The sequence below is a fragment of the Arvicanthis niloticus genome, chromosome 1 (assembly GCF_011762505.2).
Source record: "Arvicanthis niloticus isolate mArvNil1 chromosome 1, mArvNil1.pat.X, whole genome shotgun sequence".
NCBI classification, from domain to species: Eukaryota; Metazoa; Chordata; class Mammalia; order Rodentia; family Muridae; genus Arvicanthis; species Arvicanthis niloticus.
Genome location: NC_047658.1, coordinates 95,148,991 through 95,214,804, shown reverse-complemented (window position 1 = coordinate 95,214,804; position 65,814 = coordinate 95,148,991). Strand labels below are relative to the sequence as shown.

Sequence of the window (65,814 nt, the reverse complement as noted above, 5' to 3'; positions counted from 1 at the left end):
TTCTGTGTCTTAGACGCCCATGTGTCTCTGCATTCATCACAGGTTGGTTTCTTTAATGTGTGATAGGGCTGGAGAGATGGCACAAGATGAAGTGCTCACTGCACAGGCAGGAGGACCAGGTCTCCAGCATCCACACATAATGCTGGTTGGGCCTCGTGGTCCACCTGCATCCCAGTGCTCAGGAGGCTGAAAGCGAGATCACAAGAATAGCTAAGTCAGCAAGCTCTGAGTTCAAATGAGAGACCCCACTTCTCTAGATGAGGTAAAAAGCAATAGAGAAAAAACCATGGAACCAACTCCACATGCACACATATACCACATGCACATGCAAAATATATATTTCCATTTTAAATAAATAAATAAAGTAAAATGAAGTGACCACAGATTTTGTTATTCACTTTTCTTTTTTCCCATTTTTTCTTATTACAAAAAAATTGCATTTAACAGCCAGATGTAGTGGTGCATGCCTTTAATCCTAGCACTCAGGAGCCAGAAGCAGGTAGATCTATATGCATTTGAGACCAGCCTCATTTACATTGTGAGATCCAGGACAACTAGGACTATAGAGAGATTTTTGCCAAATATGTGTGTGTGTGTGTGTGTGTGTGTGTGTGTGTACACAATTACATAAAAACAATTATCAGAAAAAGGTGTCAAACAAATAAAACAGATCAAGGTGTACCCAGACAAAAAAAATAAACCAAAGTAACAAAGTAAACAGTTTATGTCTCTAGTCCTTCAAGATGTAAGAAAAGTTTAATTAAGAAAGAGCAAGCTCGATCCACAGAATTAGGTCAGTGAACCATGCTCTTTTCCTGTCTAAAGCTAACTCTCGCTTCCACGGGTGAGAATTTTAAATGTAGTATGGGATCTCTTTGCTTCCTGTGTTCTGTCTAAAACAAGCCATGGTAACCGTTTCCTTTGATACAGAATTTTGTATTCTTGAAAATTTAAAAAGAAAATGGCTTAAGGCCGGAGACAGACAGAGGGGAGAGTTGGCAAAGCTCCACTTTTGAATATTTATCTTTAGTTCTGATATAACCTGCAAATGTTTATTATTAATTTCCTGGTTTCAATCTTCTTTTAACTTACATGGAGTATCTAAAACGCTTATTAATCAATAAGTTGTAATTTTCCTTACTTTTCCTTAGATGTTTTAATTTTTTTTCCATTGAAAAATGTTTTATACAACCCATTTAGAAAGAGATCATGCTTTTCCCCTCCCCCAACGCCTCTCAGATTGTCCTCGCCTTGCCATCTACCCAACTCCAAGCCTTTTTTTTTCTTCTTTAAAAACAAGCCAACAAACAAAAAGCTAGAAACAAACGTCAAATGTAGACACACACACAATGGAAACCAAAATATACAAATAAAAGACCCATAAGACAAATTTTTTAAAGCCCCCCCCCCCCCAATAAAGCAACTTGAGACAAAATATCTACAAAAAACATCATTGAGTTTGTTTTTACTGGCCCTCTACTCCTGGGCACAGGGCCTACCTTGAAGTGTGGTAAATATCTTTTGCCCACAGGTATCAGCTATGGCTACCTTCTTAGTTGGGGTGGGAACCCCTCCATTTTCCTCTCTCAGTACCAGGATCCCATTTGACTTGAACTGCATGAGCTACCAGCCTCTGTGCAGTCACTTGTGCAGCAGCCCCGGTGTCTGGAGGACTGTCCTCAGGGTCATCCCCCACCTCCGGTTCTTACAGCCTTTCCAGCTCTTCTGCACAGATCCCTGAGGGGACTGATGGATGAAAACGCCCTACTTAGACTGAGTACTCTGAAATTTCTCACTCTCTGCATATTGCCTGTAGATGTTACAGCTCTGAGGGGAAAGGTATGTTGGCAGCCATGAGCCAAGGAATACCACAAAGTCATACCACACAGCAAACTTCACACAAGAGATCTTTTGGTAGAGACACGAGAGGTTGGCTGCCTCTGCGCCAGTGAGAAGCAGCAGGGGACTGAGCAGGAGACAAGCGTTGTTCGTAGGGTTTCTTGGGGGAGTTTTCTAGGGTGGAGATTTCAAGGGTGAAGATTTCTAGGATGAGATTTCAATCGAGGGATCGGTGGGGTTTTGTGCTCAGGGATTTGGTAAGTTTTCAGACCCGAAGGCGGGCTCCTGTCTTCTACCCTGCATTGTCCGGTTGAGTCTTTGTGCCTCTCTCAGCCAGCATCAGAGAAACTTCTTGCAGCCAATGGGAACTAACAGCAGAATGTCATTAAAAGTCATGTTGTTGCTACGTTACTTTAGCAGAACAATAGTATTTGGTTTCCCCCTAGATCCATGGCCTATCCAGTCCCAGGTTCTTGGCTACCATAGAAATATCAGGTATGGGTTTCACATAATGGAGTGGGTCCTTAATCTAATGAAAGAGTGGTTGGGGGAAAAACAAACAAATAAACCAGTGGTTGGTCACTGCCAGAACATTGTACCACTGCTAAAGCAGCATATCTTGTAGGCAGGTTGCCTTTGTAGGTTGCAGGGTCTGTAGCTGAGTTGATGGTTGTCTTTTTGTCAGGTAGTACACAAAGCACCTTCTCAAACCATGTACTTTAGTCAGTAGGAGTGAAGCCTCTAGTTATGCACTGGCTCAGCCTTTCCGTGTTTGAAGAGATGTGTACACACTGTTTTCAACAACAGAGCTTACCATCAGTTTGTGGAGAGAAACCTTAGTAACAGCCTGAGGTATCTGAGGGTTTTCTTGGTGTCTCTGACTAATGACTCAGCTGGATGGAGCCTGTCGCAGGAGATTTCACTTACTGGTAGAAAGGGTCTACTTGGGGCTTTATCTCTCACATTGATAAATGACTCCATTTAGATTTTTTCATATATGTATATTTTTTATATATGTATATGCTACAATCATAGGTTTCCATATGGCACCTCAAACAGCTCAGTGTTAGTCGTCCCTCACCCATATTCCTCTCCTAGCCTATCTCCTCTTCCCCTTCCCATTCAATCCTTTCAGTTCCCCCCATCTCTCTATGGCAATATATTCTCTATTCCCTTGCTTGGGAAATCCCTCCTCCCACTAGTCCTTACTAAGTACCTAACCTCTGTTGAATTGCTGCATGCATAACAAAGACTTAAAAACTAACATTCATATGTCAAAGAAAGCAAACAATATTCATCTTTTGGGATCTGAGCTAACTCACTCAGGATGAATTTTTTCTAGCACCATCTGTGAACCAGAAAAGTACATAATTTCATATTTTAACAGCTGACAAATACTCAGTTGTGTCTCTGCAGTAGGATGTAGAACCCTTTGAGTCTATGCCCTAGAGTAGTATAGCTGAATCTTTAGGTTGACCTATTCCCAGATTCCTGAGGAACCTCCACATTGATCTCCACAGAGGATGCACACGTTTGTGCCCCGGTCCGCAGTGGATGAGTGTTCTTTGCCTGCATCTTCATCGGCATGAACTGGCATTCATTTTATTGATCTTGCCCATTCTGACTGGGGTAAGATGAAATCTTTAAGGAGTTTTTATGTGCATTCCCCTAACGGCTAAGGATATTGGACATTTCCTTAGATGTTTCCCAACCATTTGTGTTTCATCTTTTGGAGATTCTCTTCCTAGTCTATATCCCACTTTCAAATGTGTCATTTGTTTTCTTGGCGTCTGGTGCTTTAGTTCTTCATATCTTTTAGATGCTAACCCTCTGTTAGATGTGTAAAGGACTTTCCAGCTCTGTAGCCTGTCACTTTGCCCTAATGATGGTGTCCTTTGACATTCCAACCCCTTTTGGATTTGTGAGGTCCCATTAACTGTTGTTCTCAGTGCCTGTGCCATCAGTGTCCTCCTCAGAACATCTTTTCCTGTGTCAATGAACTCAAGCCTGTTCCCCACTTTCCCTTCTATCAGATTCAGGGTATCCACTCTGACCCTTCATCCACTCGGAGCCTTGTGCGGGGCGATGAATAGGATCTATGTGCATTCTTCAGCACAGCAACCCTGTTTGAGCAGTACCTTTTGTTGAAGATGTTTTCTTTTCTCCAATTTTGGCTTCTCTGTTAAAAAAAAAAAAATGGTTAGGAGTCCACAGGTATAGAGACTTACATCTGGTTCTTCAATTCCATTTATCAATGTGTCTGTTTTATGCCAGCACCATGCCGTTTTGATTACTATAGCTTTGTAGTCCAGCTTGAAATCAGGGATGGTGATACCTCCAGCAGTTCTGTTATCACTCACGGGCGATTTAGATATCCTGGGGATTTTGCATTTCTATATGATTCTGAAAATTGTCCTCTCTGTGTCTGTGAAGAATTGTGTTAGAATTTTGATGGGGATTGTATTGAATCTGTAGATTGCTTTCAGTAGGATGGCCATTTTAACACTACTCTACCAATCTGTGAGCATGGGAGAGCCTTCCTTCTTTTGGTGTTGTCTTAAGATTCTTATTATACAAACTTTTCACTTACATGGTGAGAGTTACCCCAGTGGAATACTTTAAGTGGGGCTTAATGGGCTATCCTAGTAGCAATATGGGAAACTTTGTTGCTGACTGTAATTTGTTTGAACTGTAAAGACCTGACCTAAGAGGTTTCAGTGGAGAAGAATTTCAGTATATGGCATAGAGACTGTTTTTGTGGTAAGAATGTAGCTGCTTTTTGCCTTTGTCTGAAGAGTCTACCTGACCCTAAGATAAAGAGTTTTATATTAATTGCATTAACAAAGGAAGTCTCAAAAAAGCCCAGCAGAGACTTTGTTCTCTTCTCATGAAGAGCATTTTGAACAAGTGTAGCAAGCTTAGAAAGGAAAAATATAAAATATATGATATTAAAGGGGCACCTTGGACAAGATGACTTGCATCTAAATTTGCCTCATCCTCCTAAGGAGTTGCAAATTTAGATGCAAGTCATCTTGATCAAGGGTAAAGGTGTGGTTACCACATTCACAAAGGTGCGACAGATGGGCACTGGGATTCTCCTTGATGGTGGAGGCCATCTAAAACTAGCCATCAAACTTTTCCTGTGAGTGCTTACTAACCAGTGCTGGCAATGCATCAACCATTCCCCACAGGCTTTTCCAGGGCCTTGATAACCATGTGGGAATGGTGCAGCCCAGCTCCTTCTACTCTGGATGATACCCAAGTGTGTATTATCACTGTCTCCCAGGTATCCACTATTCACTGTCTCCCAGGTGTGCACTATTCACTGTCCCCCAGGTGTGAAGTATTCACTGTCCCCCAGATGTGCAGTATTCACTGTCCCCCAGGTGTGCAGTATTCACTGACTCCCAGGTGTGCAGTATTTGCTGTCCCCCAGGTGTGCAGTATTCACTGTCTCTCAGGTGTGCAGTATTCATTGTCCCCCCAGACGTGCAGTATTCACTCTCAGGTATGCAGTATTCACTGTCCCCCAGGTGTGCAGTATTCACTGTCTTTCAGGTGTACAGTATTCATTGTCTCCCAGGTGTGTAGAATTCACTATCTCCCAGGTGTGTAGTATTCAGTCTCCCAGGTGTGTATTTGTCACTGTCTCCCAGGTGTGTAGTATTCACTGTCTCCTAAGTGTGTATTATTCACTGTGTCTCACATGTGTAATATTCAGCCTCCCAGGTATGTAATATTCAGTCTCCAAGGTGTGTATTATTCAGTCTTCCAGATATGCATTACTCACTCTCCCAGGTGTGTATGATTCACTGTCTCATAGCATTTCCAGAGGCACAGGACATTCTCATTGGTAGACAGCTGCCTTCCATTCCCCAGATAACTCCCTCCACCTGCAGGGATGTTGTGGATCCTTTTCTCACTTGAATGGTTTGGTGGGTGGCAGAGCCAGAGGGAGAGTGGCTGAGGATAAAGTCTAGGGCCTCATACATGCTAAGCAAGTGCTCGACCACTAGGCTACATTCCCAGTTCTTGTTTATTCATTTATTCTATTGAGAAAAGTCTTCATAACTTGGGCTGGCCTTGAAGTCACTCTTAGCCCAAGCTGGTCTTGAATTCACAATCTTGCAGCCTCTTCCCCCTGACTAGAAAGGGTTAAACGTGTGTACCACCAAGCTCATCTTCCTATCAAATTTTTATTTGGGGCGCATTAGAAGGCAAACTTCTAGAAATATATCTAATAAATTACTCTTCTACATATGTAAAACTTAGATATACCCAATTTATTAATTCAGCATTGTTCATAATAGCAAATGGCTGGAAATAATATATCCAAAGGAAATTACATTAAATGTTAAATACATTACAATCACAGGGGAATACTCTGAGCTACTTTATAACTTAATGTCTTATCTGTAACTTTTTAACTTACATTAAATTATTTGAACATATTATGCATAAAAAGACAATATGCATAATAGTAAAAAAGTATGTTACCACTTGCTTAAAACAGTGTGTGTGTGTGTGTGTGTGTGTGTGCCCACGAGTGCGCACACATGTGTGTGCGTGTGTGTGTGTGCATTGTGTGTACATGTGTATGTGTGTGCGTGTGTGTGTGTGTGTGTGTGTGTGTGTGTGTGTGTGGTAAATACCTGCAGTCTTTCTGGAAGGGAGTCTTTCCACTATCCACTTTGGTTTGGTTTGGTTTCTCTTTGCCCTGATCTCATTGTGGCATGCCGAGCCCAAGGACTCACATATACCAGACCACACTCTACTGCGAGCTGCATCCTCCCACCCCTGCCTTTCACCCTTCTCGAGTATCTTTTGTGTTTTGTACTTTGATAGGTTAATTGGTTCAAATATTTAAATTAAAGTTAAAATTATAAATGACTAGGTGGTAGGAGGTATCTTACTCTTCGCTGAACATCTCTGTTAACTTTCCAGTTCTCTATTCCATGTCCAACTTCTCTTGCAGTCTCAGTACCTGAACCCTTGCAAGTCTGCAAGCTCACACAAGCAAGGAAATATTACTTCCTTCAGAGAGGACAGCACAGCATTTAGCTATGTTTACCTACAAGGGTCCCATAGCCTTGCCCAGAGAAGGACCCATTAGCGTCTTCTCTAACACACTAGGAAACCCAAGAGATGCCTTTCCTTCCAAGAGGATGCCTTTAAGGCATTGCTCACAAGCAAGAAATGTGTGAGCCATGCACAGTTCTCTCTCTCTCTCTCTCTCTTTCTCTCTCTCTCTCTCTCTCTCTCACACACACACACACACACACACACACACACACACACACAGAAACTCCATTTTTGTATAAGACATCACAGCAACAGTCCCCTAAAAGACATGTCTGTCCATCAGCCTCCGTGCTGGTCTGACCATCTAGACCTGCTTGTTGTTGGAGAGGTCACTCAATGGAGAAAAGGCCATTACTGAGGTGGGGCGTCTTGGGGAGCAGCTTCGCTCATCATGTCCTTGTACTGCCGCTTGAAAAAGCCAAGCTGTCGGGTAAAGACATAGGGTAAGGTCACAGAATGCATGGTAGTAGATCAAGATCAGACAAGACAAAAAGAGAGGGGATGGGGTAGACAGAGACAGATAGACAGACAGAGAGGGGGAGAGGGAGAGGAAAGAGGAAGAGAGGGAGGGAGAGAGGGAGAGGGAGATGGAGACAGACAGACATACACAGAGAGACAGACAGACATATACACATGTACAGAGAGAGGGGGAGGGAGGGAGGGAGAAAGAGAGAGGAGGGAGAGAGACAGAGACAGATAGACAGACAGACAGACAGACAGACACGCAGACACACAGACACACAAACAGACAAGATGATCAAGCAGGACAAAGATTGACAGGACAGAAAATAAAAAGAACCTAGGTAAGTCAGGCAGGGAGAAAAACACCATCAATGCTGGGGCTAGGAAAACAATATAAAATAGAAGAAGAATCACTCTTTATATGGTGGTCATTGTAAACCAGAGGCCATCCTAGTTGCTCTACATGTATTAAGCTAATTTTCTTTGTAAAATAGGTGTTCATAGTATTGTTTTACAACTGAAGAAATCCAGGCCCTGAGTGAGCCATGACCCAAGGTCAGGTAGTTAGCAGCAATACTGAGTCGAACCCAGTAATGGAGCTACTGAAGAGTGGGGGATGGGACAGAAAGGACCAGGAAGCACCTTGTACAGGCCAGCAGTGATGAGAGCCAAGAGCACCAGGCCCCCGATGGAGCTGCCCACAATGAGTGGCACAGGGTTGTGAACTTCATATGGCTCCACTTTGGTCTCCGTCTACAGAAGAAAGAAGAGAAACTGGGTACAGCAGAAGAAAAACACCTCAAACTTCTCAGAGCTCCCTGAGATCAAGGGTTAACCACTTCCAACAACCCACACCACCAGCCACAGGCCTCACTTCTCTTCCCACCTGCTTCTCTTGCCAGCCCAAAGGTGAGACCCACCACCCCAGCTTCCTCCTCCCTCCAAACAGCGCCACTCCACCCCACCCCACCATGCCCGAGACGAGTACCTTAGACTTCACAAACGTCTCCTGCCCTGGAAGTAGGGCAAATGCAGAGTCATTAAACAGGACCTCGGCAGTGCTCACAAGCAGGAGATGGTCATGAGAAGTCTGTGGGAGGAAGCAGAGTGGGAGCCAGGCCTGGGTGCTGGACTATTATAGCTCTACCCAGAGAGTCTCTGAACACAACATACCTTGATGTACCAGTCAAATAATAGATTACCCTTGAGGGTGACATTGAATATTTCCCGAGGGTTGAAGGATGGGAGGTCACACTGGATTCTGTTACAGACAGCAACAGAGCAGTCCTGAGAGAGGAAGTCCAAAGAAACAGATGACTAAGACTGAGAAAGACTGTGATGACCGTATGTGTGGCCTTGAGGCTGGAGCCCGCCATGTTCTTACCAGCACTGGGGTCCTTTCAAGCTCATCTCGGAAATTGAAGCGAGAAGGGGATTTCTGCTCAGTGTGACAGGTACTTGAGAGGTTCTAAGGAAAGACAGACACAGAGAAGACAAAGGAGAGTGCTGGGCTCTGGTCCTGCCCAGCAGAGTAACATCCTGAGCCAAAGGGGAAGTCAGAAGAGGCAAGAAGCAGATCTTAACAAGGACCTGAACTTTGGGGACCCAGCTGGACTCACCTGGGAGAAAGTGACCTTGAGATGATCCCATACGGTCACCTTGTTGAGTTGGACAGGGATCCAGAAGACCACACTGACAGGAAGGCTCCTCTGGCCCAGGTTGTTGAACTATGTCAGAAAGCAGGGAGTAAGGGCTCTAGCCTTGTGGTCTGGTTAGCTCTTGGAATTGGCTTCTCATTTCCTACTTCCCAGGACCACTGAATAAGGCCTAAGTACACCCTGCTCTTCAGAGAGATGGGAGTATGTAAACAAATGCCAGCCTCACACTTGAGCCAGACCGGCTCATTCTGAGTTCTAGCTCTGCCACCTGCCAGGTGTGAGAATTTAGACATAGTTCATGAGTCTCTCTGACCCTTAATTTCTACATCTATTTACAAGGGACAGCAAGAGTGTTCAGGGGCCTGACAGACTGATAGAGGGGTGTGTGTGTGTGTGTGTGTGTGTGTGTGTGTGTGTATGTGTGTGTGTGTGTGTGTGTGTCCATGGGGGAGGAGTGTAGAGCAAACTTGGAACTCCACCTGGAAACTCAGTATTCATGCTTCCTATGCTTGCTTTCTGCCTTCTCTTTACATCAAGTTCCCTTCTCAGCATCCTCTCAGGACCCAGGCTTGCCCTGCTCCTCACCTGGTACTGATGCTGTATGACCTCACTGGTCATCTCTGAAGCTGTGAAGTTGACATATTTAGTAGAACTCTCATCACTAAAAGAAAAAAGAGGGGACAACAGGTAACAGAACATGAAGGTGTCCTGAGAAGGGGGCTTGAACTAAATATACAGAGACTAGGAAGGTGGCAGTGCCACCTCTTCCATGCAGTCCTAAAAAACAATGTCTGTCAGACACTGAGTGTGTGGGTTTGGCATGTGCACACACACACACACACCTCCACACAGGCATACACACATCATAAGGCAGTGTATGAACACAAAGACAAAGCTGGCAGTGTCCAGCCTGAAGGGCAAGAGTGGGATGGAGCAGCACCTGGTGACAACCATGTAGATGGCGTACTTCACAGGCAGCTCCAACTGGAACTCCGTATTGTGGGTCCTGGACATGTTGTTCTCACTGAAAGGAAAGCAGGTTCTTAGCCGCCTGTAAGAACTGAGACTCAGTCTTCCCATCCCCCCTCCTTCACCCTTCTGCATCCAGCTGTCTCCATGTCTACTGTCCTTGACCCCACAGCTCTCTGCCTCACGGAGGTCAGAAAACAACTTTTGGGAGTTGATTTGCTCCATTCACCATGTGGGTTCCAGGGATTGAACCTGGGCAGTCAGACTTGACAGCCTTACCTGACATCTCAGCAATCTCTGTATGCTTATTGCTGTTGTGGGTGGCAGATGGGTTCACACACACCACAGCACATGTTATAGGGTAGAGGACAACTTTGTAGCCAGTTCTCTCCTTCCGCCTTTACATGGCTTCCAGGGATGGAATGCAAGGCATCAGTCTTCACCCACTGAGCCACCTCAAAAGCCCTGTCTAAGCTGTTCTGAAGCATGCCCAGATACCTCCAAGCTCCAGGTTCTGCCTGGTGTGTGTTTCCTTCTCTCTTTATGCCTTTGTTTGACTTACAACAAAAATACTTCAGGAGTCTTCTCTCAACACTGGGCACCCCGACCACTACCACCACTTGATCATATATTTTATACTATCCTATGACTACCAGTTTCCTCGACTGTGCAGATCACTGAGCATCTGTGAGGGAGGGAGCCACAGCTGTCTCCTTCATTACCATTGCCCCCAGCACTTGACACAGTGCCTGGCACATAGGTGTGTGCTCAATCAGTGCTTGTGAAATAAATTAGTCATCAAGACAGAGAACCAGAAGAAAGAAGAAAAAGGTTCATCCTGGATGAGGGGTTGGGCCTCAGGCGGAGGGCAACTGTCACATGTGGGAATAGGTACCTGGTCACAATGACCTTGAGGAGCAGTTTGTTCCCAAGGGAGGCATCAGAGTCCACATCAAATGTGACATTAAATGTGACCTGGCATCAGAGAACGGAGACTGTGGTTAAAAATAGTAATGAATGAGCAGCACAACAGCTCCCCAACCACTGAACGGGATAAACCAAACAGGATCCTGCCCGCACAAAAGAATATTATTCAGAAATTTTTAAAAAAGAAAGGTTCACAGGTAAGTGATCCTTAAAAACATAACAGTTGATGAAAGAAGCCAACCACACAGAACCACATGCTGTGTGTGTGTGTGGATGGGAGATGTACAGAAGTGAGTCCATGCAGAGAAGGTCAATTAGCAGCCCCCAGGGTCTCAGATTGATCAGATTGATGGAAACATCACTCTCAGAATACCTATAAGCCACTGGGTTGTACACAATGGCTGAGTCCATGGAATGTTTTTACATCTCAATAAAGCTGGTTTAATGGGTCAGAGAGAAGAGATGATAAGAGGAAGACAAGAATCCCATATGACGACAGCAGACAGAAGACAGCAGGGGAGGGAGCTCTGACCTGAGAATTAGCAGGGAAGATGGGATGGTTTATGTTCCAGGTGGTACTCTTCAGAACCCCATGCCCTTCAGAGGAAGAGCTGGACTCAGGTTTCACACGCCACTGCCTCTTGGAGAGCTGGTTCTAGAACCAAGGCAGACAAATGTAGTACTGTCAACTGCCAGCCATGGGGGATGAGGAAAGCAGAGCCAAGAGACTGAAGAGGATTTGGCTACCTGGCTCTCTGACACCTTCCGGTAAGACAAGCCAGATGGGTAGTAGAAGGTAACCTTGGTCCCATAGGAATCCTCACCATCATTTCTCAGAGTCACACTCACGTTAAAGTCCCCGGGGGCTCCCACCACCAAAGTGTCCAAGCTGTGAGAAGAGCAAGACAGGCCATGAGGCATCAAGGACTTCCCTGAGGCAAGTCTGTTTTAGTGGAGAAAAGCTGCAGGCACTTGGAGAGATAGGGCTGTGAGCAGAGCAGGCACTAGGAACTTTGTGCCCCATAAATATCTCTGAAGAAGCCTAGGCTTCCCTCAGAGATCCAGGACACATTGATTCAGATTTGAGGGAATTAATAACAGGAAGAAACTCACCCCACAGAGCTCATGGTGATGCTGAGATCATCTTGGCAGATGCTGTCGTTACCACAATTCTTCTCAAAGGGAAGCTAAAAAGGAGTGTGATCAAAAGGGAGGTAAAGGAAATAATTAAAGCAATAAAATCTCTAAATGAAATAACATAAAATACCAGTGTTGTAGCAAGCATGCTCTGTTCTGTTCTCTACTCCTGTGAGGCCCCAACTCCAAGACTCACCATAGCTGTGAAGAACTTTTGAGCATCCATCGCCAGCACTGGCCGGAGATCCCTAGAGAACCGCAAGGGCTCTCCAACCAGTGTATAATTGAGGCGCAGGATGATGGGACTCAAGGACTCATCCACGCAGTCCTAAGAGATAGTAGGGATAGAAGGCTCTGCCTTCTTCAGTTTCCTAAGGCCACTCCACCCTCGGCCAGGAGATCTACCATTTGCCATCTTACCGGTAAAATTAGCTTCAGGGTTTCACATCTCTGTGCCAATCCAAAGACCTGGATGCGCCTGCGTGTGTTGTTCTTTGTCTCATCAAAGAAGGCACGAACACGTGAGCGGCCAGGGTCTAAAGCCAGGTCATAAGTGACAGTGCTCTGGATATCTCCTGAAAGGAGAGGGCATAGTGATTAGGAACCAGGTGGACAGAGGTCTGGGGCCACGACACTGCTCCAAAATGTGGAATTATCCACATATCATCTGACTCCTCTGCATCTTAATTTGTTACTTTCAAAGTAAGAATAAGAACAATTACTCTTTATAAGTAACTTACTTATATCTCAAGTAGGAAGAAGGAGAAGGGGAATAAGAAGAGAAGGATGAAGGGGAGGAAGAGGAGGAGGAGGAAGAAAAAGAAGAAGAGGAGGAAGAAGAGGGAGGAGGTAGGAGGGAGGAGGAGGAGGAAGGAGGGAGGAGGAGGAGGGAGGAGGGAGAAGGAGGAGGAGGAGAGGAAGAGGAAGAAGAAGAGGAGGAGGAAGGAGGAGGAGAGGAAGAGGAAGAAGAAGAAGAAGAGGAGGAAGAGGAGAGGAAGAGGAAGAGGAGGAGGAAGAAGAGGAAGAAGAAGAACTGGCTCTTCTGACCCCTGGACCAGTAAGGATGAAACTAGAAAACTATCTTTTTTCCTCCTCCTGTTTCTCTCTAGGTCTGCCACTGCTGGTCTCCCACAACAGCACAATCCTGTCTCTAAGAACACGGAAAGGGAAAGAAGGCAGACCACTGGCAACAAAAAGTGTCTTTAACTTGATCAGTTCTCCCTCATTTGAAAATGAACCTGTTTGAACACAGATGGAACAGGAGACCATTGTGTTAAGCGAGCTAATGCAGGCTCAATGATAAACACCAAATGTTCTCTCGAATGTGGACCCTGGCTCCTACTTCCTAACGAGATCTCACTTCTCATGGTAGTGAGCGTGTGTAGAAGACAAAAAACTTAGAGAGGGGAGCATGGGAGAATAATGGAGGCATTGAGAGACAGGAGCTCAGAGGGCAATGGGGTCTCTGTGATAGGAAGTGCAGAGAGAACTCCCGGGGGTGGGAGGGGTTAGGTAGGGATTGACCAGAAACAGGGAGATGAGGCAACCAAAAGTATGTATGAAAATACTATAAAAGAAAGTTAATATCATAAGCTAGTTAATAAAAATAAACTGTGCTGCTCTTTTGCTTTGGTTCTTGATGAATCTGCTGTTGAGTTCTGAGCAGGGTCCATTTTCATTCTTCTACATGGACCAATCGGGTTGACCAGCACCATTGTTGAAGATGCTACCTTTTCTCCAATGTGTATTGCTGGCCTCTTTGTTTTAAAAAAAATCACCTGACTATATGAATGTGGGCTTATATTTATGTTCTCAGTCCTAGTCCTTTGGACAATGTGTCTGTTTTTATGGCAGGACCATCCCATTTTTATTACCATGAATCTTCGTGTGATTTCAAATCTAGGATCATAATGACTACAGGAAAAGAGTATTTTTTCAGTTACAATAAGGCAGTTAATAAATGAACTCACAGTGACTATGACAAGAAGATCTATACCTGCTGAGGCACAACAAAATGCAGCATGAAATTGGGGGCAGCGAGCAGGAAGTCCCACCCCTAGCTGAGGTACTGGCAATTGACCACAAAAGGAGAGAAGTTTCGCGTGAGGGTGTGACCCTTAGTAGGTCAACCAACCTACCCGGCCCATTTCCCAAGAGCATTTGGGCAATGCAAATTAGACTCAATGGTTTCTGAGATTTGTTTTTTGTTTTTGTTGGGGTAGATTTTTGTTTGTTTGTTTGTTTGAGACAGGGTTTATCTCTGTAGCCCTGGCTGTCCTGAACTCATTTTGTAGACCAGGCTGGCCTCAAACTCACAGAGATCCACCTGCCTCTGCCTCCTGAGTGCTGGATTAAAGGTGTGTGCCACTATGCCTGGCCTCTCAATGGCCTTTTTTTTTTTTTAAAGGACATAAAAGTTGAGTGGCTAGGAAGATGGGAGTGTAACTGGAAAGAGGAGCAAAGGGCGAATATCACCAAAATACATTGTATGAAATTCTCAAAAAAAAAAAAAAAATGAAAATGTTACCTTTTAAAATTAAAAAATAATTATATTGGACATCTTTATCACTTCCTCTCAGAGCCAAGGAAACTTCAAGAAAGAGGGAGTGGAAACAATGTAAGAGCCAAAGGATGGGGGAGCACTGTGAGACAAAGGATGGGGAGCACTGTGAGACAAAGGATGAGGGAGCACTGTGAGACAATATTCTGTATGGCACAGTCATGGCAATCATGCCCCCACATCAGCTGTGGTTGCCTACACAAGATTACACAGCATTCTGTCGTGGATGGGCGGGGCCTCATGAGGTTCCACTGTTCCTTGGGATTCTATTGACAGTTGCCAGGTGGTCATTTTCCTCAGTGGGGTACCCACTGCTAAGTTGCTCTGTTCTCCAATAAATAGCTTCCCATCCATGTTCACACAAGCATGAGATTCAATGGGTCACCAAAAAAAAAAAAAAAAAAAAAAAAAAAGGATAAAAATAAAATTATGTGAGCATAGCACAAGGACTAGTTGGAAAAATAAAGAATTGAGTAAAAGGACAGGTGAGAGTATAGCCAAGATACATTGTATACATGTATGAAAATGGGAAAAGAAACGGCTACACTGTTGTTGCCAGCAAGTCAATAAGCGAAAACAAACACTAGTAAGCAAAAGGCACATCTTATCCTGCTGGATCCAGCTGGAAGAAAGCAAGAACAGCCCACAGTGTGGGGACAGGAGTTTTTGATTTCTGATAAATTATCTTATATTAGCAAGTATTTATTGTGCATTAAAATTGATAATGATGTTATGCCCTTACAAGAAAATGTTCCTATTTCAAAGATGTTTATAGGTAGGGAAGTAAAATGGTATGACTTTCATGTTTGTCTTCATATTCTTGAGATGGGTTGACAAGATGGCTCAGTGGGCAGAGGTGTCTACTGCCAAACCACACTACCTGAATTATATACCCAAGTCTTACATATTGGAAGAAGAGACCAGACTCTCATGAGCTGTCCTCTGACTTCCACATATCCACCACACATGTAAATGCATAAATATATAAACAAAAATTATATTTTAAGGATTTCAAAGTCATTTAATCTAGGTATGATGGTGTACACCTTTAATCCCAGGACAGGTAGGTAGAGGTAAGTGGCTCTCTGTACGATCCAGACCAGTATGGTATACACAGTATGTTCTAGGCCAGCCAGGGCTACACAGTGAGTTGAATTAAGGGCCTGGAGAGGTGGTTTGGTAGTTATAAACATGTGCTGCTCTCACAGAAGACAGGAATCCTACTCCTAGTACCCACGTCAGGCAGCTCGCAGTAGCCTATAACGTCAGCTCCAGGGATCCAGCGCCCCCTTCTGGACTATGTAGGTACCCACACTCCTGAGCACATTCCTACACAGACACATGTACATAATTAAAGAGACCTACGCAGAGTGTAAAATATAATAAATCTTTCTTTAAAGTAATTTTAAAGATTCCTTGGCAAAGAAAAAAAACAAAGAGCACTGGATGCAACACGTTTGGAAAAGATGTAAAACTTGTCTAAAAATATATTGGTCTCCTATTGGTCTCCAATTTTTTGTTTAAAATAATTATTTAGAAACCATTTTTGGTAGATAATAATAAAAATATTAAGTTGGGGATATCGCTCAGTTATAAAACTGATTGCCTAGCATAGACAAGTTCTGAGTTCAGTCCCCAGCACCACATAAAACTGGGTGGGGTGGTGTATTCCAGCAGCCCCAGTACTGGGAAGTGGAGCTTAAAAGACCATGAAGTCCAGGGTCATCTTCCTGGGTTATATAACTAAGGTCAGCCATTGCTAAACAAGACTTTGCCTTGACAAAAATAATTTATTTTTATTATTATTGTTGTTGTTGTCATTGTTATTTATTATTTATTATTATTTTAAGTAAAAAACAGAGAGTTTCAGGTAAATTCATAAAGTATAACATAATCTACGTAAATTTTAAACATGTACAATACTACTACACATTGTGTGTGACTAGATGGATGTTCCAGATATTCTTACATTTTAAAAAAGAAGATAAAAGAAGGAAGGAAGGGCTGAAGAAGGGAGGGAGAGGGAGGGAGAGGGAGGAGGGAAGCCTAGTTTGCTCTCCAACAAGGGGGGAGGATCCTGCTTCTCTTTCTCTGGACAACTGACACAAGGCAAAAGTACCACTTTTCCGGTCACTTTTCTGGTAGGGTTTGAGAGGGCTATCCCACTCATTCTAACCAGGCTTAAAAAGGCTGTCAGCGCCAGTCAGAACTTTCTTCTGCTAGAAGGCTGGCCAGACAGAGATGAGACAGTGCCCTGTAAACCAGGTTTACCCAGCACACCTCACCTTCTTGCAGCCGATCCTTGGTGTTCTTGCGGACACGGAGGCAGACTCTGACCTCCCCAGCGTCCTTGTTTTTTAATACTGCTTCTTGACATGCAAACACACTCCTTGCTAGATTCTTGGGGTTGAATTCCATGGTTGCCTCCAGTCTCAGCACGGGCTGGGCTCTAGAGGGGCATCAGAGAGCCATCAGGAACCAGTAACCCTTCCAAGGGGGAAGGGCTGGTACAATGGGAGAGCCTCTCACCTGAGCAGTAGAAGATGCCCCTGTGCCCCCACAGCCAGGTCCATCAGGCCGTCCATTGTGAGATCCTTGCCCCCACTCAGAGACTGCCCGAAATACTGGAGCCCAGGGGAGAAGCGGGCGCCTGTGATCCGCTGAGGGAAGGAAGACAAGAGAAAATAGAAAAGCCTGTGACTCAGTTAGCCAAGGCACAGACTCTCTTCTTTACCTCTCATACTTTCAAGGACTTCAGATGACTTAAAACTTATCTTGTGCACACAGTGATTACCTGTACAGTCCCGAAACCGCATCCTCGGACTCTCTATAAGTATGTAGGAGTATGTAGGAGTCTGGTTTGGGGAAACTAGTAGACTCTCTACAGATATATTTTTAAATATGTAAATAATTCCAGTGTGCAGTCCAGATTGAGGACTACAATTCTAAATATGAGGACAAATATTTTGATATAACTTGAAGTGATTGAGCAATAATAAAACATTTTGCCTTTATTTTAGAAACCAAAGGACTTCTAGAAAAGGAAAGAGTGACCCTGCAGTTCCTGCTTCATAGTTTACAATATTTAAGCAAAAAATACATAAATAAATAAAAATAATAAATTAAAAAAACAGTATTTGTCATTTTAAAAAAAAAACTTATTAAGGAACTGTTTAAGTCACAATCTCCAAACAATACCCAAGTTTTCCTGAATTATCTGAGTTTCCTAATGAAAACTAAGTTTTACAAAAAAGGAAATGAAAATACACGGTCCTCATTTACATAGACAGAAAAATGCAAACATTGAGTATTGATCTAACCCAAATGATCTCTTCTGTGACATTTATCTTCCTTGAGGGAGGGGGGATTCCCACACCACCGTGCTCATGTAGAGGTCAGAGGACAACTTCAGATATCAGATCTCTCTTTCACCTTGTGGGTCCCAGGAAGCAAACTCAGGTCACGGAAGTGTGTGTGTAGAGGTGAGAGGACAGTTTGAAGAAGTCGCTTCTCTCCAGCCACCATGAGAGTTCTGAAGGCTGAACTCCGGTTGGCAGACTTAGTGCGAAGCATTTTTCCCAGCTGAGCCATCTTGCCAGCCTAGTGTTCTAGTGTTTGATATCTAAGTTTACTGTGCTTGCTCATACCTAAAAATCCATTACTTGAGATCTATATGTCAGTACAGACGCACACACACACACACACACACACACACACACCCCTTTAAAAGAAAAACGGTGGTTGGGATGGTGGCACATGCCTTTAATCCCAGAGGCCAGCTTGGTCTATAAAGTGAGTACCAGGACAGCCAGGGCTGTTACACAGAGAAACTCTGTCTTAAAAAGCAAATAAACAAACAAACAAAAAACAAATAAGGAAGAGGAAAAGGAGGTTTACGTGTTTGCTGCCTATGGTCCCGCTGGGCTAGTACTGTAACAACGAGCCATATCCTCGGGACCTCTAGTAATTTTTCCCTGGGAGGACACTTGCTTTGAAACTACCTGTAATGTGGCAGGTTGGAGGTTCCTGGCTTATTAGCTCTTCCCACTGATAATAACCTTTAATTTCAATCATATGAGGAAAAAATATAAGCAACAATAAAAGCAAAATAGCACAACCAATTTTGTATTTGCTTTTAACCACAAATTGTGGGTGAACACACATGTTCACATATAAAGTACCCTCTCCGTCAGTTTGCACCAGGCATGTAGCCCCCAAGAGGTTCCCCATGCTCATGCACACACTAGCAGCGCTTAGTGGATTCAGTAGGGTTTGGGGTAGGGGACACATGTAGAACTGGAGCTCAGGGGTTAAAAGCATTGGCTGCATTTCCAGACCTACAGCTCAAGAGCACCTGTAACGCCGGGCAGCGGTGGCGCACACCTTTAATCCCAGCACTTGGGAGGCAGAGGCAGGCGGATTTCTGAGTTTGAGGCCAGCCTGGTCTACAGAGTGAGTTCCAGGACAGCCAGGGCTACACAGAGAAACCCTGAGTTTGAGGCCAGCCTGGTCTACAGAGTGAGTTCCAGGACAGCCAGGGCTACACAGAGAAACCCTGTCTAGAAAAGAAAAGAAAAAAAAAAAAACACCTATAACTCCAGTTCCAGATGATCTGATGCCCTCTTCTGGCCTCCTCAGGCATTAGGCACAGCGCTGCACAAACAGACATGCAAACAAAACACCCATATGCATAAGATAAAACACACACACAAAGGAAGAGCATATAAAGTTGGGAGGGGAAAGTGATATGAAAAATATAACAAGACTTGGAGGGACAGAAGCGGGGTAGATCTGATCAAACACGTTATATGCATGCATGAAATTCTGAAAGAAAATCCATTTTAAATGCTCTCTCTTTGGCCTTGTTTTCCTCTGAAGTTAAAGGTTTGAGCTATGGTGACAATGGAATGAGAGGTCCCGGCTTCCACTGTTCATCTTACATATAAATTTACTCTGTGATTAAAACAGAAAACTTCAAATTCATTTATACACACATACACACACACATACACATGTGCGCGCGCGCGCAAACATCTGCACCAGTGAGAGAGAGAGCATGGTGCCAATATGCGTAAAGTGTGGAGATGCCCCATGGCAGCAATGTCTTTGGAGTCTGTGGTGTGTACTCCAGCCCAGAGAGTGGGCAGAACTGGGAATAAATAATCAGAACTGTGGTCGTTTCTAGGGTAGGAGGGAGAATAGGAATTGACTGGAGAGGTGACACTCCATATTGTTTGAGGTTTTCTTGGAGAGAAATTTGAGTTTTGGAGGGGCTACAGCAAGGTCTGGATATATGGCCTAGGCTGGTCTTGAACTTGCTATATAGCCCAAGAGGGCTTTAAACATGATCTCTTCCTACCTCTACCTCCTGTGCCCTGGCATTACAGGTGTAGTCTACTACATCGAGCCACATGTCTGTATACTAAAAGGGATAAGAATTACGTTTGTCAAGACATGAAATAAATATTTATGTACTTTCTATTTGTAGGTCCTAAAATAACTGTGAGAAAATATTCCTAGTTAATAACCTACATGTCAAAGTATTGTAGACAAAGTAAACAGACAATGCAACTTAATTTAAAATGCATCAAAAAGAAAGGGCTGGGTGTGGAAACACAGCTGTAATTGCAGTATTGGGAGGCCCAAGCAGGAGGACTCTGAACTCTAGGCCAGCCTAGATACAGAGTGAAACATTGTCTCAAAATAAATGAAGAAGCAAGTGGAAAGGCAAGAAGGAGGCTCCTAGGTAAGCACCTGCTGTGCACCTGCTGTGCACCTGCTGTGCCCCTGCTGTGAACCTGCTGTGCACCTGCTGTGAACCTGCTGTGAACCTGCTGTGCACCTGCTGTGAACCTGCTGTGCACCTGCTGTGCACCTGCTGTGCCCCTGCTGTGCACCTGCTGTGAACCTGGAACAACCTGAGTCTGGATCGCTAGCACATGTAAAACCTGGGCATGTCTGTCTGTGACTCCAGCACCAAAGGATGGAGACGCATAGATCCTTGGGGCTTGCCAAAATAGTGAAAATCAGGTTATTTGTGGGGATAAATGAAAATGGAGATAACCATGCTAAGTAAAATAACTCAAGTCCAGAAGGACAAAATTTGTGTGTTTTCTCTCATATATAGAATCTAGGCTTTTCAGAGTGCTAATGATAAAATAGTAGTACTGGCACATAATCCAGAAATCCCACTTCTCCATTTTATTCAGAAGAATCAGAATAAGAATCTTGAAGGAATATTAGCACATCCATATTCATTGTCATAATGTACTGGCTAGTTTTGTGTGTCAACTTGACACAAGTTAGAGTCATCAGAAAGGAAGGAGCCTCGGTTGAGAAAATCCCTCCAGCTGTAGGGCATTTTCCCAATTAGTAATCAATGGGGAAGAAGTAATCAGACTGTGGTGAGTGGTGCCATCCCTGGGCTGGTGATCCTGGGTTCTATAAGAAAGAAAGCAGGCTATGCAAGCTATGAGGAGCAGTTGGGTAAGCAGCACCTCTCCATGGCCTCTGCATCAGCTCCTGCCTCCAGGTTCCAGACCTGCTTGAGTTCCTATCCTGACTTCCTTCAATGATTGACTTCTGAAATGGATGGTCTGAAAGTGTAAGCAAAATAAACTCTTTCCTCCCCAACTTGCTTTTTGGTCATGGTGTTTCATCGCAGAGATAGAAATGCTGACTAAGACACACACCATTCACAAAAGCCAAGGAATGGGGTAACCTGCATGTGAGACAGCTAAGGACAAGTTGCCCTAACAGTGGTATTTTGTCTATAGTGGGATACAATTCACCCCTTACAATGAAGGAAAATCTGTCACTGTGCCAATGGAGATGAAAATAAGCCAGGCACAAAAGGCCAAATCATTGCACTACATGGAGCTGTCTAAAATAATCAAATCATACAAGCAAAGCAGAGTATGGCAGAGGGGCCTCAGGGAGGAGGCAAAATGGAGGATTACCAACCAATGCCTAGAAACAGCTAGAACAGGTCAAGTGTGAGATGGTGCATTTCAAGTCTAATAAGAGTCAAATAGTTAAGTATTTTTACCATGTTACATTTTAAAAGAAATAAAGGAAAATATGAGACTGGAAAAGACAAGAGACCAGAGACCAGGAGACCATATGGCCTCAGCTTGCCCAAAGATAACACAGCATGGGTGGGTGAGGCAGGCCAAACTGCAAGGACCCCACAGGCAGGAAACCCATGCAGCAGTAACAGAGTCACTGAGGAGGAGGAGAGCAGTTCTGGGGCCAGGATTCAGGATTCAGGGCTACTTAATTTTGACACCCAATACAAAAGAACAATGCTGGGTTCACCCATTTAAAAACTATCATTAGCCAAGCATGGTGCTCTCAACTGTAATCCCCACACTGTAGAGAAAATATCTTGTGTATTGTATGGATGCATCACCTGTCAATTAAAAATCCTATGACCTATGTTTGGTAACCCCTGATGAGCCCACATGGCTCCAAACCCATGGTCACAGAGATGGCCCTGGTTGGCTGCAGTCAGTCTCAAATCTAAACAAAAATACATGCATATGGGCATGTATATAGGAATAAGGGCTAGCAGGAGGCAAGGGAAGATTGGTGAGAGAATTCAGGATGTATTGTATATATGTATGAAAATGTCAAAGAAGAGGCTTAGTTTAAGGGCTGGAGAGATGGCTCAGCACTTAAGAGCACTGACTGCTTTTGCAGAGGATGTGGGTTTGATTCCTGGCACCCACATCAGGGAGCTTACAACTGCTTGTAACTCCAGCCCCAGGGGATCCACTGCTCTCTGACATCTGTGGGCACCTGCAGGTATGTGGTGCACATAAACACAGGCGGGCAATACACACGTACACATACATAAAAATAATAAATCTTTAAAATAAAATTTAATTATAAAAACACCAAAAAATATGAAGAAAAGGGCTGGGCATAGCAGTGCACACCTTTAATCCCAGCACTTTGGAGGCAGAAGCAGGTGAGTCTCTATAAGTTTGAGGCCAGCCTGGTCTGCATAGTACATTCCAGGCCAGCCAAGGCTAGATGGTAAGACCTTGTCGCCAAAAGGAGTCAAGGAGAATAAGGCAGAGAAGTGATTGAAAAGAGCATGCTACCATCAGTCTCTGACTTCCACATCACCCATGCGGTGCATGCACATGTGTGCGTGGACATACACACTCGTGTTCACACATGCGTGCACACACATACACACACACACACACACGTGCACATATGCATTCAGTACACACAGACTTAATGTAGCAACAGAAGAATTTTAAGCTAAATCCAGAAGTCTCAAAAAAGGCCCTAAGATCAATAAAATCCTATAGTGTCCAGCTGTATGGGCTTCCTCTGACATAGGATTTCCAGTCCTAAAATCAGGACAGATCTAGGGGGAGCAGAACTTTTAGGCACTCAGCCAGCACCGGGATTCCAGAGGAAGGAACAGCACAAGCAACAGCAGAAACCATACATCTCTTCTTCTGGTCTAACTGCTGCTCTGTACCAGTGCTTAGCAATTAGATGCAGCTTGTCGTCTACAGCCCAGGCCTCAGCTGTAAAGTGAGAGTGGTACCCCGAAGTACCGCCTACCACCACAGAGAAGTCATCTAGACTGGGGATGCCCTGGGGCATCTGTAAAAGGTGTATTACTGTTTTGAAGGTTCTAGAAGAAATGAAGGAAAACCGATCCCGCAGTTAAATCAGAGGCTCCCCAGATGACACGAGTCGGTGCTGTCCAGTCAGTAATGGCGTCTTACCTGGCTGTGAGAGGCACTGATGCTGGCTACCGATGCTCCGTGAAAAATGTAGACAGCACCCTGATTCTCCTGCTCTCCTGGGGCTCCAATGGCCACATCTGTCAGTTTGTCCCCATTCACATCTCCCAGCACTGTCAGAGCGGCCCCAAAGCGACCCCAGGGATGGCCCTGATCACCATGGAGGATAGCTTCACACTGCCACCGTGCTCTCTGCTAGACAGAAACAGTCGCAGACCAAAAATCCTGGCAACCCTCACCTCACACCCAGCCCCTTCCCTGCAGGCCCATCACTCACCCCTCTAGGCAAGGGACACACTGACACCTGGCCTCCTCGGGTCTTCTCATAGTAATGAGGGGCCCCAATGAGGATCAAGTTGGTATTGCCATCAACATCCATGTCCACAGAACAGAGGGAGGCCCCAAAATAAGAGCCAATCTGAAAGAGACGGGACAAAGATCACATACCTCCTTCCACCTAAGAGTCTGGGAGCTTCCTGTCTATGAAAATGTCCATAGACAGACGTGGTAGTGTATATCAGCACTTAGAAGACAGAGGCAGGAGAATCAGGAGTTCAAGGCCTGCATAGGGGTGTGTGTGTATATATATATATATATATCTTAGGACTTGTCTGAAAGGAAGAGAAAGGAAGGAGAACATGACTACTGAAGAAAATCATTAGAAGATAGGATTCTCTATATGATTTGTGGTGGTTTAAATAAGAATGATCCCTATAGGCTCAGATATTTGAAGGCTTAGTCACTGGAGTTCTTTGATAAAATCCAAAGGATTTTGAAGTGTGGCCTTGTTGGAGAAAGTGTGTCACTGGAGATGAGTTTTAAGGTTTCTTTCCCACTCCTCTGAGTTTCTCTGTGTGAATAGCCCTGGATATCCTGGAACTCGCTTTATAGACCAGACTGGCCTCAAACTCACAGAAATCTGCCTGCCTCTGCCTCCTGGGATTTTCAGGCATGTGCCACCACAACCAGCAGATTTTGAGGTTTTCAAAAGCCCACACCTGACCCAGTCTCTCTGTCTCTGTCCTCTCTCTCTCTCTCTCTCTCTCTCTCTCTCTCTCTCTCTCTCTTTCTCTCTCCCTCTCTCTCTCTCTCCCTATGTATCAGGACGGAGCTCTCAGCTTCAGTGACATGTGTACCACCCATGTTCCCCGCCATGATGATGATAAACTAAACCTCTGAACCTGTAAGCAAGCTCCTATTAAATACTTTATCTAATAAAAGTTCCCTTGGTCATGATGTCTCCTCACAGCAACAAAAGGGTGACTAAGACATGATTCCTGATACATTTTGAGAGAGAGCAAAGGAAAAATAGAGAGGGAGAAAGAAAGGGAGAGGGAGAGGAAGAGAGTATGTGAAGGCTGAAATCCAGTACTTCCAATACACTAGGCAACTGATCTGCCACTGAGTTACATCCCTAGACCAACCAATTGAGTATGCTGCTAGCTACAGAGGTTCATCAGAAAGCCAGTGGGCAGTAAAGCTGAATTTATCTCAATGGTATTCCAGAGAAATTACTAAAGCCGTAAAGAAGGTTACATTGGCCAACACAAATACAATGTCTAGAAGAGTAGACATGGTACCCTTTTAATAGATTAGAATTCTTTGTAGAGGCAGAGAATAAAATCTAATTTGGCCATAATTCATATGATTGGATTAAAATCACAATTATATCCAGGCAGTGGTAGCACACCTTTAATCCCAGCACTCAGAAGACAGAGGCAGGCAGCTCCCTATGAGTTTGAGGTCAGCCTGGGCTACCTAGAGAAACTCTGTCTCAAAAAAAAAAAATAAATAAAATAAAATAATGTTTTTATTAATTAATTATTGTTGTGGTGGTTTTTAGAAGGCTGTAGCTGTAACTCAGTGAATAACTACTTGTCTCAGTTTGGTCCTTAGTTCTGAGAAATTTTGCTACCCAGAAATTTCCGTGTCACCTACCAGTAAAAATGTCTTTTTCATATGCTCACTGAAAGCATGCAGCATTCACCCATAGAACTGAGGCACTTATAAGTCCACTTATTCATTCATTCAACAAAGACTTGTTTGCTGAGCACAAGACTGGGTAGCAGACACTGTGCCTTCAAAGACAGTCAGAGCAACAACGTGGAGAGAAGAGCAGGGATGAATAGGAATGTGTTGCAAGTTTTAACCTAAGAGAAGTCCCAGGACGGGAAAAGTAGAGAGGACGTCATGCTGTGACTCACACCTGTCTCTGCACCCACCCCTACATGCAAGTGCAACGCACACACACATACACACACACAGGCACAGAGAGGGAGGGAGGGAGAGAGAGAGAAATACACACACACAGGCACACAGAGAGAGAGAAGCACGCATGAGCACACACAACAGGTAGTCTCGCTCCAGGACAGTCGCATTTTTTTGTTTTAAGGAAAGGTTTACTGAAGGTAAATTTTGCATAAAACAAAATTTGACTGTTTTAGAATACAGTTCTAGAGTTTTGACAAACACACACCGTGGTACAATCCCGACCACTCTCGGGATATGGAACCCCTCGTGATGCCTCACAGCTGGCCTCTTCCCTGGGGCAATCCCTGGAAACCACTTATGTGTTTTCTGTCCCTGTGTCACAGCTATCCTGTCCTGGACTGCTGTGAGGATGGCTTCCATAGCATGCAGACTTTTTAGACCCCGTTTTTCACCTAGAATAATTCACTGGAAGTCTCTCCACGGTATTTGCATGCATCAGTAACTCACTTCCACCGCTGATGAGTGCTCTCCTGCATAGGCATGGCACAGCGTGCCATTCCATCCTCCAGCTTAGGGCTTCTGGATTGCTTCCAGGTTGGCATGATTAGTAACAGAGCAATGGCAAATGGTGGCACATAGATTTTCATGTGATCATCTGTCTCTATTTCTCCTCAGTAACGCTTGGTTACACTGGTGTATTGATGGAATGTTAAATCTCATTAAAAGTGAATTTTCTTTGGAGCCATTTCATGTGATGGTAGATAAGACAGTTTGTTTTGGATTTTCAGCCCCTCTGTCACTTGTGGAAAAGCCTTTCCATTACAGCTTCTTGCACCTTTATTGTGTATCAGCTGACCAGTTATGACAATAACAACATAAAAGGTATGGAAGAAGGAAGCTGTGAATAGGGGGTTGTGGGTTTGGTTTTACTTTTTTGTTTCTTCAAGACAGGATTTCTCTGTGTAGCCCTGCAACTCACTCTGTAGACGAGGCTAGCTTCGAACTCAGAGATCCACCTGCCTCTGCCCGCCAAGTGCTGGGATTACAGGTGTGTGTCACCATGGCCTGGTGAGTAGTTTTTTGTATTTTGTATTTTGTTTTTCAGTGTGGATGAAATTGTCATCCATTAAAAATAGGATGCTATGGGCTGGAGAGATGGCTCAGTGGTTAAGAGCACTGGCTGCTTTTCCAGTGACCCGAAGATCAATTCCCAGCAACCACATGGTGGCTCACAACCATCTGTAATGAGATTTGTTGCCCTCTTCTGGCCTGCAGGTGTACATACAGGCAGAACTCAGTATACAAAATAAATAAGTAAATCTAAAAAAAAAAAAAAAAAAAAAAAGACTGCTGCAACTATAAAATTTAGGTAAGCCCCAAATACACAGGGAAAACTCTACAGCAGAAACACAGAAGAGAAAAAATAAGATATATAACTATTTTAAAAAGTCATCAAAGCCAAACAAGACAACAAGAGATAGAACGGAGCAGAGGGAGCACAAAGCAGAAAACAGTGAACAGAACACAGCAGTGTGCTAACTACAAGTACCCTTTAACCAGATGTGGAGTGCAGGAGTGGGCTTGGGGGTTTTTTATTTTAGATTTCTTTATTTTATTTAATGTATATGGGTATTTTTGCCTGCATATGTCTGTGCACTACTATGTGGGTGCCTAATGCCTATGGAGACAAGGAGAGGACATTAGTTCCCCTGTAACTCAAGGTACAGATGGTGTGAACCATCGTGTGCATGCTAGGAATTAAATCCAATCCTCTGCAAGAACAGAGAATATTCTTAACTGCTGAGCCAACTCTCCAGGTCTTGTTGAACGGGGTTCTTAGAATTCTATTACTGGCTACCTGAATTAGACCTATAAGTGTGGATTATGAGAGTGAATCGGTAACTTTAAAAAAGACTTCCAACAAAGAGAAAGCCGTGGCTCACTGCTCCATTCCACAAAGGGTTAAAGAGCATTGATTATTGGAGTTGGGTGATAAAGTCTCATGTAGCACAGGTTGGGCCTTGAACTCCTGATCCTCTACCTCTAAAGGGCTGAGATAACAGGCATGTGCCATCATTCCAGGCTTAAATATCAACTCTTAATAAACTATCCCAAGCTTGAAAGGGAGGGACTAGTTCCAAAGTCATTTTATAAAGCCAGAATTATACTAATACTGAAGCCAGACAAGGAAACAAGAAGAAAACAGAGACTGACACACCCTGTGAACACAGCTGCAAAAAAAAAAAAAAAAAAAAAAAAAAAAAAAAAAAAAAATCTAAAAAAAAGTGTTATCGGAGTGAATCCTACAGCACATTTGTAAAAGCTGTCCCAGCCTGGTGGCATAGGTGAGTGGTAGCACTGCGTTTGCCCAGCATTCACGAAGCTGCCTAATATTGCAAAGGAGGGAAGAGAAGGAGAAGACGAAAAGGGGGAAGTAAAGAGGAAGATACAGGAAGGGGAGGAAGAAGAGAAGGTAAAGGGAAGCTGTATTAACCATAAAGCTGATATAGCACATCTCTAGACTAAACAGCAAATATCATATGATCATTTCAAAGGACATACAAAAAGGCCATTTTATAAGAGTTAACATGTCTCTATGATTAAAAAAAAACTATAAATAAATTGAAAATTGAAACTCTCCTGTGTGATCTGAACAACACTGTTGCTCAACACAGAATGAGAAGCCCCAGGCAGAGAAGTTAAGCATGAGTCAGAAATGAGGGCATGCAGGCCAGACAGGAGGACGTAAAACTCACAGACATTTCCTCTAAACTCTACCAGAAATACTGTTAGGGCACATAATTTGGCAAAGTTAAAGGATACAAAATCAACATACAAAGCAGAACATTCCTAGTAAACCATCTGAAAAAACTATAAGGAAATTAATACCATTTACAGTAACTATCAAAAAAAATGATAGATCTGGGACTGGAGTAAAACCTCTGCTGTTCTTCCAGAGGACCTGAGTTCAGTTCCCAAGCCCCACAGTAGACAGCTCACAATTCAGTTCCCAGCCCCCACGGTGGACAGCTCACAACCTGAAACTCTCGTTCCATGGTAGCTGGTGCCCTCCTCTGCTTCATGGGCACCTGAACACATTTACACAAACTTACATAATTAATAAAAATAAGAATAAATATCTGTTTAGCAATAGGTCTGAAGATGCAGCTCAAAAGACAGGGTGCTCACTTAGCATGGACTTAGCCCCAGCATCTCATAAATAGAGCCCAGCAGTACATGCCTCTAATCCCACATCTAACAGCACATGGGAGGTAGAGGCAAGAGGATGAAAAGTTCAAGGTCATCCTTAGCTACATAGAAAGTTTAAAGCCAGGCTGAAGAGATGGCCCAGTGGTTAAGAGCACTGACTGTTCTTCCAGTGGTCCTGAGTTCAGTTCCAAGCAACCACATGGTGGCTCACAATCATCTGTAATGGGATCTGATGCCCTCTTCTGGTGTGTCTGAAGACAGCAGAATATAAATAAATAAATAAATAAATAAATAAATAAATAAATAAGAAAGAGAGAGAGAGAGAGAGAGAGAGAGAGAGAAAGCCAACCTGGGTTACTTGAGACATTATCTCAAAAAAAAATAGCTAGGAATGGTTTTAACCACAGAATGAAAGATATTTGGGATGAGAAAGTACAAAATATTGAGAAGAGATTTTAAAACACAAAAAGATGGAAAATCCCATGCATATGAATTAGAAAAATTAGTCTACATTGAAATATAATAGCAGTTTTCATTTTAAAAATATTCTTTCAAATCCTAAAATGTATAGGCAATCAAAAGAAACCCCAAATATTTAAACAATCTTGAACAAAAAAAGAGAAGGATGAAGGTGTGTCAGTAAGTAGTACAGGTCTTCCATGCCTGGGAAAGGAGCATCAACCTGTGATCGCAGTACTTAGGAAGACTGAGACTAGGGGCTCGTGCATCAAGGACAAGCCAGGCTTTATAGCAAGATCCTGACTACACACACACACACACACACACACACACACACACACACACACACACAGCTGCTGTGATCCAAGCAGCATGGTATCAGAATACAGATAAACAATAAGCCAAGGGAATGAATGCAGAGCCCAGAAACCCATTCTCACAGGTAACAGATTTTCAACAAAGGCACCAAGGGGAGACATAAAAATGACACCTCTCTGATAAATGTTATCACTTGGAAAACTATGTGCAAAAGAACAGTCCGTTCTAAATGTCCTGGAGACCTGATTGTAATGCCTAAACTATGAAATTGCTAGAAGAAAACAAGAAGGAACACTTTAAGACTTGATATGAGCAGGGCCGTTCTCATGTATTAGACCCCAAACTACAAACAACAAAGCAAAGTAAGTGGTGTGGTGGCTAACCTTGGCTGTCAACTAGATGGTGTGGTGGCTAACCTTGGCTGTCAACTAGATGGTGTGGTGGCTAACCTTGGCTGTAAACTAGATGGTGTGGTGACTAACCTTGGCTGTCAACTAGATGGTGTGGTGGCTAACCTTGGCTGTCAACTAGAGGGTGTGGTGACTAACCTTGGCTGTCAACTAGAGGGTGTGGTGGCTAACCTTGGCTGTCAACTAGATAGTATGGTGACTAACCTTGGCTGTCAACTAGATGGTGTGGTGGCTAACCTTGGCTGTCAACTTGACTGGATCTAAAATCAAAAGCACAGGGCTTTGGGCACTCCTGTGATGAAGTTGAATCCAATAAATAGCTCAGCAATGTTGTGTACTTAAAAAGGAGAAATAGTAAGAGTAAATAGTCACCTTGTTTACAATTTTATGGTGACACCAGCTGGAGGCTTTGTAAGTGACCCTTTTCAAGTTGAGGGCAATGCTCTTTAGCTCCCAACTCACTGGGAGTTTTCAATTGCAAAAGGAGGTCAGAGGCTGTCAGCTCCTATTTCTGTATCTACTAATGTAACTACACAGCTCTAACACCCTGTGTTATGATGGATTTTACTGGGTTTTCTCAAAACAGCCTGTTTATGAGAAAGTTTACATAACATAAATTCTCTGTCTTAAGTACAAAGCTCAGTAGTGTCGACTATGCTCATGTTTTGTAACTATCAGATCTAAATCCATAACACTGTCCCCAGATAGAAGCCATGTTGTGGTTAGTCATTCTCAGAGGCTACCCCACTTCATCCACTTGTGTCTATTAACCTATTTTTTTCTCTATCTACTTGTAGAGGGAGGTGGGGGTTGTGATTGGTTTCACTGTTGTTTTATTTTGTTTTTGAGACTGAATCTCAAACAGTAGAGCCCAGGTTGGCCTGGAACTCACTATGTAGCCTAACCTGACCTCAAACTTATAATTCTCCTACCTCATCCTCTTGTATACTGAGATTTTTCTGTACACAGTACCATACCCGGTCTTGTAAATTTGGGATTGGGAAATGTTCCCCTTTTTCAAGATTATTTTGGTTACTCTGGGTCTCTTACATTTCCCCATGAACTTTGACATCAGTTTGACTATATGAGGCATCTTAGAGGAACATCTTAGAGGAACAGCCATTTATCAGCAGATATGGAATTACTTCAGTATTTTTATGTATATGTGTATGGAGCTCTCTCTCTCTCTCTCTCTCTCTCTCTCTCTCTCTCTCTCTCTCTCTCTGTGTGTGTGTGTGTGTGTGCGCCAGAGGTCAACCTCAGGGGTCATTCTTCTACAACTGTCTACCTTGTCTGTTGAGATGGAGTCTCTCATTGGCCTGGTTCACCAAGTAGGGTATGCTGGCTAGCCAGGAAATCCCAGAAGACCCCCTGTCTCCACCTCCCCAGCTCTAGGATCACAAGCACGCCACCATGCCCAGCTTTTTAATGTGGATTCTGGCCATCAAATTCACATCTGAGTTATCTCCTCAGGCCATCAACAGATATGGAATTATTTCCATATTTTAATAGCTAGTGTGGCTATATTGGCTAAAGGCCAGCTCCAGAAACAGGTAGTCATAGAACGCTTTATACAGGTCCAATATTACTTGTCACTGCTGGAAATGCTGAGGCTAGCACAGGACTGACTATAGCTTAGTGGTAACACACTTGCCTGGCCTGGGTGAGGCCCTGGGTTCAAACCCTGGTACCACAGCAAAAAGAAGAAAAGCCAAAGGCACAGCATTCTCACATACAAAGCTGACCTGGGATTCTAACATAAAGCCCTCCAAAGACCGGCACTGGTCTGTTCTAGAGTCTCTCAGTTCCTGGATGCCTCTGTGTTCATGTTTCACACACTCCACACTTACCTGGCTGCCCTTGATATCAGTGTGGGGCTCCCAGACACCAAAATTCTCCCTGAACATCACCACCAGGCCAATATGCTGATATCGAGGGGCCCCTAAAACCAAGCTTTGGACACGGTTCCTTGAGATGACTGCAGAAGCATAACCTAAAAAGAATGCCTTTATAAACCAAGTGTTTTCATTGCAGACCTGGACTCCTCTCCACAGTTGGGCTATTCTCAAATAGGGGACTAGAGCATCCCCACGCTTGATGTGTTGGTGTAACTATTATGAACACAACTAAAATTAAATGTTTAAAAAAGAATCTCTACAGCTATCCCAAGGGCCAACAAAAGAGCCAATACATCCGTGTCGGCTGAGAGATGTCACATCCTCACCCCTTCCTAGAGCAACTCCTGTCCTCCTCACTTACCCAAGTAAGCATCATTCATGTCTGAATCCACTCTGGTTGTGTTGATGAAGGTGACTTTATCCTTCGATGTATACAGGAAGGCTCCACCTGCCCAGTCAAAGCTCCCCACAGAGCCCAGCAAAGGACCATTCTGGGGAAAGGGGTATAACAGGATTGAGAGGTGAAGAAAGAGAGGACCAGTGATGCCCTCCAAAAAGCTCCCCCTGAGAACCTGCCATGGAGAAAAGCCCTAACCCTCGCGCCTCTATAAAGAGACTCTCCTCTCTGATTTATGGAAACATGATTTGTCAATAAAGAAGGCTATGACTGATGAGCTAAGGCAGGATTGGGAGATAGGACATCTGGCAGGGAGAGAGAGGAATTCTGGGAAAGAGTCAGGCTGGAAAGATTCGTCCTGAACTCTGGAAGAGATGTTTGCATGAGACTGAAGGAGAGGTAACTAACCATGTGGAACACATAGAATAGTTTAAGTGGGTTATATAAGTAACTGAGCTAGTCGGGGAACAAGCTGAAGCTTACAGCCTAAGCGTTTATTAATAAATAACTAAGCCTCAGAGTCATTTCTGGGAACAAAGAGGCTGGGTGAAAAAGCATGCGGCTACACACCTCCTCTTTCTTTTGTGCCCCATCCTCACCCCCAGGTTAACACAGGACCACTCACAGAGGTGATGGCAGCACTGAAGCCTTCTTGAGACATCTCATGCTCAAAGGAGCTGGTACTTCCTGTCTGAGTGCCTGTAAGGAAGAAAACTTTCCTCATTAAAGCAAGCAGAAGAGCATAGACCAAATACCCAAAACCTCAAATGCTATCATTCCCAGGCAAAGGGAGGCCCTGGTGTTGAACTGGACACAGGCAGCTCACGGGGATGACAGTCCTTCAACTACTGCTGCCTTTTCTCAAGGAAGAATGGGTCCTCAAGGTGTTTAACCTTCCAACTTTTCCACAGAAGGCACAGATCCAGATTATGTATGAAATGCCCTAATTTGGTCAGGTGTTATAGCACATACATGTAACCCCAACACTTGAGAGGTTGAGGCAGGAGGATTGCTAAGAGTTCAAGGCCATCCTGGGCTACAAGGTGACACTCTATCTCAAAAATATATCCCTCAAAAAAAATTCTCTAATTTGTAAGTGTATTCAATAAGCATTTGTTGGACATTTCTCTGTAACACACACTATTCCAGGCAGAGGAAACATGACAGTGAATCAGTGTCCATAGCACATATAAAGTTTTCATAAACTGTTGTGTAGGATTTGAATCACTGTGTTTAATCATCCTATAGCCTAGATCTGACCATTAGAGACCTAACTCTGCTTATTTCAAAGGGATGGAGCAAGTCAGACCCGAATGGCTGGAGATGAGCTGATGCTGGGATAGGAACCGCTGGTCTGCACTGGGCCGGCTCACCCTCAATTGCGAAGATCTTTTCCTGAAGCTGGTTCTGAATGGTTTTCAGAGCTTCAAAGTTGTCCACTTGGAACACGTGATCCACAGCAGGCTTAGATGCGATGGTGCTAAGCTCTCTGCGGGACCCTGGCTTGTGGAAGGCGTTTCCCACCTGTTGCCAAGGAGCCAAACCTGAATTATATATTCTCTGATGATAGCAGTCCCATTACCAAAGAAAAGTCCTCGATGGAAGAATCTGAAACTGTTTCTGTCCAATAAAGAGTTCAGCAGAAGGTGGTTTAGAACTGAGCTGCTGGGGACAGTTAGGCAGGTTGTACATGACACAGGGAGCAATTGGTCTCCAGATGCCCACCCATCTGTTATGCCACTCCTCCTGGTAGGGGGCTGACATCTCCCCAACAAAAGAGATTCCATTATTATTATTATTATTATTATTATTATTATTATTATTATTATTATTATTATTTTGCTTATAAGTCTTTATTTCTCTCTTCTCTCAGTGCGTGTCTGCCTGTGTGTCTCTGTGTGTGTATGTGTCTGTGTCTGTGTGTGTGTGTTTGTGTATGTGCATGTGCATGTGTGTGTGCACAAGTGGGTCTGTGGCCAGAGTTATCAGATCCCCTAGAGATGGAGTTACAAGCTGTTATGAGCCACCTGACATGGGTGGTGGGAACTGAACTCTGGTCCTCTGGAAAAGCAGTAAGTGCTCTTACTAATCCATCTCTCCAGCCCCAAGAGAATCATTTTTATATGTGAACGTCCTTCTTACACACCACACTATCAGTTTGTGATACCTTTTTCTATGTTATTCAAGGCAGCGTATAGCATGATCACACTGGTGATCCTAACATTTTACCTCTTTCTGGACCCAAGCCTTTTTCCCAAATTTTGCCACACCCATCTACTCCTGGTGGAATATCCTGCTCCACTCACTGTCTCTGCTTCAGCCCTCAATTGTTACTGAATGTGATGCAAATAGAAGCTGGCAAAAAAAAAAAAAAAAAAAAAAAAAAAAAACCAATGCCCTCGGTATCTACTCCCTCTCTCCTCTCCTCTACCTCCATCATGAGAGCATCCTCAGGTGAGACCATGGAGAATGAGACCCAGGGAGCAGTAGAGCCAAGTTACCCACCTTGTTCCCAGCAAGGCCATCTTCCCAGCAGACAAGCATAAATCAACCAGAAGTGGGGAGAGCAAAGGCAAGCTCAGCAGATCTGTGCCTCCCCCCCAGCTAATGGATTTTGAGTCATTTGTCACACATACAGCATAGTTGTGGCATGGATGGATATATGGCAGCCGTGTATTGTGGCATGGATATGTGGCAGCCGTGTATACAGCCCAGAAATGGCCCCTGCCTCCCTTTAATTTTACCAAAATTTGCATATTGAAGACAGAACACATCAGTAAAAGATCTCCAATCTCCACAGAAGTACCAAGCCCAATATATGTATTTCCTACCCCAATTACGTAGCGAATGATGCCTGCTGCCTCTGCCTCGGGAATGACATCCTCATAATTCAAGGAATCCCCAAACTTTTCTCCATCTGTGATGACGACTAGGATCTTCGCAGCATTCTCCCGGGCCCCACTGGTTTTCTGAAACAGTTCTCTCCTGTGCAGAGAAGAGAATGACAGATACATGAATGGGCAGAGAGATTGCTAGCATCCGACATGAGACAGCAACAGTCAGAAGCACAGATGCTGAGCCTGGCTGCCTAGGTATGGTTCTCTACTCTGAGTTTGATTGGTTTGGTGTTGTTTTTTATGTTTTGAACACAAAGTCTTGCTGGGCCTCAAATTGGTGATCCCCCTGCCTCTATCTCCTGAATTACAGTTATGTACCACCATATGCAGGTTCCTTGTTACTGTTATATATGGGGGGGGGGAGGGGTGGAATGTAAAGAAATAGAAATAGATTCCTTCGTCCATAACCAAATCTCATTCACAGTACTGTACAAACTTTCTAGCTCATTTTCCTACACTTGTGTGTGTGTGTGTGTGTGTGTGTGTGTGTGTGTGTGTGAGAGAGAGAGAGAGAGAGAGAGAGAGAGAGAGAAGGAAGGAGGAGGAGGAAGAGGAAGAAGAGGAGGAGGAGTGGAAGGAGAAGGAGAAAGGGAGAAAAGGAGCAGGCAGGGTGCTGGATACCTCAGCAGCTATCTATCCGTCAGGGTCTCTCACTGGCCTGGAGCTCAGTTATTATGCTGGGATACCATCCCTGGGCATTGAGCCTCCCTGGCATCAGGATTACAAGTGAATTGCCACTGTGTCTGGCTTTTCCACATGGGTTCTGGAGCTGGACCCATGTCTTTGTGTTTCCATTGCACGGACTCTATTAACTTTGTTAGCCAGACCCTCATTGTCTTACACTCTTGCCCAACCCCACATTCACCTCTGTACACAGACAGAGGCATCAAACTTTCAGCGGATTCACACTGAACATAAGGTTGGTTGGTGGCTTGAATTCAGCCTCCTTTTATTTTGTCTTTTTGTTGTTTTGGCTTGGTTTTTCTTTTCCTTACACTGTTGAGGATTGCTCCCAGGGCCTCACACTCCTTAGGCAAGCACTTGGCCCAGAGCCCAGAGCAGGCTCAGTCCACCTTCCCAGCCGTGTTTTTGCTGCCTCTTTTAACGGTTAATTTTAACTGCAACCTGTGTTTACATGAACAGTCCTCAAATAGTTTTGCCCTCTGGAAAATATTTCACCCCATCCCTGTCTAAACAACTCTTCTGATCCTTTGCCATCAAATTAAAAGCTGCATCCCCTCCCTCTAAAGGCAAAGGTGAAGGGACTCACACTACTTTACGGATCCCTGTGGCAGTTTTTGTCCTTCCGTTCAGCTGCCTTATGGGTCTCACATGTGATTTTGGGTTAGGGTTTCTCTTGAAATCATTGAAGGTGAAGTGAGTCCGGAAGTCATCAGAGTACTGCATCAAAGAGAACTAAGGACAAAGCAAATGCCATTACACCACAGAATGCATCCATACCCCACCCCCACCGCCAGCAAGGGCTGTACACATCTTTATATCAGTACTAGAGCTTAGCAAGAGTGTCATGCGGGGTTCATTCCCTAGGACAACCCCTATCAATCAGTCAGTCAGTGAGTCAGGGCCACCTATGTGACAGGAGCCAAAATATTGCTGAAACTGTAACGGGTACAGCAGAAAAAAAGCGGGGCGAGGTAACACAATCAATCGTCTATAATTTACCAAGTCCCACTTTTTTATCACTCAAGAACAGTGGCAGCCTGGTTGTCATGAATTTGTCAGCCTTATGTAGGGCTACCCACCAGCCCTCACCAAGGTTTTAGACTTTTTTAACTGGTCCATCACAGTTGAGACAAACTCCTTCATCTTCTGAAAGTCACTGTTGCTGATGCTACCAGAGCCATCAATCAAGAAGGCAATGTCACTCTCCTGCTGAGGACATCCTGGGCAAGACAGAAAAAGAATACATATTAGTTAAGTCATTAGAAATTTCATCTTAGCCGGGCAGTGGTGGCGCACTCCTTTATTCCCAGCACTTGGGAGGCAGAGGCAGGCAGATTTCTGAGTTCAAGGCCAGCCTGGTCTACAGAGTGAGTTCCAGGACAGCCAGGGCTACACAGAGAAACCCTATCTTGAAAAAAAACAAAAAAACAAAAACAAAAAAAAAAAAGAAAGAGAGAAAGAGAGAGAGAGAAAGAAAGAAAGAGAGAGAAATGTCATCTTTGAATGTCAGCTCTCTGCTGGACAATTGGGGGGGGTAAAAAAAAGAATCCTGATTTTGCATGAAAGAAAATAAAATATGGACAGATATCTTGCACATCAGCAAGATGGTAGGCAGCATAACTAAAATCAACTGCATTTGGATGAAAGTAACTAGGGTGGGTGCCAGAGTGTATCAAGGGAGTAGAGGTGACCCTAGAGAACACTAAAATCCAGGTTCTATACTTGGTTGCCAAAGCCAAGATCAGTGCTGAACCAATAGAGGCTCCTCCCTATGACAGGAAGAGAGTACCAACATCTCTCACCACCTTAGATATCTGCAGATCACCAATGGGGATCTCTGCAGCCCTCACAGACACTAAGCCCAGCTGAGGGAGCTGCCTGGAACCCACATGGCTACGCTCCCCCAGAAAAGCCAACACTGCATCTGCCCCACAGCACCATCACATCCTGGATCCATAAGCACGGCTAATGCATGTCCTGGTCCAGGAATGAATACTTGTTGGGGGCCGACTTTTAGCAGAAAAGCGGCTATCAGCTTTGCAGCCATCTTGAGCCATATACCCTGACATGAGACTTGGATTACAATAGCCTACAACAGCTGAGCACACTCTGATAATCTTGTTTTAGATACCTTGGGTGTGTGAGATTAAAGGTGTGTGAGATTGAAGGTGTGTGACTTAAGAGTGACCTAGAGATCAGATTTAGAGACAAGACCTAAGGGCATGATTATAGGTGTGACCAAAAGGCATGGCTTAGAAGTGAGACATATAAAAGGCAGAGGCAGACGGTAGAGAATCAGACAGAGGAGACAGAGAAGCAGACACTTCAGAGAGTACAACTTGGAACTAGGAATTAGGTTAGAGAGAGCAACTTGGAGTTAGTTATTAAACATTAGGCATTTGGCACTTGGAAGAAGAAACTTGGAACTTGGAGGCACTAGGAACTAGGGACTAGGAACTTAGGACTTGGGACTTGGAGAGAGGAAGAGAGACTGAAGAATAAACGGGATTGAAACACATTCTGTCTGGTCTCCATTCTTCGAGTCCAGCCTCACTCTCCCTCTCTTGCTGAACCCCGACCTGCGGACGGGAGTGGCAGCTTGGACCGGGATACAGTGGCCACCAAACTCAGGGCAGCCCGGGCCTCAACATTTTGCTCGGGCCGCAACATTTTTGGCTGCCCGAACGTGGGGCTAGTGCGGTTCCCAACAAATACTCATGGTGCTGTCCCACCCCTGGTGTTTAGTGGGTATCCATCTAAGTCCAACACATTCTCTGGGGTCAGGTTACTATGGAGTACGTACAGTACTGTATTGCTGTGAGGGGACATCACGGCCAAGTCAGTTTATAAAAGAAAGCCTTTAAACTGGATGCTTGCTTGCAATTTCAGAGGGTTAACCTCATGCATTCTATTTTAGGGACTCTTCCCCCAAGACAGACTGGGAAGAGAGTCACTGCCTTTGCCTCTCTTTCCTCATGTGACCACACTGAGTAACCTTTCTCTTTCTACTTTTCACTATTAATTCAGCTCTTTCAGTTAGCTCATTGAAGACAGAAAGATAGATGAACCCAGCTTGTTGGGGCACAAGCTGAGTCTGGTAACACCAGTACTCTGAGGCCTGCAAACTACATGGGTTCTGACTCCTAAGACCAGAGGTCACATGAAATCTTGCTCCTACCTGTGACACTCTGACTGTACAAACCAAATCCTGAGGTCAGAAGCTGCATGAAAGCCTGCTGCTGCCATCTATAATACCCTGACCTTCACACGGTGCACACCCAGACTCCTGAAGTCAGATCCATGTGACACCATGCACCCAGCACCCAGCTCACTAGCACACATGAACTTGAACCCATGAGCTCATGAGGTCAAAAGTCAACCCCCACCACACCGTGAAAAGTTGAAAGCCATTCTCCCTGTAGCCAAGAAAGAGTCAACCTAGCTGATCCACCCACAAATTAGTACTAAGTCTCACCACAACTAAAATTCAAGACCTGATAACCAGGAGAAACACCATGGTGCATGCACCAGTCCAAACAGTCAATCCGTGTGCTCCAGGAAGAGTCAGCCAATGAAACAACTGTGGCTATCCCGACACAATAGCACAATCGAGACATGAAAAGCCAAGACAGAGTATCCCCACCCAAATTACCAGCTAAATTGTAGTGGCCTCCTATGAGAGTCATTTTGATGAAACTATCAACAAATTTGAAAAAATGATGATAAATATGTTCATGGATTTTAAAGACAACATGAATAAACTCCTGAATGAGTTAAAAAAAGAGCACAAATAGTTGAATGAATTAAGAAAGCCAGTTCTACGGATGGAAATAGAGTCCAAAAAAGCAATGCTAAGTAAAAAACAAACAGATGATGATAGAAAAAAAACTTCCATGAGAAAAAAACAAACTCTCAGTAGAAAGCCCCTCTCAACAGGAATTGTTCTTCACAGAGTACCAAGGTGTTGGGGGCCGACTTTAGCAGAAAGCGGCTATCAGCTTTGCAGCCATCTTGAGCCATATACCCTGACATGTGACTTGGATTACAATAGCCTACAACAGCTGAGCACACTCTGATAATCTTGGTTTAGATACCTTGGGTGTGTGAGATTAAAGGTGTGTGAGATTAAAGGTGTGTGACTTAAGAGTGTGACTTAGAAGTGTAGAGATCAGATTTAGAGACAAGACCTAAGGGCATGATTAAAGGTGTGACCAAAAGGCATGGCTTAGAAGTGAGAGATATAAAAGGCAGAGGCAGACGGTACAGAATCAGACTCTTTAGATATACTCTTTAGGGAGACTCTTTAGAGGGTACAGCTAGACTTGGGACTTGGACTAGGAAGAGAGACTGAAGAATAAACGGGATTGAAACACATTCTGTCTGGTCTCCATTCTTCGAGTCCATCCTCACTCTCTCTCTTGCTGAACTCCGACCCTCAGACTGGAGCGGCAGCTTGGGCCGGGACATAGTGGCCACCAAACTCGGGGCAGCCCGGGCCTCAACATTTTGCTCGGGCCGCGACATTTTTGGCCACCCGAACATGGGGCTAGTGCGGTTCCCAACACCAAGGCCTGAAGAAAAAGTAGTGAGGGGCTGGAGAGATGACTCAGTGGTTAAGCACTGGCTGCTCTTTCAGAGGTCCTGAGTTCAATTCTCAACAACCACATTGGTGGCTCACAACCATCTATAAAGAGATTTAATGCTCTCTCCTGGCATGCAGGGGCACATGCACACAGAGCATGCATACCATAAATAAATAAATAAATAAATAAATAAATAAATGTTTTAAAAAGAAAAAGTAGTATAATTGGATTATTCAGTCAAAAAGAGTGATAATTTTTTTAAAAACATATGGATGGAATACATGAAATCGTTAAAACACCATAAAAAGACAAAATCTACAATTATGAACATAAGAAAAGAAAAGTTCTATTCCAGAGGCATAGAAATACAGTTTTAATAAAATCATTAAAAAAAAAAAATTCCCACTCCAGGTAAAGAGATGCCTACTCAGGTACAAGAGGCAGACAGAACACCATGCAGGCGTGACCATTAAGGAAACTCCACACATCATATGACAGTGAAAACCACTAAATATATAAAACAAAAGAAGTGTACAGAAAACATGCAAGAAAGGTTAGCTGCATTCAAAGGTGGGCCCATCAAAACAACAGCTGATTTTTAATTTCATCTCATTTAATTTAATTTCAGTTGGGAATACTGAAATCCAGAAGGGCTTAGAATAATGAATGCATATGAAGTTCTGAAAAACCACAGCAACTAACCCAGGCTGATATACTCAGTAAAACTGTCTGTCATTGTTGAAGAAAAAAGAAAAACTTACCACCATTTAAAAAAAGAAGAAGAAGAAGCCACTAAAGCTGGCTCTAGAGAGATCCCTAGAGAATGAACATCCAAGAGACTCCAGGGAAGAAAAGAAATCTTAGGATAGTTGTTAAGTTAATGGAGACTAAGAATACAACAAACACTAAAAGCAAACAAACAGTTGCCTTGGTCATGGTGTCTCTTCACAGCAATAGAACAGTAACTATGGCAGTCTCCCTCCTCTATGTACCTGAAGATGTCCTTGAACACCTGATCCTTCTTCTCCTTCTCCTTCTCCTGTGTTAGGATCACAGGTACAGGCCACTATACCTAGCTGAGCTGGATTTTTTTAACTTACTCCAAAGGATTAGAATATAGCAGAGGTAATGAGATGTTAATTCTGAAATAGCCTGATAACAATTGTTATGTCTCTCCCTGCCCCTCCTCTCTCTCTCTCTCTTTCTCTCTCTCTCTCTCTCTCTCTCTCTCTCTCTCTCTCTCTCTGTCCCTCCCTCTCTCCTACCCTTCCTCCCCAACCCACCCTTCATCTCTGCCCCCATCTATTCATCTATCTCTCTATAGTAAGAATTTTGGTTTCTTTAAAAAAAAAAACACAGATAAGAATGCTTTTGTTTTAATTCCAGGTGTGGGATACAGGGCTGCTTCAGATTATTCACACCAGCAACTATGATTCGCCTTGCGCTCAAGCAGAGGCATGGTTTTTGCCAGCTGCAGATAGTTTCTGCAATTGTGTGACGTTTGGAATTCTGGGAATTTTTCAGAGGGTATATAAATGCTAGGACCCCAATAGATGGCTGGTTGGGGGTTGTAGATGGGTTGTTCACTAGTTGTTGATTGGTTGTTGTTGTTGCCCGTGGTTTGTTAAGAAGAAGAATTTCGATATCCTGATGGAGAAGATCAAACTTGCCCCAAGAGCTCCACACCCTGATGAGCAGGAAAGAGTTTGAGAACAATGTTGCTCCATTTTCAACTCCTGGCTTTACTCAGGGATCTCTGTCCTTTTCTCTCTTATCTAGTATTATGGGGTTGAAAGGGTGAAAGAAAAAAGGTGGAAAAGGCTGGAGAGAGAAGAACCCACACAGTAGCAAATGCTGGCTACACCTCTCCGCATCCCTGCCTTCCTATCACCCCTCCAGTCACACCCGACTTCTCCTTCACTCTGACATGATCCAGCTGATGCATGAAGTAACCATGAGGCAAATGACGAGGGGAGATTTCCCAGCCTACAGCCTATGAGAAACAGAGAGCTCACCAGTTCCACAGGCTCAGACATGAGCTTGGAGCAGGGCCTGGCCCCAGTCAAGACTTCAAATGAGGCGGAATCCCTGGCTAAACAAATTCACTTCAATCTCCTGAGAGATTCAGAAGTAAAGTCTAAGCTATGCCAAAATTCTTGACTTACAGAAAATTTGAGATGGTAAATGTTCACAGTTTTAAATCACTGGATTTGTTAGGTAGCAGTAGACACAGGACATACAAAATGTGCCTGGCAGTATACTTGTTCACAGAGGAAAGCAGAAGATAACAGCAACAACCACAAAGTAGCTAGGTCCATGTGAGATGTCAAACAAGAGTGTCATGGCTGATAGTGTGATGATTAGAAGGCTGCAGAGCAGAGGAAAGACCGCTTCGCACAGCGACTTTATGTTTATTTTATTTCTTATTTTTTTCAGACAGAGTCCTGCCATGTAGCCCAGACTAGCCTCAAACCCATGCTACTCCTGCCTCGGTGTCCTGATGCTGCCATCACAAGGAAGTACCACTGTGAATGACTCAAAATAGATGATATTTAATCCAGAATGTTAGTAATGGATTATGAGCTGGGATTTGAGAAAAACATTCCCAGTGTAAGGGCTCTGAGGATATCTTGGAAAGATCCTTGGAGAAGAGAGGCAGTGGGAAGCTCCAAAGCATGATGACTGAGGTAGAACAGGTGGGAAGACATTAGAGCATCGAGCAGGGTCAACCCCATCAACGACACCAAAGACGATGCTTGGGAGACCCCAGCAATTGCTCCAAAGACAATGATTGGGACGTCTGTAAAGCCAAGTGGCTTGATCTCCTCCTCCCAGAAGTGAGGGGTAATGAAGTTACTACCTTAATTTTTCTCCAAGAGACCTAGGGTTTCTAATCTCCCTGTACCCAGACCCCCAATGTACCTCTATACCATGAGCAGTCACCGTCTCAGCCCATCCTAAGGGACCTACCTCTGAGAGCCTCTGGGAACTGCTGGGGCGGCTTCAGCAGGTTGGAGTCGAATAAGTAGCACAATCCATTCACATAGGTGTTCTCCTTGCAGTTTTGGTGCACCGTGGGGCCACAGGCCTGAGGGACAGAGCAGGAGTCAAAGGGATGCCCCTGCCTCCTGTCCTTCCGGAGCAGCCCCTCCACAAGACTTCCAGCCCAGCTCTTCCATCTCTCCCCTCAAGACCCTCTTCTGATCGAGGGCAACTCACCAGCAGCTGCGGAGGGATGGTGTTAGCAGCCAGGGTCAGGCCCAAGGACATATTCACAGCCTCTGGAGGTACTGAGAAGACAGACGTATGCACAATGATCCTTGGGGTTAGAGGAGTTGTGAAGCAGTCAGGCAGGGACATGGCAGGGGTACACGTCCATGTTCACTGTCTTCTTCACAAGAGCCAAGCACAGAGGCCAGTCCATAGATGACTAGATAAATAAAATGCAGTCTACACAATGGAGTCCTATCCAGCCACAAAGAAGAATGAAGTTATGTCACTTGCATAGAAGCAGAGGGAATTAAGTAAGACAAGCTTTAAAGTGTGGGGGACTATTTGGAGTAGGGGCCAGCAGGAAGTGGCAGGGGAGGTTGGAGAAGGTAAAGAGGATGGAAGGATTGAAATAATTGTACAGGTGTATCAAAATGTCAGCCAAGCATGATGAGGAATACCTTTAATCCCAGTAGCTAGGAGGAAGAGGCAAGAAAATCACTGTAGGCCAACCTAGTCTACATAGAAAGTTCCAGGTCAGCCAGGGCTACACAGTAAGACCCTGTCTCAAAAAAAAAAAAAAATCTAAAGGATGAAAAAGAAACTGTCATAATGAAATGCAATATCAGAAGTGGGTGTGGCCCTGTTGGTAGAGTGTAGCCTACCATGCATAAAGTGTAAGGCCACGTGTGGTGCCAGCACTTGGGAGTAGAGCAGGAAGATCAGAAGTTCAAGGCCATTGCCAGCTACATAGCAAGTTTGTGGCCAGCTTGGGTACAAGAGACCTTGTTGGGGGTACAGAAAAAGAAAGGAAGAGTGGGGAGGGGAAGGGAAATAATCCCCTTATATGCTACTTGTGTCTGTCTGGAACAGGAGAGATGGCCAGCTCAGTCAGGACAGTTACTGCCATGAAGGCATGAGGACCTGAGTTTGGGTCCCCAGAACCCATGTAATAAAGAGGGTGTGCCCACGCTCAACCATAACCCCAGTGCTAGAGAAACAGACAGAAGCACCCCTGAAATTCACTGGCCAGATGGCTCAGCAACTAAGGACACTGTCTGTTCTTCTAGGACCTGGGTTTCCTAGCTCCTACATAGTGGCTCATAACTGTCTGTAACTTCAGTTCCAGGGACCCTGACACTCTCTTGTGGCCTCCCTGGGCACCAGACATGTATATGGTACATAGACATACATGGAGGCAAACACTCATAACAAAAAAATTTTTTTTTCAAAAAAAGAGAAAATTTCTGCCCAGACAGCCAAGCTACATCAATGAGCTCCTGTCTCAAAATAAGGAAGGTAGGGTACGGTCAGGAACAGCACTGATGGTGGCCACGGCCTCCACCAGCTGCACACTGGGCACATGCACCTGCAGGCACATGCACACACACATACAAAATGCTGAAATGTTATTTGTTCTAGCAAAAGAGTGGCTTCAGCCTGGGAGACAGAGGCTAGACTGTGAAAGGGGGCATAGCAAGTTTTCCTGAGAGGTCTGTAGACAAGCCAGAGGCTAGGGAGCCAGGTGTTCCCTGCCCCACCAAAGACACACAGGATACAGGAATGTTTGACAAACCAGGGGTATTCACAGGAAGACTCCATTCAGGAGCCAGAGGGAGAGATAAGACTCACCTTGCAGGGGGATGGGGTTACACCGGTTTGTGCTGTAGTCACATTGGTAGAGAACACCTGTCTGGTTAACAGCCTTTGCCTCTTGGGGGGCTGCAACAACCACTCTGTAGAGAGGGAGTAATAAAGGATGCTCTGAATGTAGGGGAAGGAGGCCTTAATTCTCTCTACTTTCCAGAGGGAAATAAGGTTCCTTAACTCCCATAACTAGGAGGAAGAATTATCAAAGAAAAAAATGAAAAAAAAAATGTAATCCTAGAATGGGAAAGCCCTTTCTAAGAATGACACAAACTCTGAGAGGATTTAAAAACTGGCTTTAAGAAAAAGTCTTGTAAAGTTAGGACAGGAAAGGGGTGGGGTGACAGGGAAGGATAGGAAAGCAGGGTTAAGAGGTAGGTTTGCTCAAAACACATTACGCACACATATGAAATTCCCAGACAATAAAAAATTAATATTTCAACCACATAACTGTTTTAACTAAATGTATAAAAAATGAAAAATAATTAAAAGCAGACTCAAAAGATAAATGACAAAGTGGGAAGGAAAGGCTTGCAGCTTACACCCCAGATGACCTTCTCTGGTCTGTCGGTTCCTGCAAACCAGGAAGCAGGAGGAACAGAGGGGGGAGTGGGCGGGGACAGGAAGTAGATAAGAAAAAAAGCATCAACAGAAAAGGCAATCGCTATGTAGCAAGAATGTTCCTTGTCTTCTCGAACTCCCAGCAGCTGTTAGTATCCAGAAGAGACCAGAAAGAGATGGATCCCATTAGTGTTCCATCTGGCAGGGAGGGAGGAGCTCAAAGGCTGCTGATGGTTGCCAGAGAGAAAGATTCTTTTGTAAGCTGTGCATGCTCCTGTGGGTAACTGCTTGTCTATGCTACGGAAGCTATACCATCTAAAGTCATTGGCTCACAGAGCTAGACCTGCATAGAATCATTCCTCAGTATGCTGTTGTTGTCTGGTCTGGAGGGTACGTATATTTGTTCATATCTCTGCAGAAAAGGTTACGAAACAAATACTTCCCATAAAAAGAGAAAACGGGCCAGTGAGATGGCTCCAATGGGTAAAGGTACTTGCCACACCAGCGTGATGACCTGAGTGTAATCCCTAGGGCCCATAATGGAAGGAGAGGACTGACTTCCAGTCGTTCTGACCTCCATATGTGTGCAGTCTCACACACACACATGCTCATACACACACATGCACACACATGCACATACACACACATACATACATACACACATACTGTACATGCTTACACTATTAAATCATGGGCCTGTACCTGATCACTCTTAGAAGGCCAGATCTCACAGTCTAAAGAAATCAGGACACATCCCCCTGAAGCTCGCTCCCTAGGACAGAGGGAAGAAGGCATGTGGTCTTGCAACTAATTTATGTCCTACCTAGTACCTGGTACCCTGTTCTGCTCATCACATGCACCACCCCACACTAAATCATGCGGTGCAGAACTTTCTATCATCTCCTGAAAAGATGTAAAAGTTGTAGTTGTTTGAATATGTCTAGCCCAGGGAGTGGCACTATTAGGAAGTGTGGCCTTGCTGGAGGAAGTGTGTCACTGTGAAGTGGGCTTTGAGACCCTCCTCCTAGCTACCTGGGAGACAGTTTTCTCTTGACTCCCTTCAAATCAAAATGGAGAACTCTCAGTTCCTTCTCCAGCACCATGCCTGCCTGGATGCTGCCATGCTTCCTGCCATGATGATAATGGACTGATCCTCTGAACTTGTAAGCCAGTCCCAATTAAATGTTGCCCCTTATAAGAGTTGCCTTGGTCATGGTGCCTCTTCGCAGCAATGGAAACCCTAACTAAAACAAAAGCCAAACATTTTTCTTTGGCTCCCATGATTTCTCACAGCTTTCCTCTGGGCCCTCTCTCTCACCATCCTATCATGACACTATCACCCTCTCTTTCTTTAACATCTCTCTCTCTCTCCCCTCTCCAATCTCTGTACTCCCTTCTTTTTTTTTTGTTTGTTTTGTTTTTTTTTGTTTTTGTTTTTGTTTTTGTTTTTTCGAGATAGGGTTTCTCTGTATAGCCTCGGCTGTCCTAGAACTCACTCGGTAGACCAGGCTAGCCTCGAACTCAGAAATCCACCTGCCTCTGCCTCCCAAGTGCTGGGATTAAAGGCGTGCGCCACCACCGCCCGGCCTCTGTACTCCTTTCTTAAGTAGCTTCCCTTTCCTCTCTCTTCTCAAGAGAGTTGAGCATATCCTGTTCTGTCAAATCTTTCTCTGACTCATCACTTTGTCTGCCACTCAATTAGACATCACTTTCAAACATGGCTGCTTCTTTCTACAAACTAACTTTACCTTCACTGTTTGAGATTAAAGGTGTGTACTAAGGGCATGTCTGTGTTCCAGACAGAGGGAATAAAGGTGTGTGCTAAGGGCTGAGCCACACCACAACTAGAAACAGTTTTTCTGTAAATAACACAATCTTGGGGTTCACAATGTGATCAAATACTTTGTCTCTCTCTTATTTTTTGACTCAGGGTCTCACTATATCACTCCAGCCATCCTGGAACTCATTATGTAGACCAGACTGGCCTCAAACTCACATAGATGTGCCTGTCTCTGAATCCTGAGTACAAGGATCAAAGGTATATGCCATCACACCAGACTAGGATTTCTTTTTAATTGTATGTGTGTATGTGTGTATCTCTGTGTAGGCATGTATGCATGAGAGTTTAGTGTTCATGGAAGTTAGAGATACCAGATCCCTCTGGCCACTCCTTTTTTTTCTATTCAACATATATGATGATGATGATAATGATGGTGGTGGTGGTGGTGGTGGTGGTACTAGAGAGATAACTCAGCAGTTAAGATCACTGGCTGATTTTCCAGGGGACCCAGGTTCAGTTATCTACATTCATACGGGAAGTATACTGGTGTAGCAGTGGCATGAATATTATGGGAGTGTGCTTGTTAGTGTTTGTCATCTTGACACAAACCTACACACATGGGAAAGGATGCTCTCAGTAAAGGAGTTGCCTCCACCACATTGGTCTCTAAGAGAATTTTCTTGATTAGTGTTTAATGTGAGAGTCCTGTGAACTCACAGTACCCTGCCCTGAGCAGGTGGCTTTGGGTCCCATAAGAAGGTAAGCTAAGCAAGCCAATAAGCAGTGTTCCTACAGGGCTTCTGCTTCAGTTCCTACTTCCAAGTTCCTGTCTGCAGATTCCTGCCTTACCTTTCCTTAGTGGACTGTGACCCAGGATTTGCAATCCAAATAAACCTTTTGGATTTGCCTTAGGTCACAGTGTTCTTATCAGAGCAATAGAAAACTAAGATGAGGAGTAACAGCCTCTTTCTACTGGCATTAAAGGTCTAGTCCACAAGACAAAAATCACGATTAGTACTGTTAATTGGGTCAAGATTCCTGCAGCTTGGTAGTCATAGGCCTGAAAGGAGAACCTACTACTATTAGTCTATTAAGTGGACAGAGCACTAAACTTCTTTCTAAGTACTGAACATTACACCCTTAGAGCATCTCTCAATCCTCATGAGAGAGGCTTCTTTTTAAGTAGAGGATGATGTGCAGAGACTCCCAACTGGTCCATACATACAGAATAAGAGACTGGGAGTGCTCAGCTCTAAATGAGACAGCTATACTACACTTCCTCTCAAGGCTCAGGGATCATTACAGAACAGGAAGTGGAGATTGTGAGAGCCAGAAGCAGTGAGTGGATGATGGCAGTGAGCCAGTGTTTTCTAGACATGACAGTGCTACTGCTTATTCACAGCCTCTGTAACTGCAGACACCAACACGTCTTCACTCTGAAAAGATGTCTCCATGGTGAATCCCAGCTAATATTTCTCTAAAGGAAAGAGTTTTAGGCTTTGTAGACTGTACCCCTTATCACTTATCTTTATTCTGAGTAGCAAATTGTGTTTGATAAAATTTATTTTCAGAACCTGAAAGTAGGCCATAACTTGAACAAAACTCATGCTATATATACATTGAGGGTGGAGAGGTAGGCAGCAGTTAGGAGGTAATAAAGACAGATAAAAATCTCTCCTGAAGAACCATAAGAAGCCAATTGTCAGGATCCCCTGGGAAGGGAAGTAAGAAAAACCTTTTGCTCTCAACTTTTCTTGGATTTTGTGAATTTGAACCCCTGGAACCTCACTACTGATTCAAAAACAAAAATCAGTCATGAGGGTAAGGTGGTAGACTCCATGGTAGAGCATCTGCAAGCCTTGGATTCCATCCCCATCAAAGAAAAGGAAAAGAAAAGAAACATCAATAAGGAAACTCTTCTTTACCCTAACTTATGGAGAAGCCTGGAGACAACAGGCTTACCCTGAGGACTTTGTGGAGACAATGGGCTTCCCCTGAGGACTTTACCTGGTTCCGCCAACCTGGACCACACTCTGCCCAAAGCCTCTTGCATTCTCTTGGAAGGTCATAGGATTTTCAGTGTCCAGATTGAAGCCATGACACAAGGCTAGGACTGGAAAGATAACAGGGAAATAAGAGTCAAAGCAAAGGAACCAATACAGTTAAGAGAACACCACACATTTCTACCCGTGACCATTCCTGTCCACACTCACCAAAGCTCTGACAGCCCAGGGCAGGGTCCACATAGTGTGGGATCTGTCTGTTATGTTTTTGAGACAGGACTGTATATATCCCAGCCTGGCCTGGAGCACTACAGTGTAACTGTGGATAACCTAGATAGACATCCTGATCTTCCTGGCTTCCATTCTACCTCCCAAATGCTGAGGATGCAGGGGTGGGCCACCACACCACAATCCATTCACTTTTTCCATAGAAGACCAGCTGGTTAAGCAGAACCCAGCACTGGGGATGCAGAGGCAAAAGTCACAAAGTTCCAGACCAGCTGGACTGCATGGTAAGACCATAGAGGAAAAGGTGTTGTTGTTCTTGTTGTTGTTGTTTCCAGACAAGGTTTCTTTGTGTAGCTTTGGCTCTCCTGGAACTATTTCTGTAGACCAGGCTGCCCTCAAACTCCTAGAGACCCACCTGCCTCTACCTCCCCAGTGCTTGGATAAAAGGTGTGCGCCATCATACCCAGCTTGAAGAAAAGTTTTTCAAGACAGGGTCTCACACATCCTAGGCTCGTTCTGAACTCCTTGTGTAACTAAAGATCATCTTAACCTCCTGATTCTCCTGCCTCCACACCCCAGCCCCAGTGCAGGGACTCCAGGTGTGCACCACCATGTCCAGTTTATCTGGTTCTAAGGATCAAATTGAGAGCTTTGTATGCACTAGGCAAACCCCAGGCCTCACCTCTATCTACCAAGTTTTCACCAAGGAATTTCAAGCTGTAGCCAGTTATCACAATTTTTGTGATACAGGTTTACCCATGAGATGAATGAGATTCTTAAGGAGTGACATTTCACTTAACTGAGAGTAAAGTTAGTATCCTCTATCATTGATGGATGATAGATGTTCGTCTTTTAAGACAAGGAACTACATTTAACTCACAGGCCGAATGTGCTGACTCAGGCTCAAGGGCCTCTAAGTGCCTATGATGGGGTATGGCCAGTCCCTCTCTAAGCCCACAATGGCCTCTTCCCCCACTGTCACAACCACAATGGTTTACACAACAAAGGCCTCAGTTAGAAATTTCCCTTCCTATGCAAGTTTCAAGTAGTTCCTTCCCTTTTTGACTCACTCCCTACAAAAATAGACATGAAAGGAAACACACCAGTTTTTTTGATTATCAGTCATTCAACAAACATCCACACTGGGTTCTTGATAATTAGATCATAAGGCTAAGTAGAAGTGGTGTGCAGAACACAGGAGGAAATCAACCGCTGTGCTCCCTGGGGCCGCTCCTTTACCTCTCTGGACCTTGGTAACCTCGTCTGTGACGAACAACCTCTCAGGGTCGATGGGTGTAGTCCTTCATCCATGCACCCCTAACCATTCCTCTCGTCTACCTCTGCTTTTTCTCTCGGAATCCTTTATCCTTCCCTAAAGCCCTTTGCCTCTCCCCACCTAGCTCCTCCCTATTCCCTGACCTTTCTCTGCACTCACAGATCCAGAAGAGCCCCCTCCTCTTTTGATGCCCCCTTCTGACTTCCATTGGCCCTGCACACATCTGATGTATAGACCTGCATCCAGGTAAAACACCCACACACATAAGACTTTCTATTTAAAAGAAATGGACAAGAGTTGGTCCAGCAAGGTGGCTCAGTTGGTAAAGGTATTTGGCATTAAGTACCAACTGACTGAGTTCAGTCCTTGGTATCCACATTCCCTAAAGCCCTTTGCCTCTCCCCACCTACTCTTCCCTATGGCCTTCCTCTCCACTCATAGACCCAAAAGATCCCCTTCTCCCCATTCTGAGGACCTCCTAACCCCTTCTCCCCACCCTGAGGATCCCCCCCCAAGACCCCGACATACCTGTTACCAGAAGAACTTTAAGAGTCATGACTGAAAGGAACAAAACCCTGGAGATGTGTGGACTGTGGTGCATCAGGAACCACAGACACTTTGAGGAAGCCACCAAGGCTGAGAGAAGTAAAAATAGAGAAGGAAGAGGCAAGAGCTATGGGCCATTCAAAGAAAGAGGGCGGAGGCTCTACAAGCATCCAGCCCTGTGTAGCCTTCCTCTGCGACATCCTAGCTGCTCTCCCTTGCCACCCTGTTTCCTGGCCCAGACCATCAAGGTTACCACCCAAAGGTGCCATTTGAAACTCATTTACCTCTGGGATAGGTCAAATATTATAGGGGAAAAAAAAAGATAGGTAATAGGCTTGGTGTTTAGGACCAGGGTGGTCTCCCAGGGGACCCACATCTTGTTCCAGGTACCCACACGGAAGCTCAAGACTGTCTATAATTCTAGTCCCAGGGGATCTGATGCTCCCTTTGGCACTTATACACATGATGCACAGACGTGCTTGCAGGGGAAACACCCACATACATACGATATGACAAATCTCTTCAAAAAAAATACCCGAGTTGGTCAGCCAGGTGACTCAGCTGGCAAAGGTGCTTGCCATTAAGCACTGACCACCTGAGTTCAATCCCCAGGATCTATATGGTTTAAGAAAAGAACCAACTCCTTCGAGCTATCCTCTGACATGGTATACCGTCACATACACCCAAAGAGTAAAGAAACCATCAGCTGCTAACCACAGTCACATCCAAGACATAGTTTGGTCTTCTGTATATTTCATGAAAGTATTTTGAAAACAGAACTTGACATTATTATATGATGAAATACCGTAACCAAAATCAACTTGGAGAACAAAGTGTTTATTTGTCAGGACAGGAACTCAAATTGGGTAGAAACCTGGAGGCAGCAGCTGATGCAGAGGCCATGGAGGGATGCTGATTTCTGGCTTGCTCCTCATTGTTTGATAAACTTGATTTCTTTTCTTTTCTTTTTTTTTTTTTTTTTTTTTTTTTTTTTTTTTTTTTTTTTTTTTTTTTTTTTTTTTTGGTTTTTCGAGACAGGGTTTCTCTGTGTAGCCCGGGCTGTCCTGGAACTCACTCTGTAGACCAGGCTGGCCTCAAACTCAGAAATCCGCCTGTCTCTGCCTCCCAAGTGCTGGGATTAAAGGTGTGCGCCACCACCGCCCGGCAAACCTGATTTCTTATAGAACCCAGGACTGCAGGTCCAGGATGGCACCACCCACAATGTGCTGGACCCTCCCCCATCAATCACCAATTAAGAAAATGCCTTACAGCCAGGTCTTATGGAGACATTTTCTCAATAGAGGTTTCCTTTTCTCAGATGTCTCTAGCTTGTGTCAAGCTGACCTAAAACTGGCCAGCACAGTGGGTGACAGATAGAGAGCTCTAGGGGAGCTGGAAGAGGTGGTGGTAGTAGTAGATGGATATGATCAAAATACATTGTGTGAATGTATAAAGTTTTCAAAGAATAAATGTTTCAAAAACAAAAAACATAAATGAATAAATATTAATATTCTCATCTCCAAGATAAATTACACACACAAGGCAGTTATCAGTTACGTCATTGTAAGCCACTCCAAAATTTAACAGCTTAGCACAGTGCTGTATTGTGGTTGGGTTGTTACTGTTGTGCTGGGTTTATTGTTGTAAGGGTTGTTATTTTTGTAGTGGGCTATTGTTGTGGTGAGTTGTTACTGTTGTAGAGGGTTATTGTTGTTGTGGTGGGTTGTTACTGTTGTAGAGGGTTATTATTGTTGTGGTGAGTTGTCACTGTTGTAAAGGGTTATTATTGTTGTGGTGGGTTGTCACTGTTGTAGAGGGTTATTATTGTTGTGGTGGGTTGTCACTGTTGTAGAGGGTTATTATTGTTGTGGTGGGTTGTCACTGTTGTAGAGGGTTATTGTTGTGGTGGGTTGTCACTGTTGTAGAGGGTTATTATTGTTGTGGTGGGTTGTCACTGTTGTAGAGAGTTATTATTGTTGTGGTGGGTTGTCACTGTTGTAGAGGGTTATTGTTGTTGTGGTGGGTTGTCACTGTTGTAGAGGGTTATTATTGTTGTGGTGGGTTGTCACTGTTGTAGAGGGTTATTATTGTTGTGGTGGGTTGTCACTGTTGTAGAGGGTTATTATTGTTGTGGTGGGTTGTCACTGTTGTAGAGGGTTATTATTGTTGTGGTGGGTTGTTACTATTATTATTGCTCTTCAGTTCCTAGCTCACAGTTCCCACCTAAGTATCTAATGTGGTTGCAGTCAGATCATGACTGATGCTGGAGCTAGCCAACCTCTCTCGGGCCGACCTTCCAAGGTGGGTCATTCACACAGCTGAGCATCAGTGCTGGCTGGAGACTAGACTAAGGTTGCAGCTGTGAACTGCAGCACCTCTGTGTGTGGCTTGGGCTTCTCCAAGAACAATGCTGGATTTCAGGGGCAAGACATCCACCAGATTCTACTCACCAAGTAGCTACAGAAATTCTCCCTGTTCAAGGTGAACAACACAGCCTGCTTCTTAATTCTGTGCCCAAAGATCTGTGACCACTCTTCATCTGCCATGGCGAGAGATTTTCTTTTGCCTCTACACAGGCAAACTATTAGGGTTATGAGCCAAGAGTGGGCACCAGCACTTGGAAGGCAGAGGTAGGTTGATCTTTAGGAGTTCAAAACCAGCCAGGTCTACATAGAAGATTCCAGTCAGTCAGAGCTACATAGTGAAACCCTATCTCAAAAAAAATTAAAATTATTGGAATTTTTTGCAGGTGGATGATTACAACAGCCTATATTGGCCTCAAACTCATCATCCTCCTGCTTCAGCCTTCCAAGTGCTAGGATTATACCTATAGTCATCAAGCCTGGCTTGCACTTATAGTTTTTAGACAGACAAGCAGAGAGAGAGAGAGAGAGAGAGAGAGAGAGAGAGAGAGAGAACCTTTATAATCAGAAAAATAAACTGTAGCTGACTTAAACTGAGAAAAGTAGCTCTATTATGAGCTAAGGGCTGAGGAAAAGGAACAAGCCCAGGACCCAAGTAAGAAGCTACCTGGTGAATGTGAAGGTGTGTCTCTGTCAGTCCTTCTTCATGCACAAACACCATCAGAAACAGCCTGGAGAGGAAATATTTGTTTATTCACTGTTTCAGAGGTTCCAAAGTCCACTGTTAGTTACTTCGCTCAATGTTTCTGGATCCTGGTAAGATTAAACATCATGGCAGCTGGAGTGTGTGGCAGAGAACAGTCTTCACTTCACAACAAACAGCAGAATGAGGAAGGGACTAGAGACCAAATACAAGCTTCAAAGACCCACCCCAGCTTAATGGTGAACGCTGACTGTCAACTTGATGCAGTCAACTAACTCTAGGTGCAGACAACTCTAGGTGGATCTCTGAGGGAATTTCCAGAAAAGACTGCGCCGTCAGGGTGGGCAGCCCTTCCAGTGGGTGTCCCAGACATAAAGGGTTGGAGGGGAGATAGCATTGCTTGCCCACCTGCCTTCACATCTTACCAGTAGATGTGCCTGTATCTGCTGCTGCTGTCCTTCACTGGCATCAGACTCCAGCTTCTTTGACCCTCCAACATGGACTGAGGACCATAAATTCTCTATCAGCCTTCCAGGTCTTCAGTTGCAGATTGAAACTGCTGAGTCATTCAGGCTCATGGACTGAGAAACTACCAGGTTCTTGGCCTCACAGCTGTTTTCAGACTACCCAGGCCCTATAATAAAAGCCATTCTAGTGAATCCCCTTTAGCGAACGTGTGTCTCCTCTCTCTCTCTCTCTCTCTCTCTCTCTCTCTCTCTCTCTCTCTCTCTCTCTCTCTCTCAGTTCTGTTCCTCTAGACAGCCCTGTCTAACATGAAGGAGTGCCAAACAGGCCCACTTCCTAGTTTCCAGACCCCCCCCCAAAATAGGCCACAAAGTAGGAACCAACCATTCAACACGTGAACTGGTGGCTGAGGGAAGGGTATGGACCATTTCATATCTAAGCCATATCAGAGAGTATCTTAATAGATAAAATGGGTTTATTTTGATAAAATCCTTCACATTCTGACCACTGCAAGGGGCTATTCTAACACAGAATCAAAGCCTCTTCTTGTGTAAGCAGAGGCTAAGGGTCTGCTGCCTGGAAAGATCTAGGTCAAGTCTCAGAACAGCTCTTCAATCCAGGGTTTTCCTCAACAGCCACTGTTCTAGTGGCTATGACAAAACACCATGACCAAAAGTGACTCTAAAATTCCAGGTGGCGGTCCATCATTTCAGGGAAGCCAAGGCAAGAACTCCAGCAGCTGCCACATCACCCCCAATCAAGGGCAGAGAGAGACAAAGGTGCCAGGCTGCCTGCTTGCTGGATTCTTCACACTTACACAGTTCAGAGCCCTGCTGGGGAAAAGATTGGCACTGCTCACAAAGGGCTGGTTGCACATCAGTTAGCAATCAAGATACTCACCACACTTACCCACAGGCCAGCCTGATGAAACACTCCCTCAGCTGAGGCTTTCTGAGCAGGGACCTCTAGGTTGTGCCAAGTTGATGTTTAAAACCCACCATCACAGAGCCTGGGGAGATGGCTCAGCAGTTAAGAGCATTTATTGCTCTTGCAGAGGACCTGGGTTCAATTGCCAGCATTCACAGTCATCTGTAATCCCAGTTCCAGAGGATTCAAACACCGATTCTGACTTCTGGAAGCACCAGGCATTAACACCCATACTCATTAAAAAGAAAGAAAAAAAACCCCACAGTCACCATTTCCCCAAACCAGACAACCATGGATAGGTTGCTGGCCCAACTTCCCCTGTGCCCATTATTTCTTCTTTTCTTTCCCATGGCTGGGCATCTAACAAGTACCATGTTTGGAAGGTGATCTGGAAAAGTGGGGACTAACTCAGAGGAAGTTAGTCCTGCGGGAAGCTGGAATTTGGTATATACTAGGACACTCTGGGGAACCTTGGTTGCCTGGTAAAGAGACAAGGAATCTAGACACTTTTGCTTAACTCACATTAGCTATTGATTGAAGAATTGTCTGTGAGAAATCCTTTATTCTCAGGCCCATCCTGCCCTTCAGCCAAGTAAAGCAGGCTCCAGTAGTTGCAAAGTGCCCTTAGGTAAGTGGCTAATGGTTCTCTTTGCAAGGCCACCTTGCATGAGAATGTCACATGCTGCAGGGACACAGATGGGCTTCTGCTCCACATCAAGCTGGCCCCCTTTTCCCTTTTGGGAATCAAACATTTAAGGACTGACATTCAAAAGAAACTGCATCAGGGATTGGAGAGATGGCTCAGTGGTTAGGAGCACTTGCTGCTCTTGCAGAGGACCCAGGCTCAGTTCCCAGCACCCACATGATGGCTCACAACTATCTGAAACTCCAATTCCAAGGGGTCCCATGCCCTCTTCTGACCTCTGCATGCATGAAGGCAAAACACTCCTAGTCATAAAATAAAATCAATAAATTTCTTAATTTTTTTCAAGAAACAGCATTAAACAAAGCCAAAAACACCAGCAAAGCCAAAGAAGCTGAAGAACCTGATTTCCACAATTATTTTATTATCAGATGCAAATGATCAGTTTTAACAACAAAAAGCACAAAGCATACAAATAAAAAGGAAAATATGCCCATGCCAAGGGAACGAATCAACAGCAGAAACCACGCAAGACAAAGCCCGAGCCAATCTTCACAGCAGAGTTAAAATATGTTTTACGTTCTCTTCTGGTTGGGACCTAGCTGTCGCTTCCATGCCAACAGTAGGGGCCACCTGCGTAAGACTTGTACAACTCTGAGGCCAACAACAGGCCATCACTGATGGGAGAAGGATCCCTGGGGAGCTAGAGTAGCCATCCTCAACCTGTGGGTCATGACCCCTATTGGGGATCAAATGACTCTTTCACAGAGGTCCCCTAAGACCATCAGAAAACACTAATATTTATATTATGATCCATAACAGTAGCATCAAAAACAATTTTCTGAGGCAGGTCCCATCGGCCTGCTGAACCAGGGATGACCAACCTGGCTACCATCCAGGCCCAGATCCAGTGCTTTGAGTTGGTTCATTCCAATACCCACTCCATCTATGAGCTGCTGGATTGTGTGACAAACCTGAACCAGAGCAAGGATCACCATGACTCTGGGCAATGGTGGGGTTCAGGAATCGCCACTCAAACCAAACAAACACCGATCTCACTTAAGCAAGAATAGTTTATTGAATGCACACCTTAATACTGGACATTCAGGACCACAAAAAAAAAAAAGGCGGGGCTCGGGAACCTAATTACAGTACTAGTCTGCTCTCAGGGTAGATTTTTTTTTATAAGAAAAACCAGGTTCAAAACCTAAAAACCAGGTTTAAAGGGCAAGGAGGGGAACAGTTGGCTTAGTAGTCAAAGTATTATCAGCTAACCTTTAAGCTGATTTCAGAACATTTCGATAACAAGAGCATGAATATTATAATCATAACTTTTTGGCTTATTAGTAGTATTCTTCAGTGTCAGCCACAAAAACCACCGTGAGCTCGTATGTAGGTGCAGGAAGGGCTGCCCAGTGGTCAGCTCTGACTCAAGATAGTTGAGAGGTAACAGTTCATATTGACCTTTGATGTGATGGGTCCTATGTAAAGCTATGTGGAATTTCTTGAGATTAGCAAACCTCATACAGAACACTTAGAACACACAGAACAAAACAGGGAATGTGGTCAGCGAGTCCTTGAGCCAAGTCACTTCTCTGTGTCAGTGACTGGCAGGCATGTTACAGCAACTTGATGAACTATCTGGCAGACATGAAGCAAAATGGCTACAACTATTCTAGGAGTTGGGGGAGGGGGGTCAGATCATAGCAGTCAACAGCAGGATACCTGAGAGGAGTCTCAATGATGGCCCAGTATTGATAGTGTGTCAGAAACCAGAAACCTGGAACCAGCCCAACAACTCACTGCAGTGAACATTTGCATATAAAGCTGTTTGGTCAAAATATACTGTGTGACACACTGCAGCATCCACCGTCACTACGATGAATGGATGTGATGGAGAGGTGGGAAAGATGAAGGAACAGGGTATGTGACGTGGAGAGAGGCAGAATTAGAGAGGCCACAGCTGTGACAGGTATGAGAGAAGGCTGTGGTCAATGGAGGGACATGTTGTTGCCCAGCAGGGTCAGCAGGGTGGCACGCAGCAGCCTGGAGCTTGCACAGACTGCCTCCCTAACCCATTGCCCATCACATGATCGCTTTGGCTCTGCACAGCAACAGATGTCTAAGATGAAGAATGATTCATTTCCTGGATTGAACCTCCTCATCTGTACAGTATGATCTGTACTTCCCCTGGAAGTCATGCTGGTATCCATGGTCCATACTGTTGCCCCAGGCTATGATGAAGATTCAGGGCCATGTTGATGCCCATGGTTCTACCCTGAGCTGCCCTTCCCCCAGAGGATCTTCCCTATATGATCCAGCCATTTTGGTTACCCACCCCTTTTGTATCCTTACACTCTTGGCTGCTTTACCTGGTCCTCTTCTCTTTCCAATCTCTCCCCCCACACACATGGTCCAGCTCAGTCTAGTCACGTCCACTCTGAACTCTCCCAGATGTCCCTGCCTCAGCTATGCTCTCTTTCATGTGTACAACAAACCTCCTCCTCCTCCACCAACCCCAAGAGCAGTTATGTGCTTTCCTTTTTATTTCTTCATTTCATTCCATTAGAAACACACCAGAGCAGACTGGAAAACAGTGAATCAGGGAAGCACTTCTGCTGTAAAACTTGCCAGAGCTTTTTTTTTTTTTTTTAAGATTTTTTTAAAAGGAGAAAAAACCAGCTGAAGACATGGCTCCAAGATTGAGAGCATGGAGTGATATTGCAGAGGTCCCCAGCTTAGTGCACTCGCATGCACATACCCACAGGAAGACACACACATAACACAACTTAAAATAAGAAAAATAGGATGGGCATGTGGCATACACCCTTAATCCCATCACTGAGGAGGCAGAGGCAGATGGATTTCTGTGAGTCTGAGGCCAGCCTGGTCTACAGAGTGAGCTCCAGGATAGGCAGGGCTATGTAGGGAGACCCTGTCTCAAAAACCTAAAATAATAACAACAATAACGATAATAATAACAATAATAAACAAATAAAATAATAGTAAATCTGAGAGAAGGAAGAAAGGAATAACAGCTAGGTATGGCAGCACACACACTGATAATCCCAGAACAGCTAGGTATGGTAGCACGAACACCAATAATCCCAGTATTCTGGAGATGAAGGCAGAAGAATCAGGAGTTCAAGGATCATCCTTGACTACATCATTGATGTAAAGGCCAGCCTGGGATACAAGACAACCTGTTGAAAAAAATGAGAGAAAACCAGTAAGATGGCTTAGTGGGTAAAGCCTGTAATCCCCATGGCTGAGAGATAACTGACTCCCAGGGTTGTCCTTCTACCTCCATATATATATATATATATATATATATATATATATATATATGTGTGTGTGTGTGTGTGTGTGTGTGTGTATTATATAATGTGTGTATACATATGTGTTTTGTGTATACATATATATAAACACACATATATACATATATATGTATATATACATATACACACATATATGAATATATATACATATATATATTATATATATTCACACACACATATTCCAACACAAGTGGACACACACACATACACACATACATACACATATGCACACACATATACACACATGTACACACATGTATGCACACATAAATACACACATGTGCACACAGGTATATACACACACATACACACAGAGAGACAAACAAATAAAATACAAATAAATATATCAAGAAGAGAGGGGGACCTGACACCACCATCAAAAATAACACATTTCTTCCAAAGAGAAGTAAAAAGCCTGTCTCTAACCTTACTTCCCTCATCAACCACTGCTCTGGTTTCACTTCCATTTTGCAGAACTTCTCCAGAGCAGTTGTCTATACCCACTGTGTGTTTTTCTCCCTAAAACTCCTCCCAAGCACGCAAATCCCATCCTGGTCCCTTCCCTACCAAAACAATTTCAGAGGTCAGAGAGCCAACTTGGCTTATGCAGGCTTCAGCTTCTCGTTCTTATCTTTAGTGATTTAGCCCTTTTGACACTTCCTCATTACTTCTTGTAACTAATTTGTTTAGTTGTATCTGAAACCCCATAGCCTTGTCTCTGCTACCTTGGTTCCTCCTTCTTGGTTTCTTTGCCCAATTCTTTCCTCCCCAGTAGAGGAGCTCAGAGCTCAGTCCTTTTCCCTCTTTTATAGTAGTAGTAGTAGTTGTTGTTGTTGTTGATCATGTTGTTGTTGTTGTTGTTGTAGTTGTTGTTACAGTTGTTGCTGTTGTTGTAGTCATTGTAGTAGTAGTAGTTTTTGTAGTAGTAAAGGTAGTTTAAAGGTAGTTATAGTAGTAGTTGTAGTAATAGTAATAGTTGTTGATGTGGTTGTATTTGCTGTAGTTGTTATCAGAGTTGTTTTGGTGGTGGTGGTGTTATTGTTGACGTGAGACAGAGTCTCACTATGTAGTCCCAGGTGTCCTGGAAGTCACTTATCTAAAACCAGACTGACCTCAAACTCCCAAAGATCTACATACGTCTGCCTCCCAAGTACTGGCAGTTCATATGTATGTGTGCATGTGTGTGTTCATAGATGTATTTGTATGTGTGTGTTCATATGTACATCTTTACTGGTCAAATAATTCAGCCTTTTGCTCACGTGGCCTTGTTTCATCACCAATCACTACCAATCTGACCAATCTTCTCAATCATTTTCTATGGATCAGCACATAAAACAAGGCCACATACCATTGAGGGCCTGAATTATTTGACCAGTAAAGATCCCCTGGATCATTCTTATGTTCCACAGCCAAAGTTCCTCATGGTCTTTATCTTGTAAATCATAAAGTATGATAAACAGAAAGCTATACACCTAGAATCCCAATACTTGAAAGGCTGAGGCAGGAAATCAAGAGTCTGAGGCTAGACTGGGCTCCACTTCCTGTTGATTCCTCTGTGATTCCAACAGCCTCTGCTTCACTCTCTGCTACTCATTACCTTGCCTGCCCTGCAATAATACACTGAGATGCTCTGAAACCAGGAGCCAGAAGTCAGATATTTTGGTCCCTGAAGCCACAAGTCAGATATTTTGGTCACAGTAATAGAGCAGTAAACAACACAGAATACTAGTATGCGCCAAACTAGGGAGGAGATGTTAACCCCTAGTTCATTAAGTATGTGATTTTTTAATTGTATTTTTTTATGTGTGTGGGCATTTTGCCAGCATATATGGCTGTACACCACATCTGGGCCTGGTGCTGGAGGAAGACAGAAGAATATGTTGGATCCTCAGAAAGAGCCAGGATATGAGTGATGGGAACTGAACCCCACTCCTCTGGAAGAGTAGCCAGTGCTCTTAATGGTTGAGACATATCTTCAGCCCTATAGGTTAGGCCTTGATAAAGTTACTCTCTAGACCTCCTGGTTCTTATGTCAGAAATTAGAAACTTCTGCTATTAATATATTGTGGTTGTGATAATTCAGGGAGATAACATGTTAGAAAGTGTGCCATGAATGCTCAGTCCATGTTAACTATAATTATTTCACTGTGTCTTGAGTCTAGCCATGATAAATTTAAAAAAAAAAACTTTTTATGACAATATTCTGATCCTGTATGATCCCTAGAAGGTTAGACCAGTTCCAAGAAACCACAGTAATGATATTTGTCTCATGGTGCTATTGGCTGTGCAATAGTATTATGACAGTACTTCCACAAATAAAAAAAATACACACAAGTATCATAGGTCCTTTCTGTGATGACTCCAACTGCCCTCCAAAACCAGACTTTCCCTGACTCCTCCTCTTTCAGGGTCTAGCCTGAGTCTTCCTGGCCTCCCATCCATGCCTACTACCCAGATCTGGACCACTACATCATCCAGTGCACCAAACTAGTCTGGCCACCCATGCCTACACCACAACCAATCTCAGGATTCTTCCAGGACCTGCCACTACTCAGTACCCCAAACATACTACATCCAACTGTCCCACTCAGCCAAATATAACCCCTACCCTCCAGGCTTGGACCACAGTGTATTTCCTGTACACCAACTCAGTCCTCTATGTCCACCTGACTTCATTCCACCCAAGCTATTTTCAACCTCTAGGTCCAACCCACCCACACATCTTCTCCACTGCTTCAACCTGGTCTGTCCATACCAGACTTAGAATTTTAAAAGGAAGCTTACATGCCCAGATCTCATTGCAAAAACTACCAACAATATGAAAGATCAAGCCAGTATCTTCTTTCCAAAGCCAATCAGATCTGTAGAAATGTTTGCCATTGGGTTTCCTAGATGAACCCCAGAACACAGAATTTAAAAGAACAAGCATAGACTTCATCAAAGAATTCAAGAAGTTTAAAGAAGACACAAAGAAACAGTACAATGAATGTAAGAGGAAAGAACTCAAGGAAAATGAGCCCAAGTGGTACCCAGGATAGTACAATCAGGAGGATTACAGAAATCACACAGCCCAGGACTTGAGAGTGGAATTCAATAAGGAGGTAGATGCACTGAAGAGGAACTCCAATTGAAATGAAGATGGAGTTGAAAGATCCAGTGGCCCAACTGGAAAACCCAAAGGGGAGCCTTACAAGTCAAATGAGGCAAGCAGAAGACAGGGCATCAGGACTCAACGCTGCAGCAGAGGACCCAGAGCAAATAAGCAAGATGTGAAAAAACTAAACACAGGAAAGGAACACACAGGAAATGTGGGACGCTGTAAAAACCAGACCTTCCCCAAACTAAGGAAGGACACATCTATATAAAAAACACACAGATACTTGTTGAGCTGTGTTTATTGTTGCTCTGTTCACAGTAGCTAGGAAACAGAAACAACATAAATGTCCTTTAAGCAATGAAAAGATCATTAAAATGGAGTACATACATGTTAAATGCCAAAGCCAGGATAAGCATCTGAGGTGCCTATCTAACATTGAAGCAGATCTGAAGTTGACAGATTCTCCCAGCATCCCTCAGTCCCTACTTGTTACAGGGTATGGCTAGTATACCCGGCCCTTCACCTTGAACTTTCTAGCCCAGGGTCTGGGCTGCCCCTTCCCCAGAGTGTCTTCTCTATATAATTCATACATTTTGGTTACCCACCCCTCTTTTGCTCCTTTTGTACCGTTGGCCTCTTTTGTTGTACTCGGTTCCCCTCTCTCCCTTCCTTTCCCCCCCCTCCCCACGTGATTCAGGGTCATGTTCACTCTGGACTCTCCCAGATGTCCCTGCCTCTGACTATGCTCTCCCACAGATCTACAATAAACTTTCTCTTTCACCACACCTCGGGGCAGTCATGTCCTTTCCTTTCCTTTTAATTTCTTTTTTCATTCAATATACACTATGGAAAACTATTCAGCTATAAAGAAAATGAAACCATGAACTTTGAAGATACATGGATGGCACTAGAAAAGATCCTATTGAATGAGGTGACCCAGACCCAGAGAGATAAATGTCACACGTTCTCTCTCAACAGAGGCTCCTAGCTTCAAATCCCCAGACACACATACGTATCCCAGAATAACTATAAGAAAACAAAAAGGGACCATTTCAGGAACAGGACATAAGGAGGCAAGACAGGGGAACAGCAAGGTGCAAAGGATTTAATCAGGAAAACGGGGATGGAGGCTCCTTAGGGAGGGGAGATGAAGATAAATACAAAAGAAAGAGGTAAGAGAATAAAATGACAATGAAGAATCTGAAAAGTATTAATTATGAAAATGTCATAAATATGAAAAGAGCAATAGCATGATTCATACTACTAACTTATATGTGATTGTATGCATGTGTGTGGGAGTGTGTGTGCATGTATGTGTGTGAGTGTGTGTGTGCAGGTGTGTGTGTGAGTGTGTGTGTGCATATGTGCAAGTGTGTGTGTGCATGTGTGCAAGTGTGTGTGCATGTGTGTGTGTATATGTGTGTGCATGTATGTGTGTGAGTGTATGTGCATGCATTGGCATGTGTGTGTGATTGTGTGTGTATGTGCATGTGTGTGCATGTGTGTGAGTGTGTGTGTGCATGTGTGTGTGATTGTGTGTGTGTATTAAATAAGCTTTTCCCAATTGAACAGATGATGTTCCCTTCAAGAGCCAAAGACTACCCAACGAAAATTCCAATGCCAGAAATGAGAAGCTTTCTTTTGAGTTCTTGGTCAGGGCTGTCCAAGAGTCACAAAATATACAGCCTATTGCTATTGTCCTTTGTTGCCCCTCCAGAGGTAAAAGGTAAACCCCTATTGCTGAAGTTACCATGTGTTTTAGAAACATGGCTGAGGTCTCTGAGCTAGAACTGACTTGAGCATCCCCTCCCTGAGGAACAGCTTTCATGGTACTTGAAGGCACCATTCAAGCTTCCAAAGGAGGGAGGCAGCCAATAGTCCTACCCAACTATGGTGCCTATGAACTACAGCAATGACCAGCATGGCAAGGTAACACTTAGGGTGCAGTATAGTAGTGGCATACATACCTTAGAGTTAGCCAACCACTCTCCAGCTGGACTGAAGACCCTCTTAGTAAAAGGGAGGCCATGCCTGGTACTGGAAACCTAGCCACCTACTCAGTGCTAGTGAAGTCATAGGCCTTGGAGAACCTACAACCACCACTTTACTAAACCAGCATAATCCCTAACTACAGTCTAAACGTTTGTCCTTATACTTGCAGGTAAGTGTAGTTTTCACCCCTCATCAAGGAAACTTGTCTTTGCAACATATGAAGACCACTATAGAAAACCACAGCCAATTAAAATGCAGAGTCATGGACCCAAGTCCCAACAGATACATCTACAAAACAACTCCCACACTTCTCATTGACAAAGAGGAGACAGAAAAATTGTAAGAGCCAGAGGACCGGGGAGTTTGCTGTGAGATTATATCTCTAATGAAAGTCAGAAGCTGCACCCATAAAGTCTCACTAAATGACTACCTATTCATGGGCTGAACGAGAACAAGAGTAGATGTACAGAAGTGGACAGTGGAAAGCATGTGAAGCCTCAATACTACACAAAGATCTACACACCAGCTAGTTATCCAATACCAAATGGTCAGCTCTGAAAACA

General features: G+C 44.2%; 1 protein-coding gene across 3 annotated transcripts; it reads right to left on the bottom strand.

Annotated features, from left to right (window-relative positions):
• Window positions 1–6,101: 6,101 nt before the first annotated feature.
• On the bottom strand, window positions 6,102–55,257 carry LOC117712470 (integrin alpha-M). 3 transcript variants are annotated; one of them, XM_076911236.1, is made up of 31 exons: window positions 55,215–55,257; window positions 54,754–54,817; window positions 49,678–49,783; window positions 45,315–45,418; window positions 43,692–43,762; window positions 43,443–43,560; window positions 36,979–37,109; window positions 36,476–36,621; window positions 35,140–35,293; window positions 33,682–33,832; window positions 32,934–33,007; window positions 32,273–32,402; window positions 31,864–32,006; window positions 23,683–23,823; window positions 23,388–23,600; window positions 17,164–17,294; window positions 16,920–17,083; window positions 12,495–12,649; window positions 12,271–12,402; window positions 12,051–12,124; window positions 11,685–11,826; window positions 11,470–11,592; window positions 10,906–10,985; window positions 9,982–10,065; window positions 9,627–9,702; window positions 9,003–9,110; window positions 8,768–8,851; window positions 8,557–8,670; window positions 8,372–8,473; window positions 8,026–8,136; window positions 6,102–7,344 (listed from the first exon to the last, which is right to left on the bottom strand). In XM_076911236.1, the coding sequence occupies exons 3-31, from the start codon at window positions 49,737–49,739 to the stop codon at window positions 7,273–7,275; spliced, it is 3,390 nt and encodes a 1,129-aa protein (XP_076767351.1). In that variant the 5' UTR covers window positions 49,740–49,783; window positions 54,754–54,817; window positions 55,215–55,257; the 3' UTR covers window positions 6,102–7,272. The 3 variants fall into 3 exon arrangements, with proteins under 3 accessions (XP_076767351.1, XP_034364166.2, XP_034364175.1); XM_034508275.2 differs by lacking the exons at window positions 54,754–54,817; window positions 55,215–55,257 and adding an exon at window positions 51,706–51,850; XM_034508284.2 differs by lacking the exons at window positions 54,754–54,817; window positions 55,215–55,257 and adding an exon at window positions 51,706–51,850 and having other exon boundaries at window positions 23,388–23,597.
• Between the last annotated feature and the right edge of the window lie 10,557 nt (window positions 55,258–65,814).

Excerpts from the sequence above, each read along its gene's own strand:
- LOC117712470 (XM_034508275.2), bottom strand. The coding sequence starts at position 51,778 with ATGCACCACAGTCCACACATCTCCAGGGTTTTGTTCCTTTCAGTCATG. Across the intron at positions 9,703-9,981 it reads ATCTACATGGTTGTCACCAG|TGATGAGAGTTCTACTAAAT; the intron begins GTGCTGCTCCAT and ends TTTTTCTTTTAG. Across the intron at positions 8,671-8,767 it reads TTGAAAGGACCCCAGTGCTG|GACTGCTCTGTTGCTGTCTG; the intron begins GTAAGAACATGG and ends TTCCTCTCTCAG.